Raw genomic sequence first — 60,442 nt, 5'->3', positions numbered from 1 at the left:
CGTTGGAAAACCCTTCAAGTCTAGTTTCCAACGCCACTGACGGAACCTAATTCTGACCTTCCTACAGTGAGATATGACCATTTTCCCAAGACTGCGCGGGCACAACTGTTTTACCCGCGAAGAACATTTTGAGCTTGAATGAGATTTTTATTTTGCCCAACTTTCTTGCACTTGTCAAACTTGTTTTCTCATGAACTTTTACTGCATTTTGGGCCTAATTTACATGATGAATTGAGTGACTTTGACCACTCACTTGGTCACTTAATGAGCCTACAATTGAGTGGGAAATGAATCTAATTTGTTAACGATTTCACTCGTTGCCCTAGGATTGGGAAACGAAGGTGGTCATAACTGAGATACTTGACGTTTGACTACTGCATTGCTTGACAGGTGAGTGTTCCACTACCTGCTACCCGTTATGTGAAATATCTGAATATCTGAAATACTTGATTTATGAGTGTTGGAGCCAAATACTGTTTTGATAAAATGGAGGCGAGCATATACTTTATCACACTCGACCTCCCTTGTTTTATAATGAGGCTCTGTATACTGTTATTATGAGATGAGATTTCTCTATATATATGACCGTGTTTGAGTTGTTTGGGTAATATTCCAACAACTACTGCTACTGTTTGGGTACCCAACCTCTTAGGTGAGTCGGTTGTATCGAGCCAACTAGGGCTTGGCCGGGAAGGCCGATAAACTTTGGGGACTGATGTTTAGAGGTCCCTGGTGAAGTGTAGCCGTTGTGCTTGCTTGTTGTGTTGCCCAGCACCACCAGTGGTAAAATCCTCGACTTGATCCTGTTTCTTTGGAATCTTGGATTCCTGGTATACTCGAGTATTACCAAACTACTGTTTGTGGCGTGCGGGCCCGGTAGGAGGTTGATTGGTGGATGGAGGTTGGTGAAAGCGGTGTTCTACGGACTTACATTCTGTGAATACAAACGTTGACGGAGAGTCAACGGATCCAGTTATGATCAAGCTCCAGTGGTTGTTGGTTTTTGAAAGCCACCCGTATCCTTGAATTGAACTGTCATTAAACTGTTATCTTCCTGTATGATATTATTTGATCATTTTGTTACCTTACTTGGGTATGTGTCTACTTGTTTTATTTGGAACCTCACTGGGCGTTAGCTCACCCCATTCCCTTTGTTTTCCTTAACAGATCGGGGATGGATTTGATCAAGAGCTTACCTAGCTTTGTTTTCCTATGAACTTGTATTTTGATATTGTAACCTTTTGCTTAAGAAGACCTTACTTTTAACTCCTGTAAGCTTGGTTCTATAAGTCCGACTTATGTTATGTAAGTTATGTGTAGAGTGGTAAGTTGACTTTTAGCTATATGTATACTAAGCTTTTGGATTGTTGGTGTAGTGATTATGTTTAATTAGGGTTACACACCTTTGCTTGGAAGATATCTCATCCGCTTCATTTGAGTTATTAGTACTTTGATCGACTGAGCCTCGGCGAGAGCTGGACAGGCAGTCCGCTGATACTCTAGGGTTCGCCCTAGGGAGAGGTGGGGCTGTCACAGGTGGTATCAGAGTTTAGGTTTGAATTAGCCTGGGCGAGTTAGAAATTTCCGACTTGAGGATTATATTTGATTATTTCCCTTAAGAGTACTTAAGTTTATCTACACTTTGTGTAGGATGGACGGATCTAGTGGCCCTAGCGATAGACCGGTGGGTGGGACGTCCCGCGAGGACTTACCGATGATTAGATACCAGATCAGGCCCGGAGGAGCTAGAGCCTATTGGAGCCCATCTGACCGCTATAGGCGTTGCGAGTGTCAGCATATTTACACTTATCCTAATGAAGTAGTTCTTGCCGTTGTGAAAGAGCGGAAGGTCCTAGCGAGGGACAATACTAGGCTTGGAGTTGAAGTGAATTACCTGAAGGAAACTATTAAAACACAAGCCGAGCGGATTAAGGAGCTTGAGTATGATATGGTCAAGGGCCGAGATAGGGTTGATGACCTATGCGCGTAGCATGGAGAAGCTCAAGAGCGCATGGTCAAGAGAGCCAGGAAAGTACGGAATAGAGCAGAGTCTATTCTAAATGTTTGTGATGATCTACTGGGAGAAGTGAGCGATGAGGTTTCTCACGTTGGAGATGACACAGGAGCTGAACCCGCCCAGAGCGAGGGGTCAACCAATCCTACCGCGGATTAGGCCTTCCCTATTAGGTTACTATTGTGGATGATTTTGACTACTGTACATACAAAGGATAGGGGATGTGGTGACTCGGTGGTTGTACAGCTTTCTTTTGGCTACTTACACTAGGGTTTTGCTTAATATGACTGTATGACTGTATCTGTACTTTTGAGGCTTGTACTTGATACTTTTGATCTTGTTATCTTGTAAATACTTTGAATGTATAATACTGTTATCTTCAAAGGCTAACTACTATGAGCCTTTGAATGTATAATACTGTGACTTTGACTTTGACTCTGTTTCGGCATTGGCGTTTAACTGCTTTGCATTTTCACTTGCTTATCGTGACTCCGATTGCATTTTTTTTTACTTTTAAATATGAATGAGTATCTGGTCTATACCCATACTTGCTTACCCCGTTAGTTATAATACTTGGGCTAAACCAGTGAATAATAACGGAGACTAGACGACAATGTGGTCGAGGCCATGGGCCTGGATCTACGCAGGCCCAGAACCAAGAGGAGGAACAAGGTTCTGTGGCAAACCATGACCAGGGACCCAGAGGTGAAGAAAGGGACTAGGTAGCTACAGTTATCAATCGTATGACTGATTTACTGGCCCGTTTGGTTGACCAGTAAGGTCAAGTACTTGGTAACCAGCAAAGGGACCTTGAAGTAGGTGAAGATAGGGCCCTGGAATGGTTCCAAAAGTTCGCTCCTCCTAAATTTCTTGGAGGACCAGATCCCGAAGCTGCCGAGAACTGGTTTGAAAGAATGGAAGTTGCTGCTTCGCGTGGTCCCTGTGCGGAGTAAGCTTGGGGTCAAGTGGTGTTATTGTCCCAATTATATGAGTAAGTGGAAGGGACTAGGTGCTTTTCTTGGGCGTAATAATGACTGTTATAAGCATAAACCCTTTATCATGGTATTTGGGAAAAATAGATATGTATGTCAGGTAGGAATCTCTAATATGGGTGATTTACTCTTGGGACCGGCCGGCTCGAGTTGTGAATTATCTTATTTTGGATTCTTGTATCTGTGTACCAAAGAGGAGAGCACTAGAATAAGGGTCTGCATCTTGCTTGCTCTTGAGGTAGGTTTTGATGGCAAAGGCCGAGGCGCAGAAGATTCTAACATTTGACCTAGTAATTGGACTGATCGAGGGAACGGATCCTGGAAGGTTATCATGGACTAATCTAGTAATAGTCTGACTAGGGTTTCTATAGACGGTGACCAGATTGTTGTGTACGTCGAGAAATTTGCACTGAAGACTTGTTTCCTTCTCCTATAACTGTGAGGACTTGATAAGTGTTTATTGGATTTTGAGGCGGTTTAACTGTAACTATATAGGTATTTCTACCTCACTTGTAATATCTAATACCTGTAGCTTGGTCCTCAATGAACTACCCTTGCCTATACTTCCTTGACACCTATCCACTAAAGCCAAAGTAAGGACTTGGCTTAATTATTACTGTGTTGAGATCGAGAGTTTTGGAATTATGTATGGGATTTGAGAAAAAGTGTTGGCTCCTATACCTGTATGCAAAAGCTTGAGATAGGGTGTGGAACTTTTGAGATACGAAGTACACTTTAGGATTTCATTATGTACATAAGTAATAAGAATACTGCTTGTGTTAAACACCCCGAATAAGAATAAGTGGCTTAATATTTTGAGATATTGCCCTACCTGTATTTTACTTCCTTGTCTATCTCATTTGAGAATAGCTAAGTTTAATTCCTCGTGGTTGGATTGGAAGTGAATGAACTCAAAAGTTATATGACTAGAGTTTCCAATTGTAATTAGTTACTTATTCTGCTCCTTTGATTTGCCTGGCAAGCTATCATCAAATTAAGTGAATCGATGAGATGACAAATGTGACTAATCTGCATAAGAAAATAGAGATTATTCGAACGGAAGTAGAGTTCCAAAAGAGATTAGCGGAGTACTGGGAAGGACGATGGGGACAAGAATACTTGGAGAAATTGAACTACTGCACCAGAACATAGAATTGAAAAAGAAATACGAAGGGATTCCAGAAGAGGTACGGAATAAGTTTGAATTAGTGCATTTGCCTAGTCGAATAGCATCTTAAGATATTCCTAGTCAAAGTTAGCCATTAGTGAGATTTTGCCTGAAATAGTTGTAATCATTGGACTATGCGTATGAAATTTTTACGTAGTAAGTTGTATTCCCGTTAGGAACAGTGGACTTGGTACCTGCTATTTTAATAAGTGCTATTTAAAATTGGTGGTTAGGCAGTATTGGGTCCTTATCCATGAGTCTATTACTATAAGTTAGTCTTTAAGTTATGTGAAAATTTTTGTTTGTAGTTCGAAAGGAAGAAATTATTCAATGTACAGTGTATGGGTTTTAGAGCTAGCAAGAATAGTAACCAAGTTTTAACTCTTCTTTTCATCAAGATTAAAGTTTGTGTCACTTCTCACCTTTTGATATCTTCACTAATTTTTATTAGCATGGTGTTTTAGCTGTTGCATTATTACGATTTTCCCCCTAGATAGATGGTGGTAGTGACATGAGTGGAGAGATTTTGGAGGAAAAGCACTAAGCTTCCATCTTTTGAAGGTATAAGGTAACTTTGGCAATATACTTTCCTCTACTTCAAATATATGCAAACTAGTGGTTTAGGGTTTCAATTTTGGTAGTTTCATGAAAAAATTTCATGGTTTGAAGTTGTGATGTGAAATTTTTAGTTTTTATGGTAATTTTCTGCCCACACATGATGGCTAAGTGTTGGCCATGGTTTGGTAGCTTTCCTATGCGAAATATCTAGCTTTTATATGCTAGTTTGACTTGCCTAAAAAAAATTTCAGCTTGTGATTAGGAATTTCAGCTTAGGGTTTCATTTTCTAACTTGAGTAGGTGACGGTTATATGCTTGATTTAGTGAGTTGTTGGCTTGGTATGTATATTCTTGAGTTGAAGCTGTTTTGTGGGAAGAATGAAGCCTTGAATTGGCAAGAAAAAAATTAGTAAACACAAAGGAAGTGCCGCTGAAATTTGTCCGCAGGGAACCTTGGGTAGTTTTAGAAAAACTGTTATGTCTTGATGTAGAAAACTCGGAATTGAGTTCCGTTTATTGCATTTGAAGCTAGATTTGGAGTACTATCAACCGTGAGAACTTCAGCATTGATCTTAAGTCCCGTGAATATCTGTGATTTTTCAAAATTGACTGAAATTACATACCTGTCCTGTCTTTTACTGGTGAAGCAGCAACTTTAGGTTGGAATTTGACTGACTCGAGGATAGGATCTTACAAGGGTATCTTCTAGGAAGTTGTAACCCTTTGAATCTATTTTCTAATGGTATAAAGTTTATAAATTTTGGACTTAAGAAACTTGAGATATGATTTTCCAAATGGTATCGCACAAAATTGGAAAATTTCTGTTTTCCTGGAACTGTTCTTAATTTCGTTCCAACTTTAAGATTGGAGTTGGTAAACTACTTTGAGGTTGATTTATGAGTGGAATTGAGGTTTAAATGAAAGGAAATGATTTTTTTCAAATCATTTTAGGTCGGACAATTTCCAACTTTGTATTTTGAACGTCTTTTCTAATTTCTCCAAACGTTTGACTATAAGTGATACTCTTGGGCTTTAAATGACTTTTGGAAACGTTGATTTGTAAGTACATGAGGATTACTCCTCGATTGGAACAAGCAAATATTGTATTTTAATAAGATATACGGATATAAAACTTTAAATTGATGCATGTCTAAGTAAAGTTTTGGAACCTCAATTTCTTTATAACATGGCTTTGTATTGCTAGTCTTTTACTACAGTATGTGACCACAGGACTCGAGAGAATTCAAGAGGACATTCACGTAAAATATGCTGAGCTATACAGTAATCAAGGTGAGAATTTCGAGGACGAAATTCTTTAAGGGGGAGAGAGTGCGAGAACCCTCACTTTAAACCATAATTTTCCTTAATTACATGCCTTATTATAAGGTCTAGACCACATATTATAGGCCCTTGCATTAGATTCCCTATGTGTTACAACATTTCCCATGCATTACATTTCATTTCCTTTTACTTGAAGTAAAACATTTTCTTGAGTTGGTTTTAAATAATTCACCACTTGTATTTTACCAAGTGTTCTGTTATTAGTGGTAGGGACTTTACATGAAGGATTAGAGGTGTTAAATAGGTATTGGTGCATTTGGAAGGGTTGAACTATCATTAGTCAAAGGATTAAGAGAAGTAATGGACAAGAAATGGGCTATGTGGCAAAACCCTAGCCAAGTATTTTGTTTGACCAAAGATTAGAAGATAATTTAAACTAGCCTTAGCCATTTTTTCTCCCTTATGGCCGAATTTCTTGAAGCTTAGAGAGGAAGAGAGAAACTCCATTTTTCCTTGCTTTCCAACCCTAGTAAATCAAGAGCAAAAACCAAAACAGAAAGATCTTGAGTTAGTTGAGAAACTTTCTTGTAATCCTAGAGTTTGTTCCAAGCTTGAAGCTTCCATCTTGGTGGATTGTTTGGTGACATAAGCAACCTGTAAGAGAGGTAAATGACCTTTAAATTTGGGGATTATGATGTTATATCATCTACTTTAAGTTTTCATGGTAAAATACAAGTTGTTTTGGTTGAGATTTGGGGTTAATCCCTTGAATTAAACAAGTAGTAGTTAAGCTTGTTAGTATGCCTACCATGTGTTTGATGAAATGCCTACCCTTGGTTCATATTTGTTTATGAGGCATTAACATGTTTTAAACCTCTTTTGAGTTAGATCTACCACTTGATATGTTGTTTTAAGGGAAGTCATGAGAGGGTGAAGGTTGAGTGAATATGAGAAAGAGTGGACTGTTTTCTTTGCCATGGCTGACCGATTCTTGAAGGAAGGGTTTATCCTTGATTCTGTGATTTTATTGTACCCTAATCAAGCCTAATAAACATGGCTAGACATAGGTCAAGCTCATGTGTGGGTTGGATTGAATTTGAGCAAGTAAAGTAGTGGTTTGGTCTATATAGTGGACTGGTTTGGTTTCCTTGATGGCTAGGTTGCTATGATCATTTTATTATGTTGATGTATTATATTTTGAACTCCAATGGTCCTAGGTGATGTGACCCCATGTATATGAACATTTGAGGACTGATTTGGGTGAATTTGAACCAAAACAAATGAAGATTGCACCAAGAACTAAAGTAGTTTTGCTTGAGAATAGGGCTGATCCAGGGTTGGAAAAACAGCCAAGTTGTACGAGCTACTGGTACTGTTAGGAGACGAACTAGAGTGTGTAATTTGAACCGATGGAAAGCCCTTCAAGTCTAGTTTCCAACGCTGCTGACGGTACCTTATTCTGACCTTCCTACAGTGAGATATGACCGTTTTCCGAAGACTGCGCGGGCATGACTGTTTTTCTAGCGAAGAACATTTTGAGCTTGAATGAGACTTTTATTTTGCCCAACTTTGTTGCACTTGTCAAACTTGTTTTCTCGTGAACTTTTACTGCATTTTGGGCCTAATTTATATGATAAATTGAGTGACTTTGACCAATCACTTGGTCACTTAATGAGCCTACAATTGAGTGGGAAATGAATCTAATTTGTTAACGATTTCACTCGTTGCCCTAGGATTGGGAAACGAAGGTGGTCGTAACTGAGATACTTGACCTTTGACTACTGCATTGCTTGACAGGTGAGTGTTCCACTACCTGCTACCCGTTATGTGAAATATCTGAATATCTGAAATACTTGATTTATGACTGTTGGAGCCAAATACTGTTTTGATAAAATGGAGGCGAGCGTGTACTTTATCGCACTAGATCTCTCTTGTTTTCCAATGAGGCTCTGTATACTGTTATTATGAGATGAGATTTCACTATATATATGACTGTGTTTGAGTTGTTTAGGTGATATCCCATGAACTACTGCTACTGTTTGGGTACCCAACCTCTTAGGTGAGTAGGTTGTATCAAGCCAGCAAGGGCTTGGTCGAGAAAGCCGATAAACTTTGGGGACTGATGTTTGGAGGTCCCTGGGGAAGTATAGCCGTTGTGCTTGTTTGTTGTGTTGCCCAGCACCACCAGTGGTAAAATCCTCGACTTGATCCTGTTTCTTTGGAATCTTGGATTCCTGGTATACTCGAGTATTACCAAAATATTGTTTGTGGCGTGCGGGCCCAGTAGGAGGTTGATTGGTGGACGGAGGTTGGTGAAAGCGGTGTTCTATGGACTTACATTCTGTGAATACAAACGTTGACGGAGAGTCAACGGATCCAGTTATGATCATGCTCCAGTGGTCGTTGGCTTTTGTAAGCCACCCGTATCCTTGAATTGAACTGTGATTGAACTGTTATCTTCCTGTATGATGTTATTTGATCATTTTGTGACCTTACTTGGCTATTTGTCTACTTGTTTTATTTGGAACCTCACTGGGCGTTAGCTCACCCCATTCCCTTTGTTTTCCTTAACAGATCGGGGATGGATTTGATCAAGAGCTTACCTAGCTTTGTTTTGCTATGAACTTGTATTTCGATATTGTAAACTTTTGTTTAAGAAGATCTTGCTTTTAACTCCTGTATGTTTGGATCTATAAATCCGACTTATGTTATATAAGTTATGTGTGGAGTGGTAAGTTGACTTTTAGCTATATGTATACTAAGCTTTTGGATTATTGGTGTAGTGTTTATGTTTAATTAGGGTTACACTCCCTTGCTTGGAAGATATCTCATCCGCTTCATTTGTGTTATTAGTACTTTGATCGACTCAGCCCCGGTGAGAGTTGGGCAGATAGTCCGCTGATACCCTAGGGTTCGCCCTAGGGAGAAGTGGGGCTGTCACAGGTGGTATCAGAGCCTAAGTTTGAATTAGCCTGGGCGAGTTAGAAATTTCTGACTTGAGGATTATATTTGATTATTTCCCTTAAGTGTACTTAAGTTTATCTACACTTTGTGGAGGATGGACGGATCTAGTGGCCCTAGCGATAGACCGGAGGGTAAGACGTCCCGCGAGGACTTACCGATCATTAGATACCAGATCAGGCCCGGGGGAGCTAGAGCCTATTGGAGCCCATCTGACCGCTATAGGCGTTGCGAGTGTCAGCATATTTACACTTATTCTAATGAAGTAGTTCTGGCCGTTGTGAAAGAGCGGAAGGTCCTAGCGAGGGACAATACTAGGCTTGGAGTTGAAGTGAATTACCTGAAGGAAACTTTTAAAACGCAAGCCGAGCGGATTAAAGAGCTTGAGTATGATGTGGTCAAGGGCCGAGATAGGATTGATGACCTGTGCGCGCAGCTTGGAGAAGCTCAAGAGCGCATGGTCAAGAGAACCAGGAAAGTAAAGAATAGAGTAGAGTCCATTCTAAATATTTGTGATGATCTACTGGGAGAAGTGAGCGATGAGGTTTCTCACATTAGAGATGACACAGGAGTTGAACTCGCCTAGAGCGAGGGGTCAGCAAATCCTACCGCGGATTAGGCCTTCACTATTAGGTTACTATTGTGGATGATTTTGACTACTGTACATAAAAAGGATAGGGGATGTGGTGACTCGGTGGTTGTACAGCTTTCTTTTGGCTACTTACACTAGGGTTTTGCTTAATATGACTGTATGACTGTATCTGTACTTTTTAGGCTAGTACTTGATACTTTTGATCTTGTTATCTTGTAAACAACTGCTATGAGTCTTTGAATATATAATACTATGACTTTGACTTTGACTGTGACTGTGACTTTGACTTTGACTCTATTTCGGCATTGGCTTTTAACTACTTTGCATTTTCATTGCTTATCGTGACTCTGATTGCATTTTTATTTGACTTTTAAATATGAATGAATATCTGGTCTATACCCATACTTGCTTACCCCGTTAGTTATAATACTTGGGCCTAAACCAGTGAGTAATAGTGGAGCCTAAACCAGTGGTCGAGGCCATGGGCCTGGATCTAGGCAGGCCATGGGCCTGGATCTAGGCAGGCCCAGAACCAAGAGTAGGAACAAGGTTCTGTGGCAAACCAAGACCAGGGTCCCAGAGGTGAAGAAGGGGACCAGGTAGCTACAGTTATCAATCGTATGACTGATTTCCTGGCCCGTTTGGTTGACCAGTAAGGTCAAGTACTTGGTAACCAGCAAAGGGACCCTGAAGTTGGTGAAGATAGGGCCCTGGAATGGTTCCAAAAGTTCGCTTCTCCTAAATTTCTTGGAGGACCAGATCCCGAAGCTGCCGAGAACTGGTTTGAAAGAATGGAAGATATTTTTACTGCTTCGTATGGTCCCTGTGCGGAGTAAGCTTGGGTCAAGTGGTGTTATTATCCCAATTATATGAGTAAGTGGAAGGGACTAGGTGCTCTTCTTGGGCGTAATAATGACTGTTATAAGCATAAACCCTTTATCATGGTATTTGGGAAAAATAGATATGTATGTCAGGTAGGAATCTCTAATATGGGTGATTTACTCTTGGGATCGACCTGCTCGAGTTGTGAATTATCTTATTTTGGATTCTTGTATCTGAGTACCAAAGTGGAGAGCACTAGAATAAGGGTCTGTATCTTGCTTGCTCTTGAGGTAGGTTTTGATGGCAAAGGCCAAGGCGCGGAAGATTCTAACATTTGACCTAGTAATTGGATTGATCGAGGGAACGGATCCCGGAAGGTTATCATGGACTAATCTAGTAATAGTCTGACTAGGGTTTCTATAGACGGTGATCAGATTGTTGTGTACGTCGAGAAATTTGCACTGAAGACTTGTTTCCTTCTCCTATAACTGTGAGGACTTGATAAGTGTTTATTGGATTTTGAGGCGGTTTAACTGTAACTATATAGGTATTTCTACCTCTCTTGTAATAACTGATACCTGTAGCTTGGTCCTCAATGAACTACCCTTGCCTATACTTCCTTGGCACCTATCCACTAATGCTAAAGTATGGATTTGGCTTAATTATTACCGTGTAGAGATCGAGAGTTTTGGAATTATGTATGGGATTTGAGAAAAAGAGTTGGCTCCTATACCTGTATGCAAATGCTTGAGATAGGGTGTGGAACTTTTGAGATACGAAGTACACTTTAGGATTTCATTATGTACATAATTAATAAGAATACTCCTTGTGTTAAACTCCCCAAATAAGAATAAGTGGCATAATATTTTGAGATATTGCCCTACCTGTATTTTACTTCCTTGTCTATCTCATTTGAGAATAGCTAAGTTTAATTCCTCGTGGTTGGATTGGAAGTGAATGAACTCAAAAGTTATATGACTAGAGTTTCCAATTGTAATTAGTTACTTATTCTGCTCCTTTGATTTGCCTGGTAAGCTATCATCAAGTTAAGTGAATCGGTGAGATGACAAATGTGACTGATCTGCATAAGAAAATAGAGATTATTCGAACGGAAGTAGAGTTCCAAAAGAGATTAGCTGAGTACTGGGAAGGACGATGGGAACAAAAATACTTGGAGAAAATTAAACTACTGCACCAGAACATAGAATTGAAAAAGAAATACGAAGGGATTCCAAAAAAGGTGCGGAATAAGTTTGAATTAGTGCATTTACCTAGTCGAATAGTATCTTAAGATATTCCTAGTCAAAGTTAGCCATTAGTGAGATTTTGCCTGAAATAGTTGTAATCATTGGACTATGCATATGAAATTTTTATGTAGTAAGTTGTCTTCCCGTTAGGAACAGTGGACTTGGTACCTGCTATTTTAATAAGTGCTATTAAAAATTGGTGGTTGGGCAGTATTGGATCCTTATCCATGAGTCTATTACTATAAGTTAGTCTTTAAGTTAAGTGAAAATTTTTGTTGGTAGTTCGAAAGGAAGAAATTATTCAATGTACAGTGTATGGGTTTAAGAGCTAGCAAGAATAGTAACCAAGTTTTAACATTTCTTTTCATCGAGATTAAAGTTTGTGTCACTTCTCACCTTTTGATATCTTCACTGATTTTTATTAGTATGGTATTTTAGCCATTGCATTATTACGATTTTCCCCCTAGATAGATGGTGGTAGTGGCATGAGTGGAGAGATTTTGGAGGAAAAGCACTAAGCTTCCATCTTTTGAAGGCATACGGTAACTTTGGCAATAAACTTTCCTCTACTTCAAATATATGCAAACTAGTGGTTTAGGGTTTCAATTTTGGTAGTTTCATGATAAAATTTCATGGTTTGAAGTTGTGATGTGAAATTTTCAGTTTTTATGGTAATTTTCTGCCCACACATTGATCTTAAGTCCCGTGAATATCTGTGATTTTTCAAAATTGACTGAAATTACATACCTGTCCTGTCTTTTACTGGTGAAGCAGCAAAGTTAGGTTGGAATTTGATTGACTCGCGGATAGGATCTTACAAGGGTATCTTCTAGGAAATTGCAACCCTTTCAATCTATTTTCTGATGATATAAAGTTTATAAATTTTGGACTTAAGAAACTTGAGATATGATCTTCCAAATGGTATCACACAAAACTGGAAAATTTCTGTTTTCCTAGAGCTGTTCTTACTTTCGTTCCAACTTTTGGATTGGAGTTGGTAAACTATTTTGAGGTTGGTTTATGAGTGGAATTGAGGTTTAAATGAAAGGAAATGATATTTTTCAAATCATTTTAGGTCGGACAATTTCCAACTTTGTATTTTGAACGTCTTTTCTAATTTCTCCAAACGTTTCACTATAAGTGATACTCTTGTGCTTTAAATGACTTTTGGAAACGTTGATTTGTAAGTACATGAGAATTACTTCTCGATTGGAACAAGCAAAATATTATATTTTAATAAGATATACGGGTATAAAACTTTAAATTGATGCATGTCTAAATAAAGTTTTGGAACCTCAATTTCTTCATAATATGGCTATGTATTGCTAGTCTTTTACTATAGTATGTGACCACAGGACTCGAGAGAATTCAAGAGGACATTCACGTAAAATATGCTAAGCTATACAGTAATCAATGTGAGAATTTCGAGGACGAAATTCTTTAAGGGGGAGAGAGTGCGAGAACCCTCACTTTAAACCATAATTTTCCTTAATTACATGCCTTATTATAAGGACTAGACCACATATTATAGGCCCTTGCATTAGATTCCCTATGTGATACAACATTTCCCATGCATTACATTTCATTTCCTTTTACTTGAAGTAAAACATTTTCTTGAGTTGGTTTCAAATAATTCACCACTTGTATTTTACCAAGTGTTCTTTTATTAGTGGTAGGGACTTTACATGAAGGATTAGAGGTGTTAAATAGGTATTGGTACATTTGGAAGGGTTGAACTATCATTAGTCAAAGGATTAAGAGAAGTTATGGACAAGAAATGGGGTATGTGGCAAAACCCTAGCCAAGTATTTTGTTTTACCAAAGATTAGAAGATAATTTAAACTACCCTTAGCCATTTTTTCTCCCTTATGGCCGAATTTCTTGAAGCTTAGAGAGGAAGAGAGAAACTCCATTTTTCCTTGCTTTCCAACCCTAGTAAATCAAGAGCAAAAACCAAAAGAGAAAGATCTTGAGTTAGTTGAGAAACTTTCTTGCAATCCTAGAGTTTGTTCCAAGCTTGAAGCTTCCATCTTGGTGGATTGTTTGGTCACTTAAGCAACTTGTAAGAGAGGTAAATGACCTTTAAATTTGGGGGTTATGATGTTATATCATCTACTTTAAGTTTTCATGGTAAAATACAAGTTGTTTTGGTTGAGATTTGGGGTTAATCCCTTGAATTAAACAAGTAGTAGTTAAACTTGTTAGTATGCCTACCATGTGTTTGATGAAATGCCTAACCTTTGTTCATGTTTGTTTATGAGGTATTAACATGTTTTAAACCTCTTTTGAGTTAGATCTACCACTTGATATGTTGTTTTAAGGGAAATCATGAGAGGGTGAAGGTTGAGTGAATATGAGAAAGAGTGGACTATTTTCTTTGCCATGACTGACCGGTTCTTGAAGGAAGGGTTTCTCCTTGATTTTGTGATTTTATTGTACCCTAATCAAGCCTAATAAACATGGCTAGACATAGGTTAAGCTCATGTGTGAGTTGGATTGAATTTGAGCAAGTAAAGTAGTGGTTTGGTCTATATAGTGGACTGGTTTGGTTTCCTTGATGGCTAGGCTGCTATGATCATTTTTATTATGTTGATGTATTATATTTTGAACTCCAATGGTCCTAGGTGATGTGACCCCCTGTATATGAATATTTGAGGACTGATTTGGGTGAATTTTTGATGAAGATAGCACCAAGAACTAATGTAGTTTTGCTTGAGGTTAGGGCTGATCCAGGGTTGGAAAAACAGCCAAGTTGTCCGAGCTACTGGTACTGCTAGAAGACGAACTAGAGTGTGTAATTGGTACCGTTGGAAAGCCCTTCAAGTCTAGTTTCCAACGCCACTGACGGTACCTAATTCCGACCTTCCTACAGTGAGATATGACCGTTTTCCCAAGACTGCACGGGCACGATTGTTTTACCCGCAATGAGACTTTTATTTTGCCCAACTTTCTTGCACTTGTCAAACTTGTTTTCTCATAAACTTTTACTGCATTTTGGGCCTAATTTACATGATGAATTGATTGACTTTGACCACTCACTTGGTCACTTAATGAGCCTACAATTGAGTGGGAAATGAACCTAATTTGTTAACGATTTCACTTGTTGCCCTAGGATTGGGAAACAAAGGTGGTCGTAACTGAGATACTTGACGTTTGACTACTGCATTGCTTGACAGGTGAGTGTTCCACTACCTACTACCCATTATGTGAAATATCTGAATATCTGAAATACTTGATTTATGACTGTTGGAGCCAAATACTGTTTTGATAAAATGGAGGCGAGCGTGTACTTTATCGCACTCAACCTCTCTTGTTTTCCAATGAGGCTCTGTATACTATTATTATGAGATGAGATTTCACTATATATATGACTGTGTTTGAGTTGTTTGGGTGATATCCCATCAACTACTGCTACTGTTTGGGTACCCAACCTCTTAGGTGAGTCGGTTGTATCAAGCTAGCAAGGGCTTGGTCAAGAAGGCCGATAAACTTTGGGGACTGATGTTTAGAGGTCCCAGGTGAAGTATAGCCGTTGTGCTTGCTTGTTGTGTTGCCCAGCACCACCAGTGGTAAAATCCTCGACTTGATCCTGTTTCTTTGGAATCTTGGATTCCTGGTATACTCGAATATTACCAAACTACTATTTGTGGCGTGCGGGCCCAATAGGAAGTTGATTGGTGGACGGAGGTTGGTGAAAGCAATGTTCTACGGACTTACATTCTGTGAATACAAATGTTGACAGAGAGTCAACGGATCCAGTTATGATCAAGCTCCAGTGGTTGTTGGCTTTTGAAAGCCACCCGTATCTTTGAATTGAACTGTGATTTAACTGTTATCTTCCTGTATGATGTTATTTGATCATTTTGTGACCTTACTTGGCTCTGTGTCTATTTGTTTTATTTGGAACCTCACTGGGCGTTAGCTCACCCCATTCCCTTTGTTTTCCTTAACTAATCGGGGATGGATTTGATCAAGAGCTTACCTAGCTTTGTTTTGCGATGAACTTGTATTTTGATAGTGTAACCTTTTGTTTAAGAAGACCTTACTTTTAACTCCTGTAAGCTTGGTTCTATAAGTCCGACTTATGTTATGTAAGTTATGTGTGGAGTGGTAAGTTGACTTTTACCTATATGTATACTAAGCTTTTGGATTGTTGGTGTAGTGATTATGTTTAATTAGGGTTACACTCCCTTGCTTGGATGATATCTCATCCGCTTCATTTGAGTCATTGGTACTTTGATCGACTGAGCCCCGGCGAGAGTTGGGCAGGCAGTCCGCTGATACCCTAGGGTTCGCCCTAGGGAGAGGTGGGGCTGTCACATAATGCTATAATTACATGGTCCAACAGAGGAATAGTAGTTGCTGCTTAATGAGCGAATATTGCTCAACCCACTTTTCACCACTTTTGCAAATTTTGGAGATTATGAGTTAATCTATGTCAAAGATCCTGAAGATGATCTCTACTAGATCCTTAGTAGATAGGGGATAGCAGTATGGTAGTACTTGGTTGTTTTGTATTAGTGAATGCTTGTATATGTTATGTGGAGTATATGGACTCCTTAGTTAATTATGTGATGTTTCTAGTTTCAAATTTGTATATCACAATACTAGGTTTCATTTATGCTATTTTATTTTAGTTAGTTTTTCCTAGTTTTATGTTGTCTTGTATTTCAAGTGCGAGACTTGAGAAATACAACATATGTCTCATGGCTAGCACGTACAAGTTAGGGACGTGACAATACCATTGCAAACCAACATTTGATACCATAATCTAACTAATACTAATAATAGAATAGTGTATTAGATACACGAATATGAATTTAAACACTGAACTATCCATGTGGAACATTGATAAGCATAAAGCATAAGGCAGAATCGAAGAACAAGCAATACAACAAACATCTAATCCATGTAGGAAACTCTAGAGCAAGCTAGGAGAAATGCAGAAGTGAAATGAGGGAGAAACCCGCAAATCATACACGTAATGAAGAGAGCAATACTCAATTTGTAGGACGAAACAATCGTCCAGTTGCATCATACCACAAACGGAAAGAACCTCACTTAATAGGATTCATGGAGCTCCGATACATCAGAAATAACATTACCCCGAAAGCAAACAAAGGGAAATAGTCGTAGCCCACAAAACGCACAATCCACCACAAAACAGAGCTGGTTTGTGGGAGTGAACGATAACAAAGAGTAATGAATTGCAATGGCTGTTCTGCTGCTCAAATAACTTGAAAAGCAAGTTAGTATTGCGATCTCCACGAAGATTGCCAATTATTCTAACTAAAGCAAAGTGTGATTACGGGAAAAAAAAAAAAGCTACAGTACCAATCCAAACCAAAATTAGTTTTAGCCGCGCCTACAAAAACGAACACAAGCCAACTCCCACAGTGAATTTGTTACCCACTCAAACCAAGAGACTGTTGTGGGAAATGAAACAAGAAGAAACCAGAGACACTTGTTTTCCACTTTTCCTTCGGAGTTAATTAGTGCTTATGGTTATCAAAAAAAAAAAAAATAGAGAACACCTGGAAACATAAGCAGCATGAAATGAACAAAAAAAAAAAAAGAAAACAAACAGCCCAGATTGTAATGAAATCGATCGAACAGCTGGCAACCCATCCACCAAAGCACCACTAACCGCTTTCAAAACTCCACTGACTGCTTGAAAGCAACTAACGTTTCATTCATTTTTCAACACATTCAAAACACACCAAATTTCAAAATTACCCCCCAAACAATCAAGATTCACAACACTTCACAAATACTTCAAAGTCACGCACAATGTGCATACAATTTAGAAATTATTATTATTTTCCATGAATATATAAATTTTTTAACACAAATAAATTTTATATAAATTATTTATAAACAAACTTCAAGTTATGATAATAGATCATTTTGGTGATTGCAAAACTTACGGTAGTTATGAGTGCTATGTTGCCATATGTGATTAGGGTAAAAATTAGTATTTTTAAGAATAAAATTTAAAGTTCAAAAACCGACAAAAAATATTTATCCCAATTGTCACTACTCTCCCTATACAGTGTACAGATGGTATGATATATATTGAGCAGTTTAAATCATAATCAATCTGTTAAAAGTAAATATTGTGTGCTAAACTTCATAACCTCATAGTAGTTAAATCTAAATTTAAAGTGGACGAAGTTGGGTCAGTGGTAAGGTGCTGGTCCAAAGTCTCTTGGCCCTCTTCGGTGGAGATTTAAATACGTACAGTCACGTTTGAACTTTTGGGAACTTAAATATGGTAAGTACTTAGTAGTTTTTCTTTTTTTTTTTTTGAAAAAGAGTAATTAGTAGTTACTAAGGGCAACTGGATATAATAGCACCTACCGGTTAGAGTAATTTGAATTACTCGAAGTCTCGATCTTTCTCAGTGTTGTCAAAATCGCGATCCAACCAAAATCGATCCGGATCGTATTCAGAGTCGTAAATTGTAGTAATCTACGTAGGATCGTAGTAGGATCGGTAGGATCGTCGATCCTACAATTTTTGCAAATTTGTGAAATACGAGGCTCCATTTTGCAAGTAAATGAAAACATTTGTGAAAGGTTTGTAATTTATCAAAGAATTGTAGTCTTTAATTGCAATTTTTTAACAATTTTTGCCTCTAAAAGTAAAAAAAGCACCTATTCTTCTATTGTTTTACTCAGTCCTTTGTCGTTGACTCGTTTCTTCATTCTTCACTTCAGCCTTCACTTTTCAATTTTCACTTCTTCTCCACCGCTGCAGCTCCAACCAACAAGATGATATCGCTGCGGCTTCTACCAAATACCAAGTACCAACATTTGAACAACAGGAAGAATTTGATTCAGATTCTACATAGGTTTGCACTTACTATTCTGGCTTTGAATGTCCTAATTTGACACCGTTTTCTTTCTTTGTTTTTTTGTTTTTGTTTTTGGATCTTTTCAATTGTCCGATTGGATCTTTTCAGTTTCAACAACATGATTTTGATTTGTCTACCTCTTTATAACGTTGATTTGTCTAAATGTCATCAAGTGAATTTTGCAGTTACCAAACACAGAGTGCTTCAGCTCACATAGATTATTGCTTTGTTTCCTACTTGTTAAAAATTCTGTTGTTTCAATTTATAAGTAGACATTTTTTATTATGTTGTTCTTATTTTTGATATTGTAGCCTTTGTGGATCGCCAGCCAGGCTTCTTATCCCATTGCATAGAATAGTTTAAATGTTGGCAGATGACATTTTAGTAGTTAATTTTGATTTTGAAAATCTTGGATTTGGATGTTTGGCTTTTTAGTATTTGTGGAGGTTGATGATTATTTTATATTTGAAATTATGATTGTGTAAACTTTAAAGCATTTGGTTTTAAGACTTGAAAGTATGACAAATAACTGTTTATGTTCTCTTCTTTATTACTTGTCAAACAGTAAGTAAAAAATGTTTTATATTTATAAGTAACTTATTTATTTGATATCTTTTAGGATGTACAAAATGGTATATGAATCTCAAATTCATTAATTTAGTAAATTTAGGAACTTTTGGTGGGATCTTACGATCCTACGATCCGATTCTGTGAAACTAAAATCGATCCTACGTAGATCCTGATTTTACAAACCTTGATCTTTGTGCCAGTAACGTACGGCAGATCCTATACCTCTTCAACTATACTCGTGTCCCTGTCTTTGCCTCAGCCGGGAGTTTGTCACCAATTTATCCTACCGCACGTATGCGTACAAGGCTACAAGCCAGTGTGACGCACAATTTGGAAATTCGAATCACAGAACCCTTTAGATTGTGCTATTAAGCCTCTTATAGGGACAAGGTGTGGGAAAGCACACAAAAAAAAATGAAATTACAATATATTACTACGAAGTATCATCTAAAATTTAATCTATACTTAATATTCACGTAATTACTCTATCTTTTAATATGATTTTGCCATCCTCAATTGTTTTCCATAAAACTCATTTTACTTTTGGAGATTATCCAGTAGTCAAGAAGGATTCTTAAAATTCTTGTCATCATCAAATTTAGAGTTCGAATTTTGCGTCTAACAGTTGACCATGGAAAGAGTGTGAAAAATGATGGGAGGTAAAAAAGCAAAAACTTTTGAAGATTATCCTTGATTAATTTTGTTCCGAAATTTCTACTTCTGTATTGTCCTACCATTCTTGCCCAAAGCTAATAAAATCAACCAACACCATGGAATACTGAATAAGTACGTTCACCAAAATCGGCACCGGTAGCAAAATTAATGACACCATAGGAGCGTTACATTTTACTCGCTACGTATGTTTTCGTTTTGACAATGACTGCTAAGTATTTTATTGAGTAGTCATAGAAAATCAGGCAACAAATTACCGGGTTTAACTGTTGCAAATTGTAGAAAAATCTTGTTCGCGCAACTCTCCATATCTGGTCTTAGCTCCAAAGCAACATATTCTCCATATATACATGACTCGCCATCCTAGTAGTGGTCTTTGACTAAATGAAAAAGCACGAAAAAAAAGAGAACAGTGTGCACTTATAGTGGTAACGTCTGTGCAAAAAAAAATAATCCTTCTGTCTAATTGTTATTGTCATATTTTAACGTTATTGATGTCCCAAAATAAAAATCACCAATTCAAATTTAATACATACTTTCCAATTTTACAATTTGAAAAACCAACTTTTTAAAATTCCAATACACATCTATCAAAGAATATTTTGAATTCAAATGATACACATGTAAATTTACCATTGTCATCTCATCTAAACATAATGATTATCATGTCTTTATAAAAAGTTGGATTCCCAAAAAATGACTCTAATATTGGAACGGAGGAAGTATTAGCAGAAGAACGAAAATCTAAAACTTTAATACATTATCAACAACTAATATATGAGAAATGAAGTAGGAATTTTATTTTGATCCAGACCAATTAATTAGCAATGTCTATGGTTCAAGACCAAAGAGAAAACTCCATTTGGACAAACAAGGTAAAATGTGATTTGGCAAGTGAGATTTTCATTTGTCCAAATAAAGCTTTCTCCATTAGTTTTGGGCCAACTATTTAAGTGATTAATCTAAAGTATCAAGTAATTGGTTTAGACAAAGATTGGACCTTACTAGTGTGTACGTGTGTATGTCGGTTTTTTTTTGGTTAAATTTACAAGTTGGAAGGAGATTTCTTCCATTTGTTGTATGTGATAAATGTAATCGTGGCCACTGTTGCATTTTTTTTTTCAAGATTAATAAAATGATGCTTTAAATATATAAACCGTAATTTTTATTTAAACTTGGTATTCACATAATGACTCTCTCCAACAGACTAACATCACTACCCTTGTCTCTCTCTCTCTGTGACAGCCCCACCTCCCCCTAAGGCGAACCAAAGGGTTCGGCGGACCGTCTGCCCAGCTCTCACCAGGACTAACGGTTCGGAATAGAGCGAGCTAATACATTCCGGAACTTACCAACGCGGTAAACAAATCAAAATGTCAAAATAAAAAAATTTAAACCGAAGTCGGCTATGAATAGTAACCGACCCGTCAGAACCCAACCAAATATCAAGCAAACATTCACATCTTGAACTTAGCATTTACAAGCCAAAGTGGCATACAAAAGTATTCAACAGTGGATACATGTTTGGTTTGCCAAGTAAAAAGAGAAACGGTCCCAAAAGTACATTTAGGGTTTCAATACATGAGCGATACAAAAGATATGCTCAACTAGCTCAATTTGGCAGCCAATTGTCAAATCCAATCCAAAAGTATTTATTTTCCTGTAAGGAAAACAAAAAGGAACAGAAAGGGGTGAGCTTGCGCTCAATGAGGTACCAAACATATAGCAGTAAAATCATGGCATTTCACATTTAACAAATTAGGTACACATGCCAGATGTAAAGTAAAGGAACCAATGATTCAAATCAGAAGGATACAGGTGGCTCTCAGGAGCCAGCTTTCCAGCGCAGTACTTGATCCAAGCCGGTTGACTCTCCGTCAACGTATATAGAACCAACACGTCCGTAGACCCCACTTTACACCAAATTCCGTCCACCAAACACCCCTTTACCGGGCCCGCTCACCTCAACAGAAACAGAAATGGTAATACTCGAGTATACCGGAATCAAGAGTCTCAATACCCAAAGATCCCAAAACAGACTACCGTGGTTCGTTATCTAATCGTCCAGGCCCTTGCCGGCCCGACTCGAATAACTTAGCCACAGGATTTGAGCTCATAAGTCACAGAAAGGTCGTTGGTTACAAGTTTCCAAATGACGTCCGAACAGATACAGATACAGATATCAGATACAGATACAGATTCAGATTGACACCAAAATTGGCATATGAACAGACAAGAGAACGAGTGTGATAAAGTACACCCTCGTCTCAAACAAATTAAACAGATTGCAGAGCAGAAATCAAGTTAAACAGCAATGGAGGGGAGTGGTACACTCACCGGTTCAAGTACAGATACCTCAAAAGTTTTCACTTCGGATTGGCTTTAATCGCCAAGAAACCCTAAAATAATCAAAGTAAACCAATTGAAGGTTTCACATCCAGAATCGAGTAAACAAAATGCACATGTGAGGCTCGACTACTAGTCGTATGCCTCGCCAAATAATTACTAATGCAAGGGTACAAAACATGATTTTTTGGAACAAAAAGGTAACATGAAGACCTAGGTTCAACAACCCAAAAGCCCTTCATTTCTATCACAAGCCAATTCAAACTTAAAGGAACCAATCGGCCTAGAAAAATTGGACAGCACTTCCCCTACATTTCTTACTTTTCCAGCCATCACGGCTTCATTATTTTCCTCAATCAACTCCCAAAGTCATACTCAATATACATTCATCACCACAGCCGTTCAATAGGCTCAAGGTTATCCAACTACAAAAGTTAGCTAGGAAAATGACCGGAAATAAAAGTCAAGCCCTAGAATATTCCAATAAGCACAAGAAGACTCGATTACAAGTCATAAACAGATGCCAACACGATCACAATAGGGTTCCATAAGCATATATAAGCATTAGAGGAAACCAGAAAAATCCGGAAATGGAATTAGCTTTAGCCCTGAAAAAACAGTTTTTGACCTCATTTTGCGGTAATGGCACCAATTTCACTACGATTATTGGATGAGGGTACAAGACCCACCATTTCGAATATAAAATATAGGGCTACAACATCACAGAAGGTCACTCAACCCAGTTTTGAGTGCAAACAGGTCAAAAATGCAAGATAGTACATCAAAACGTAAAACAGATTCACCAAAACGCATTCTAGCGGAAACATCATAACTCAGGCTCTCCAAGTCCAAATCCAGAAATTCCAAAACCATATGAAAGCTAAGAAATAGGGATAAATTTCATCAGAAGGCCTCAACAACCAATTCGGAAGCAATTCCAGCCAAAACAACCAATTACAGGCGCAGTTCTCAATTTCGGGTAAAACCAGAACAGCAATAGTAATTTCGACTTATCTGATTCTACACTTCTCCGATTTATCTAAACTTTTGTAGGCACCTCTAAAATATCATTCCCTACAACTTTCATGTTTTGAGCTAAGGCCAATTCGGCCTCTATCTAGGACCTAAAAATTCGGACAGAATACTCCCTTAAGAACCCTAGGTTTTTCAATTTTCTTCCAAAACAGAAATTGGTTGCAATTAATCACTTTTTCCACCTCCTAGAGTCAATATAGACCATTTCTAATCATCATAGATAGCCACACAATCATGCTTATATTAAAACAGAAAAATCCCCAAAAATAATAAAACTTCATCATTTCAACCACAAATCAAGAAATAACCTATAAATTTGCATCTCATACAACCACTAAGCATGATTTAAGCATCAATTAAAGGAGGAGGGTGGTTCTTCACAACTTACCTTAGAAACAAGAGAGAGAGAGCTATTGGTCACCTTAGCTTTCCAAACAACTTCACCAATCACTTTAAAATCACTAAGTAGAGGAGTTTTGTGGAGCAAAACCAAAATTAAACGATAGGAGTGGAAGATTGAGCAAGTTTGGATCCAATTTTGGAAGAGCTTTTCTTTTCTTTTCTCTCTAATGAGGGCCGGCTATGAGCTTGATATTTGTGGGGATTTTTGGGTCAAATTTTTGAGTTATTTTGGTAAAATGGTAAAAGCATGAATAGTAAGTCAAAAGTAGAATTTAATCTCTAAGTGACACATGTCACTTGCATTAATGGTTTGCCTAACTTTTGTCTCTCTCACACCTATCCACTTGGAAACCTCTAAATATCTCATAACGCCCGGTAATTTAATTCCAGTATCCAAAACTTAACCTAGTTGGCCGAATTTTTCCGAACTTTTTGCAATTGTGGGTCCCACGTCCGGTATACGCTCTTATTTTCTCAACATCTATTCGATATTAGAAAAATCATCTAAAAACTATATTTACTCATAAAAATTATCTAGAAAATTTTCCGGATACAGAAAGTGCAGAAAACAAACCATTGAAGATAAGAAAACCTAGAAATATAATAAAACCTAGAAAATGGAAAAATTACGGGTTCTCACACTCTCTCCCCCTTAAGGAAATTTCACCCTCAAAATTTAAAGTAATCAATGGCCTGTACCTTCTCCGTCGTCAGAGTCAGAAGAAACGAGGTTCTTCATTCCAGTCCCTTCTCCACTTGACGGTCCAGGGTCGGTCTTGGTTGGCTGCTGGGTTCCCTTCTTTTCGGGCACTAAACTCGGGCAATTAGCAATCAGATGCTCGCCGCTCCCACAACACAGACATCTCCTCCCCTTTATCCAACAATCTACTTCAATATGATTGGATTTTCTACAATAACTACAATTTGTCACACCACCCGATCCACGGCCCCTCTTAGCAAATAGCCTTCCAGCTTTGCCCTTTTTCTTTGCATGGAAGATCTTCAGTTGTGGCCTTGCACTTTCTATCTTTTGAGCTTCCTCTGGAATCCCCATAAAAGTATTGCTTTGTGCCATTGCTACTGTCTCCTTGGAAATATCTTCGTATTTCCTCTTTAGCTCCATGTTTTGGTGTAAGAGCTCAAGTTTCTCCGAATAATCTTGCTTCCATCGCCCTTCCCAGTACTCGGTTAGCCTTCTTTGAACCTCTATTTCGTCTCGGAGAACCGTGATTTCTTGATACGTATCAACCCAATGTGTCATCGTACGGAGTTGCTGGAACTCAGATGCTAGCCTGTCGGGCAATACAATGGGTCAATTACATTCCTAAGTACAAGTGGCATTCTCGGTCCTTGTCCAGCTATTGTTTCCCTTTTCTTCTCTTGGTTCTTGGCCTCGCTTAGTTCCACGGCCACGACCACGCCCGTGACTCCGTTTTCTTTCCATATGCTAGATATTATATATATATACATATTTTTTTTTTCCTCTCTTTTCTTTTCTTCCCCCCCCCAAAGATACTTTAGTAAATAAACATAGCAATAGGAAATTGACTAAAACATCTAAAATTGAGGCCACCAATTACACAAATTAACATATATGCACATAACACTCTACATATCAAGGAAACAAATGATCAAACATACTAATACGTATCAAATCAGGCAATTATTCATATACACAATTATACAACCGACGGCATGTAGTAACAATATACGAGCGAATCAAAAGAAAAAGGATATATCGTCCCAAACCTTGCTAAAATAACCCCGTCCGGTCTCTTACATCACCTATTATACAAATGAAATATCCATTAACCTCTTGTACTCATTCCAGTCGAACAAAGCCTATTCAAGTTCCCAAAATGCAACTCTCACCTACGTAACACCGCCTCAACTCTGGAGTACTCAGGCACAAGAATCCGAAATAAGACAATTCACCTCTCGGGCTGGCCAGTCCCAGGAGTAAACCATCTACAATCAAAATTCCCACCAGACGTACCGATCTATGATCCTCAGATACCACAAGAAAAGTTAAGGCCTATAACATTCACAATTCAGAGCTTAGGCTCGAACGAGCACTTAATCCTTCATACCGATTCACCACTTAGTCCAGGCTCACTCCGCGCAGAGACCACGCGAAGCAGGCTCTGATACCAACTGTGACAGTTCTCAGGGTCACATCACGGGGTACCTATCAGCTTGCCACCCGCACGCGGGCATCCCCTACGGAGAGTTTCGCTTCGTGACTCTTCACGAACGAGAGGCTCGGGGCTTTTCCAGACGAAGGACTTAAAGTCCCAACTGTCGGCATATGGCTCTGATACCAACTGTGACAGCCCCACCTCCCCCTAAGGCGAACCAAAGGGTTCGGGGGACCGCCTGCCCAGCTCTCGCCAGGACTAACGGTTCGGAATAGAGCGAGCTAATACATTCCGGAACTTACCAACGCGGTAAACAAATCAAAATGTCAAAATAAAAAAATTTAAACCGAAGTCGGCTATGAATAGTAACCGACCCGTCAGAACCCAACCAAATATCAAGCAAACATTCACATCTTGAACTTAGCATTTACAAGCCAAAGTGGCATACAAAAGTATTCAACAGTGGATACATGTCTGGTTTGCCAAGTAAAAAGGGAAACGGTCCTAAAAGTACATTTAGGGTTTCAATACATGAGCGATACAAAAGATATGCTCAACTAGCTCAATTTGGCAGCCAATTGTCAAATCCAGTCCAAAAGTATTTATTTTCCTGTAAGGAAAACAAAAAGGAACAGAAAGGGGTGAACTTGCGCTCAATGAGGTACCAAACATATAGCAGTAAAATCATGGCATTTCACATTTAACAAATTAGGTACACATGCCAGATGTAAAGTAAAGGAACCAATGATTCAAATCAGAAGGATACAGGTGGCTCTCAGGAGCCAGCTTTCCAGCGCAGTACTTGATCCAAGCCGGTTGACTCTCCGTCAACGTATATAGAACCAACACGTCCGTAGACCCCACTTTACACCAAATTCCGTCCACCAAACACCCCTTTACCGGGCCCGCTCACCTCAACAGAAACAGAAATGGTAATACTCGAGTATACCAGAATCAAGGGTCTCAATACCCAAAGATCCCAAAACAGACTACCGTGGTTCGTTATCTAATCGTCCAGGCCCTTGCCGGCCCGACTCGAATAACTTAGCCACAGGATTTGAGCTCATAGGTCACAGAAAGGTCGTTGGTTACAAGTTTCCAAACGACGTCCGAACAGATACAGATACAGATACAGATATCAGATACAGATACAGATTCAGATTGACACCAAAATTGGCATATGAATAGACAAGAGAACGAGTGTGATAAAGTACACCCTCGTCTCAAACAAATTAAACAAATTGCAGAGCAGAAATCAAGTTAAACAGCAATGGAGGGGAGTGGTACACTCACCGGTTCAAGTACAGATACCTCAAAAGTTTTCACTTCGGATTGGCTTTAATCGCCAAGAAACCCTAAAATAATCAAAGTAAACCAATTGAAGGTTTCACATCCAGAATCGAGTAAACAAAATGCACATGTGAGGCTCGACTACTAGTCGTATGCCTCGCCAAATAATTACTAATGCAAGGGTACAAAACATGATTTTTTGGAACAAAAAGGTAACATGAAGACCTAGGTTCAACAACCCAAAAGCCCTTCATTTCTATCACAAGCCAATTCAAACTTAAAGGAACCAATCGGCCTAGAAAAATTGGACAGCACTTCCCCTACATTTCTTACTTTTCCAGCCATCACGGCTTCATTATTTTCCTCAATCAACTCCCAAAGTCATACTCAATATACATTCATCACCACAGCCGTTCAATAGGCTCAAGGTTATCCAACTACAAAAGTTAGCTAGGAAAATGACCGGAAATAAAAGTCAAGCCCTAGAATATTCCAATAAGCACAAGAAGACTCGATTACAAGTCATAAACAGATGCCAACACGATCACAATAGGGTTCCATAAGCATATATAAGCATTAGAGGAAACCAGAAAAATCCGGAAATGGAATTAGCTTTAGCCCTGAAAAAACAGTTTTTGACCTCATTTTGCGGTAATGGCACCAATTTCACTACGATTATTGGATGAGGGTACAAGACCCACCATTTCGAATCTAAAAGACAGGGATACAACATCACAGAAGGTCACTCAACCCAGTTTTGAGTGCAAACAGGTCAAAAATGCAAGATAGTACATCAAAACGTAAAACAGATTCACCAAAACGCATTCTAGCGGAAACATCATAACTCAGGCTCTCCAAGTCCAAATCCAGAAATTCCAAAACCAGATGAAAGCTAAGAAACAGGGATAAATTTCATCAGAAGGCCTCAATAACCAATTCGGAAGCAATTCCAGCCAAAACAACCAATTACAGGCGCAGTTCTCAATTTCGGGTAAAACCAGAACAGCAATAGTAATTTCGACTTATCTGATTCTACACTTCTCCGATTTATCTAAACTTTTGTAGGCACCTCTAAAATATCATTCCCTACAACTTTCATGTTTTGAGCTAAGGCCAATTCGGCCTCTATCTAGGACCTAAAAATTCGGACAGAATACTCCCTTAAGAACCCTAGGTTTTTCAATTTTCTTCCAAAACAGAAATTGGTTGCAATTAATCACTTTTTCCACCTCCTAGAGTCAATATAGACCATTTCTAATCATCATAGATAGCCACACAATCATGCTTATATTAAAACAGAAAAATCCCCAAAAATAATAAAACTTCATCATTTCAACCACAAATCAAGAAATAACCTATAAATTTGCATCTCATACAACCACTAAGCATGATTTAAGCATCAATTAAAGGAGGAGGGTGGTTCTTCACAACTTACCTTAGAAACAAGAGAGAGAGAGCTATTGGTCACCTTAGCTTTCCAAACAACTTCACCAATCACTTTAAAATCACTAAGTAGAGGAGTTTTGTGGAGCAAAACCAAAATTAAACGATAGGAGTGGAAGATTGAGCAAGTTTGGATCCAATTTTGGAAGAGCTTTTCTTTTCTTTTCTCTCTAATGAGGGCCGGCTATGAGCTTGATATTTGTGGGGATTTTTGGGTCAAATTTTTGAGTTATTTTGGTAAAATGGTAAAAGCATGAATAGTAAGTCAAAAGTAGAATTTAATCTCTAAGTGACACATGTCACTTGCATTAATGGTTTGCCTAACTTTTGTCTCTCTCACACCTATCCACTTGGAAACCTCTAAATATCTCATAACGCCCGGTAATTTAATTCCAGTATCCAAAACTTAACCTAGTTGGCCGAATTTTTCCGAACTTTTTGCAATTGTGGGTCCCACGTCCGGTATACGCTCTTATTTTCTCAACATCTATTCGATATTAGAAAAATCATCTAAAAACTATATTTACTCATAAAAATTATCTAGAAAATTTTCCGGATACAGAAAGTGCAGAAAACAAATCATTGAAGATAAGAAAACCTAGAAATATAATAAAACCTAGAAAATGGAAAAATTACGGGTTCTCACACTCTCTCTCTCTCGGTAGAATTTGTTATTGATCCAAATGTATTGTTTCTCATTTCTTATATGGAAAACTTAATTTTAGTCCAACCAAGCTTGCAAAAAAACTAATAAATTCAGTTAATATTTGAAGTAAGTTCACCAAAATTAGACACCCATAAGCAAATTAATGTGAGAATAGGAGTGTTACATTTCACTCTGTATATATTAAACTTTTCTTTTCTTTTTCCAAAATATTCCTATTTACAATTCAAATTTGTCGCAAAATCCACTTTGCGCCTCTCTCTCCTGTACCTCCCAAACAAAACATAATCTTCCCATAGGCCATATTGACTCCTCTCTTCCCACTAGTGCCATGACCCGTGTCTTTTTTTCAATTGGCCCACAAACACATGCACATTCACTGGTCCCTCTCTCACTGAAAAGGATCACTCTCTGATCCCTTTCAAGTCTCATAAAAAAGATAGGATCCATAGCAGAACCAGCTGACCAACAAGGAAAAAATGCACAAAACGAGTCGCTCTTTCTTGTTTCTACTGCTTGTTCTCTTCCTCCTCCATAGCCTATCTAAAATCCAGGGACTGCCCCAGCAGAATAGCATCAGTCCCATCGATCTATCCGCACTGCAGCAAATCGAGAACAGCCTAACCGACGTTCCCTCCTCCCGAGCTCCTCCGTCAGCAAGATTCTTCACCAGCTGGGACTTTTACTCTCACGATCCTTGCTCGACCTTCGCCGGCATCACCTGCTCATCACCATTCTTGAATCCCAGACGGGTGACTTCACTCATTCTCGGCACCGGCCTATCGGGTTCCCTCGGACTCGCCGGCTCCCTTTCTCCGTCCATTTCCAATCTCACCGAGCTCAACCAGCTAGTCCTGAACCCCGGCATTGTCACCGGTCCAATACCAGCCCAGCTCGGAAGCCTCAGAAACCTCAGAGTCATCTCCCTCACTAACAATCGCTTAACGGGCTCTATACCACTTTCCATTTATGCCTTACCCAATCTACACACTCTTGATCTCAGCAACAACCAGCTCTGGGGATCAATCCCGCCGGGCATATCCCATTTGGATCAGCTCAAAGTTTTGGTCCTCGCCTCCAACAGGCTCTCCGGCGAGATCCCAAATGAACTACCGACACAATTGCTCCATCTGGACTTGAAAAATAATTTCTTCTCGGGGACTTTGCCCGCTAGAATGCCGTTGTCCATCCGTTACCTGTCGGCATCTGGGAATAGCATGTGGGGCCCACTCAACAGGCTAGAATCACTCTCAGAGTTAGTGTACCTCGACATAAGCATGAACCGGTTCAGTGGGACCATCCCTCCCTCACTCTTTCGCTCCTCCCTCTTATCAATGCTCCTCCAACGGAACAATTTGTCAGGTGGGGTCCCACAACAGAAAAATACTACCACCCCATTATCATCGTCATCTTCATCATCTTCTTCGTTAAAGCTGGATTTTTATGGGGAGGGGTCCATTGTGGATCTCAGTCACAACATGCTCACGGGTGAACTTCCGGCAGGGGCTTTTTCAGGGGTGGAGACTCTATTCCTGAATAACAATAGATTCACCGGAAAAGTCCCCAAAGAGTACGTGGAAAGCCTGTATAGTGGTGGTACCAAAACGCTTTATTTGCAGCATAATTACTTGACAGACTTTCCCATCATATCGGACTTGAAATTGCCGGATTCAGTCTCCGTGTGCTTGTCCTATAATTGCATGGTACCACCCGTGGGGCTGACGGCGTGCCCGGCTAGTGCTGGTGAGCAGCTTTCAAGGCCTGCTTATCAATGCTCCAAGTTCAACAATGGTGGCTCCACGGGATAGGCATGCCGATCACCAAGTGGGACTATAATAGCTGCATGGTCCGATGGCTGTTGCATATACAGTTATACATTTTTTGTTCTTTTCTTTTCTTTTTTTTTTTGCGTTTTTGTTTCTTTATTTATTTTTTAAAAATTTTAGGCAGTTGGTTTTTTTTTTTTTGGGTAACTTTTTAGATATACTGCTATATTATAGTGAGGGTTTACATGCATATGACTGTTATAGTGGAAGGCATATGACTGTTATGCATTGTTTACTAATGGCTATGCTTATTTTGCTAAGATTCGTTGTATTTTTATTTTAGTGGCAGATTTTGCATGGCCAGTCTGTTTTATACTTTTATTTATGTCAAAGACCAAGAAAAGAAAAAAAAAATCAAAAGGTGCTCTGACAATCTTTTTTCTAATTAAATTATGCTGACGTCTTAGAAGATAATCCTTAAATCCGCTTTATTAAAACGGACCGTATTAATGGTTCCACATGCTTTACCGGGAAAAATTTAAAAACAATGATAGAAGTAGTTGCAGTATTTGTGGGAGAAAAATACGTAGTATTAATACAACTATACACCTCCAAAGTATCGCAAAATCGTTGGTTGGCAAGCTAAAATTCTAATTCAACACCATTCGACGCCTAAAACGCTTATCATGGTTGGATGCTATTGGGCATAAGTTTGCACATTCGAACATCATGTACTTATAGGCAAGGGTATCGTATACAATGATCTTGGACTAATTTTCCATCAGGGAAATAAGAATTTTTTTTTTTACTGACACCATACCATTGAAAGTTACATATATTTTTAACAACTACAATTCTTAAAAAACAATACCAACTACGATTCTTACGTCCATTTTTTTTGGACATAAATTCTTACCTCCGTCGTTTTTAACAATTAAAACTTTTACGTCCATTATTATTTGGTTGACAACAAAGAGTCTCAAGTCTATAGTTATCTGGAAACTTTGTTCCTATATTTTAAGTATGTCTAGACACTTTTGTAAGTATTTAACATCCCAAGCGAAATGATCAATGATTGAGACAGTTTTATACATATTTGTAACTTTTAAAGTTGTAGTGTCTGCAATACTATTAGAATCCTTTCCGTTAACAGAAGACAATGGGTTTCTGATTTGAAATTTTAATCTAATTGCTGATGTCCAAATCCAATAGCTAATCAGGGAAAGGTGACAAAAGCCAAAAACTGTATACATTTAATTGGTGGAAATAAAAGTTTAGGGCGTAAACTGTTATACCCCAGTGGCCTAAACATAATTGTCATAAATTCTTTGAGGGGCTGAAATAATTTAGTATTGCCATACAAAACAAGCGTTTGCAATTATCGTATAGATAATGCGGCAGTGAAATTCTCCACTTTGAACTCAAACAGTCGCGAATTCAAAGCTCGGGCACTGCACCCGTCCCCACAAAATTGCATTAGTATGCCTTCAAGTTTAAGCAAACTTTCAGTTTTGCCCCCTATAAAATTTTCAGGAGTGAATGCATTATAGAACTAATTTATGATTTGATGGAATTAGAATCCTAAACAATCCAAAATCAAAAGTTTTTGCCTCTACTTATTTAGTTTCGTAGCAAGTTATTTATATTTTACTCCTGATTTGTCAAATGAGTTGTCGAGACTTTTTCCAATAAAACAAACAAAAAACATTGCGTTAAATGGTGTATCAAGAATTAGGTTGTTGTGCTGCTCAATTAAAATAAAATGAATGTGATATTTTTCAATAAAACACGAGTGACTTCGTTTAGTATAACATAAAATTCGTATCCTTTTAACTAGCAATACAGCAGGTCAATCAATAATTGAAATACTTTTGGTATGCATTTTATTTAAAATGGTTGTTTTATTAGTAAATTTGAGTGTGTTATGTTGGGTTATATTAATCATTGCTTTTACCTGATATGTAAATACTACTGTTATGTCTTTAAAAAAAGAAACATAAATTTTAATATTTTAATTTTGCCCCAATTGAAAACTGATTCTAACTGTGCCACTGAAATCAACCAAGTAGATAGCAAGTAGTAAATACTATTCTCTTTTTCGTTTTTTTGTTCGAAGGCTACAAGTTATCCAAATAAAATAAAAGTTATCCACATGTATTCAGTAAAACATTCAAATGATCTATTGTTGCAGTTAGCAGTTCATAGAATTGTTTCAATTTTCTTTTGGGTTACATAAAAGTTTTTTAATTTTCTTTTGGTTTTTTAGGCTCAAATGTGATAAGTAAAAGCACGTTTTAGGGTTTCATCTAGTAGGTGTCAGCTATGGCTGTCCTTTAGTTTGTGACTGAGGGGCAACCACCTTTATCATTGTCTGAGAGAAAATCTTTTGCTTAGCTTTTTACAACAACACCTTCATCGCGTATTACTATTAAGAAGCCATAAACTCATAGAGGCAAGGATGCAGTTTATTTCTCTTTTGATGATGTTCACCAACTAGCCTTTCCTTCTCATTTTGCCCTTGTTGGGAAATTTTCACAGGGTCGCCCAAAACTAGAGGAAGTTCGTAAGATTATTCATTCACTAGATTTGAAAGATTCATGTACGATTGGCCACATGGATGCTTGACGTGTTCTTATCAGATATGTGTCGGAGGTAGATTTCCATCGTCTTTGGACTCAAGGGCTTTGGCATGTTGAGAAATTCCCAATGTGGGTTTTAAATGGACCCCTAATTTCCATGTGTCAAAAGAATCTTCTCTTGTTCCTATTTGATTTTTCTTCCCTAGATTGCCAATCCATTTTTGGACTCACAGGCAAATTTTGATACGAACCCTATCAGAGATGAAACTTGTAAATCACAAGCCCCGGATCTAGACGAACAATACCTAAGGTTTGGCAGTGGAAAACGTATGACCCCTCTAAACCACAAAGTTATTAACTTTAAATTTAATCGTGGCGCACAACTTAACAGATTAGCGAACCAAGGTTGTCGTTAGACCGGCACCACAATGAAATGCATTTCTTGATTCATAAGCCAAAACAAACATTTAGAATTCTTCTAAGATATTCAAGGGAACGCTGCTAAGAAGCCAAGAGAAAACTGTCACACACACACGTGTTTACTGGAAAAATCATCTATCTTTTATTATGAGTGAATGAACCCTTTTTATAGGGATTGCAAGACATAAACCCTAACACAACTAGGAAACTAATTCGGCTCTTAACAATCCCTAGCTGGTCAACTGTTTAAGTAATCCTACTAACTCTAGGAAACCAACTTAACAACTGACAGGTGTCGGGCCTGTGCAATAATAAAAACCTGCTCAAACTAAAGGTAATTTCTATAGATAGTGATAAGCAGGGTCGAATCCACAGGGATTGGGGATATTTGTCTCTTTTGAAATTCACAGTAACAAGGGGGTGTTTTTGTATCACAGATGACAGTTAAAACAATTCACTAAAATCAATTAGCTAACTAAAAATTAAACGAAAATTCACTAAAATCAAATTAATGGTAACTAAAGGTCTAGCCAAGAAATAACTTCAGCAATGGTTCACTGTTGATCTTGATTCCTATCTTTTGATGTTTACAAAACAAATGGATGTTACTAATGTCTCTTAAAAGATCTATTCAGTTATGAAGCAAATTAGTTCCAAAGATCAAGTACAATTGAAAGATGACAAAGTATGCTGAAGCTGTCGGACGCTAAAAAAGACTGCATCGGACGTCCGACAACCATTGAGTATCTTCGGACGCAGAAAACCAGCCTATCGGACGTCCTAAGGAATTGAAGAAAATTTCTCAAACTCACTGCCTGCTGTCGGACGCATAAAACAGTGCTATCGGACGTCCGACACTACCAACGGCTAGTTGACTGTTCAGCTACTTTCTATTCGTTGGAAGCATTAATGAGGCACTTTCTTGGTTCTATATAAATAGTGGTTGGTCAGACACTTCAAACAACTTTGGCACACTGAAGATACAAAAGATCTAGAGAGATTTTAGTGAGAAAATACTCTTCAAAGAAGATTTGTAGTCTTAGTGGTGTGAGGTTCATTGTAAGCTTTTCATTTGTGAGTGAATACTTCATGAGTGTAGCTCTGTGAGGGTTGTCCTGAGGGATAGTAAAACGTCCTGGCTTGACCGAGGGAGTTCGGGGCAAGGAGGAGGTGAACCTTCCTTTGTACACAAGAGTGATTGTAATTCATCAATCTGAAGTAGCTTGTTTGAAGCTCAAGAGGAGCTGAGTAGTTAATTGGTTTGCAATTCTTTCCTTTTACTTATTGTTACATTTATGATCTTTAAATTGTTTATCTCTTCTACTCACAAGCACTTATGCTTTCTTATCAACTGCTCCATTGTGTGGTTGCCTAGAAAAGGGTTGTTTTCGGGCCTTACAGTTCACCTAATTGATCATCGATACAAAGGCAATTCCAATTATTTACCAATAAATAGGTTATAACCGTCAAACAAGCGATGACAGTCAACCCTTCCTTACTGTGTCGGTGATTAAGGTACGCCTGTTAATCACTGCTCTAATTGAGAAATAATCCTAGGTACGCCCGTAAGATTTAATTCCCCAACTGCTTTACATATTAGAAGAGCCCTATTCTAACCAAATAACGCACTACCAGAGTTATTTTAGATTAGCCTGCGTATTCCCCTTACACAAACCCAATCTTGCCAGCTGTCACTATTTCAGGGCAATTAAACAATTACGGATTTAACGCCCCAATTGACAATAAATTACCCAATCAACTAATTATCTGGATCCAAGACAATCAATTGATTGAACAATCATAAGCACTGTAATCAGAGAATATGCGAATACTAATAAATAAAATGAAAAGATAAAATTAGATCGATCTCACAATTTTTAGGCGAATCAAAGCCTCCGTTGTTTCTTGACTAGAAAAGGAGATTTAGTTCATCTCGGATAAGAAAGACCCACACAGAGTTGCAGCAACAATTGTGACCATCATCTCCAAGAATTGGGAAAGTTCAATTGATCGAAGGAATAAAGAAAAACAAAGTTACAGAGGATGATTTAGTCTTCCTATGGCTCCTGACACACGGAGGAGAACCATAAAAGACAAAAAGAAAAGCTAAGCTAAAAGGTAATGCTAGTTGTCTGCGCCTATTCCTATTTAATTCCTACTAAGTTGCCTCCTCCTGTGCGGCTGCCCAGCGGAAGAAAAGAAAAGCGAGAGTCCAGCCTTTTTCCGTCTCTTCCTTCTTCCGCAAGTACCAAAAAAGGGAAAAGTCTTGATATTCCAAAAATGTCCCTGGATGCCTGCTACTTGAACTCTTTTCTGATGACTGCCAAATTGGCACTTGTTATAGTATTTTCGCTCTACTCCCTGAAATAAATGGAAATTGGTAAAAGTGAGCAGAATCTAACAATTAATCCACATCAGGTCAGGTAATAGGGGAAATTAATAATAAAATAAATGATAAAATTGTAACATATCAACAACTAAATTATCTACTAAATGAAGTGACCAAACTATGCTCAACATGAGCTGGCAATTTATTCAAAAGACTAAGTAAATGACTAAGCAAACTTTGTGACAAACGACTAAATAAAGGAAAACCCCAACTAAGCTTGCATTCGGCCAATAGTCGAAGCATGACCAGCCTTGATGACTAAGTAAACAAAATCTTCTTGGACTTGAATGTGAATTTGGATCTTCTTGTTCTCATCATTCCCCTTCTATTAAAAAAGATTTGTCATCAAATCTAGAAGGAAAGGATGGAACACAGCATGAACACCATACATTCCACTGGAATCAAAGACTTTTGGAACTCTACTAGCTTCACAAAGCCATTATCAACCCAATTGCTAGGTTAAAAGAAAACAAGGACAAATGTTCTTAGGAAAGATGGCCATAATGCATGTCGCGCTCGTAATTGTAACAGACTCACGAACACAATGGAGCAACGAACCAAACTTGTTGCATATTCTTAGAAGCATGAATCAACAAGTTAGGAACACCTTCTGGATCTTGCTTGACATAAATATTCACGTCATCCAACATATGTGGCAGAAAAGAGTTGAAATCCACTCCATATGAATCATACGGTCTAGCAAAATTTGAAGTAGACAAAAGGAACAATTGGAAACCAGATTTTGGAGGCTGGAATAAGCTTGAAAGATCACAATTCTCTGTTGGTTAAAAAAACTCTCAAAACCAAAGCAACAAGCACTAGAACATGCATTAGAGGCGAGTGCACTTCTTGAGGTGAAATTAGAAATAGCCGATAGCTTTAAAACCTACAAATAAGAGAGAAATTTCATCATGTAAAATAATAAGGGGATCTCATGAAGTAATGGGGAATTTCATGATTGGAGTACATCTACTCCCTTCGCCACTTCATTATAATGCACAATAAGTGGACCAATCTTGAAGTGCATCATGAGTCAATAACAATGAGTGACAGCACTCAAAGTACACACTCCATGGAAACTCTTGAATTTTCCAATGGATTTAGGCATTGAACAATTAAAGATGAAGATGATGGCTCCTTGCTCAACCTGTACAAAAGAAGAGACACTAAACAAAATGTAGTTAAGGTCGTTAGGAAAGTAATAAGTCCCCTCACTCTCATTTTTGTTGGCACTCAAAATCAGCTCACTTTCCCTCTTTTCTTCCTCTTTCTCACTCAACTCATTTGATTGTTCACTCTCTTTTTATTTTGCACTTCCCTCAATTTTTACCTCTTGCTTAATCTCAACTAGTACATCACTCAGCTCACTATCACATGGTTTCTCACACAATTCCTCAGCTAGGTCTTGACTTTGGACCAATGTAGGTTGAACTTCATGAGCATCAGCCTCAACAATATCCTTTTTAAGAGATCTTTGAGAATTGCAATCAACTTGTTCCTTCATTTGCTTTTCTCAAAGAAGGCATTGGTAAGTCTCCCACCATGACACTCCTCTTTAGATGGCTCAACTTCAACCTTAGATTTGGAAGAAACTAATGGAGTACCCTTTCTCCATGAATTGGTTGACCTTGACTCACGTTGAGATGTCTCATGTTTCACAGCTAGGTCGAGGTCATGACAATTCCGAAGTGAAGCACTTTTGGTCGAGGGTGAACAATGTTTAGATGCGTGATGTGACCATCTATGACTCTCCTCAAACTTCTCACATGTGTTTTTATATCTCTGGTATACTTTTTTTGCATGAGCTGTGACGCCCCCACTTCTCCCTAAGGCGAACCAAAGAGTATCTGCGGGACGCCTGCCCAACTCTCGCCAGGACTCGGTACAATCCACAATTCAAAACTCGGAATACTTCAAATAACTTCAATACATAATTAAAGTACTCCAAAATATTTCACACTTACAATTATTTAGCTTTCAAGCTTAAGTATAACCCAACGGAATATGTACTATAACCATCTGCTATAATACAACTTAAAATTTTCAAAAGAAAGCTATCTAGTACTATTCAAGAGGACTCTTGGTCTCGAACCCTGTTAAAGAGAACAAAAACGTGGGATGAGCTACACAGCCCAGTGAGGTTCCAAGACACTCTAGCAGTTCTAATAAATCAAGTAATTGAGCATACCACATGTATGGTTCGGGGTTGCACGTTGGCTCATGAACATGAGACAATTATCATTATACGAGTACTTTGACCATATCACAGGTATGACACATTAACATGAGACAATTATCATGGTACGAGTAATTTGAGCATATCACAGGTATGAGTCAAGATTTGCAAGTTGGCATATTTGCACGAAATAGTTATCTCTATGCAAAATAAACACACATTGAAGGATACGGTGTTCCAGTGGAGCCATGTCGGTCGTCTGCACCTTATAACTTCCGAATTCCCTCGGTTTGTCTGGCCATCACCTTATCCTTCCAGTGGTAGTACTCGAGTATACCGAAACGGTGACCCAGGGTTCCAACCTACCCGACCGAGCCCAGTCCTGGCTCGAGTAGGTCAGTAACCAAGGGCAGGGCCCAAGTTCAGCTTAGAGCTTACAACATGCACAAGTAATCAAGTAAATTGGTGTACGGTAAAAATTTATCTTTTTAGTAGGTCGAGTGAGATAAAGTACACACTCACCTTAAAACATTGGCAATTTCACAAGAGCAATTATAGGTAACACTTAACGTCTAAACATGTAAGGAATATGCCGTAATTTCATATGAACACGGAATTCATGGTAATCAAGTAATCAAGTAGTCAAGTAGATCAAGTAAGCAGGTAATCAAGTAAATTGGTAAACGGTAAGTAATTACAGTTAACGGTAAGTAGTCACGGTTAATTGATAGACATATTAAATAAATATGCCCTTCAAGGATTTCATGTCGAGTAATTCAAGTAGTCACGTAAATATGCTCTTCAAGCATTTCATATCTAGTAATTCAAGTATAACTTACTTAGATATGCATGAGTGTGGTAAATACTTAACATGTAGCACTTAACACTTAATGACTATGGGATAATGTAACAGCCCCACTTTCCCCTAAGGCGAACCAAAGGGGTGAGCGGACTGCCTGCCCAGCTCTCGCCAGGACTCACGATGCAGACTAGAACTATCTATAGCGATCCGGAACTTACGAACGAGCGTAAACGAGTCAAAATGGTAAAATAACCCAAAATTTAACAAAAAGAAATCCGAAGTCGGCCATGAATAGTGACCGACCCGTCAGAACCCAACCGAAATAGCCAACAAACATTCACATCTGAACTTTAGCGTTTACAAATCAAAATGACATACAAAAGTTTTCAAAAGTTAATATATACACACGGTTTGCCAAATCAAAAGAGAAAACGCCCCAAAAGTACACTTAGGGTTTTAATACATGAGCTATACAAAAGATATGTTCAACTAGCTCAATTTGGCAGCCATTTGTCAAATCCAGACCAAAAGGGTTTATTTTCCTGTAAGGAAAACAAAAGGAACGGAAAGGGGTGAGCTTGCGCTCAATGAGGTACCAAACAGATAGCATTAAAATCATGGCATTTCACATTTAACAAATCAGATACACATGTCAGATGTAAAGCAAAGGAACCAATGATTCAAATCAGAAGGATACGGGTGGCTCTCAGGAGCCAAATTTCCAGCGCAATACTTGATCCAAACCGGTTGACTCTCCGTCAACGTATATAGAACCAATGCGTCCGTAGACCCCTCTTATCACCGAATTCCGTCCACCAAACACCCCTTTACCGGGCCCGCTCACCTCAAACGAACAAAATGGTAATACTCGAGTATACCCGGAATCAAGGGTCTCAATACCCAAAATCCCCGAACAGACTACCGTGGTTCGTTATCTAATCGTCCAGGCCCTTGCCGGCCCGACTCGAATAACTTAGCCACAGGATTGAGCTCATAGGTCATAGAAATCCGAACAGATGCAGACACAGATAACAGATTCAAATTTTGCATAGTAAATTGGCATATGAACAGACTAGAGAACGAGTGTGATAAAGTACACCCTCGTCTCGAACAAATAAACAGATTGCAGAGCAGAAATCAAGTTAAATAGCAATGGAGGGGAGTGGTACACTCACCGGCTCAACTTCAAAAGTTTTTACTTCAGATTGGCCTTAATCGCCAAGAAACCCTAAAATAATCAAAATAAACCAATTGACGGTTTCATATCCAAAATCGAGTAAACGGAATGCACAAGTGAGGCTCGACTACACGTCGTACGCCTTGCCCAAAAATACTAATGCAAGGGTGCAAAAACATGATTTTCTTGGAAACAAAAGATAACATGAAGACCTAGGGTCAACAACCCAAAAGCCCTTCATTTCCATCAAAAGGCAAATCAAATCCAACTTAAAGAACCAAACGGCCTAGAAAATCGGACAACATTTCCCCTAAATTTCTTACTTTTCCAGCCATTTAGGCTTCATGATTTCCTCAAATCAGTCCCAAAACCTCACACAAAAGTCATCTCATTTCCCAAAAGCCGCTCACTAGGCTCAAAGTAGTACAAGTACAAAAGTTAGCTAGGAAAAGACCGGAATGAGAGCGAGCCCTAAACATGCAAACAAAAACATGGAGACTCGATAACGAGTCATAAAGCCATACCAATCTCAACCCTAATAGGGTTTCATATGCATAAATAAGCATCATAGGCAACCAGAAATTAAGAAAGGGCTTTAATGTAGGCCTTGATAAGAAAACCGGTTTTGACGTCATAATGCGGTAATGGCACAACTCTCACTACAATTATCGGTTGGGGGTGTAAGACTCACCATTTCGAAGCTATGAAACAGGGCTACAATAATGTAGAAGGCCTCTCAGTCCAAATCCTAGCACAACTAGGTCAAAAATGCAGAAAACCCAGCCAGAACCGCAATTGCAGGTTCCCAAATCACACAAAACTGTAATACGTCTATCTCAGCCTACACAGGTCCAATTGCATTGATTCCAAAGGCACATGAAAGCTAAGATATCCAGATACATTTTATCAGAAGACACCAACAACAGAATCCAAACCAATTCCAGTCAAAACAGACAATTCCTATCGCAGTTCGGACATTCTGTTCACCAAAAAGAGCAACAGTAAAAACGGCATAACTCACTCTATACTACTTCAAATGCCCTGAAATTTTGCAGGAACTTCATACTCATCAATACCTACAACTTTCATGTTTTGAGCAAAGTCCAATTCGGCCTCTATCTATGACCTAAAATTTCGGACAGATTAGGGGTTCATGAACCCTAACTTTTCACATTTCATTCCAAACCCAAAATTGATTGCATTTAACCACAATTCACACCTACTAGAGCCAAAGCCCCTTATTACCAACCATCATACTAGTCCACAACATCAAAATCATATGAAACCAGAAAATTCATCATAAAATGGAAAACTTCACCAAAACTCTTCAAATCAAGAAATAAATCACATATTCCATCACTCAAGCTACTTCTAAGCATAACATAAACATCATTAGGTGTAGTAGAGTGTTCTAGCATCACTTACCAAGTAACAAGAGAGAGAGAGATGTTGGCCACCTTAGAGCTTCAAACAAACTTCACTAATACACTTACTATCACTAGAAGAAAGGTTTTTATGGAGTAGAATCTAATCTAGGCTTTTGTTTGTAGAAGATTGAAGCATATGGAAGCTTGAAAGTTGAAGAATTTTCTTCCTTCTTGCAAGTGAGAGGTTCGGCCACAATGAGAAGAAAAATGGTGAATTTTGTGATTTTTTTGAGATATATAATCCTTTGGTCAAAAAAGTCAAAAATGTGAATAGTATTTCTTAAGTCAACTCCAATGATCTTGTGACACTTGTCACTATCATAAATGCATTCCTATCCTTTCTTTTCTCTCTCTCATCAATCAAATCTCACTCTCTACTTATCTCTTAACACCCGATAAATTTCTCACAGTATCCGAAACTTAACCTTATTGGCCGAATTTTTCCGAACTTTTCGCACTAGTGGGTCCCACATCCAATAGATATTCTTAATTTTCTAAAAACTCTCCAATTCTAGAAAAATTATCTAAAAACTATAATTGCTCATAAAATTTCCCCAAGAAAATATTTCCTAAGCCAGAAAATGCAGAAAACATGCCATTAAAGGGGATAAACCCTAGGAAAATTATTAAGAGGAATTTACGGGTTCTCACAGATAAGCATGTCATAGACTTATTCAAATTACGTACTCTTATATGGAACACTCACCTATTCAGAACAAGTGAGTAAGTACACAAACAAGTGTTTAGGCGTCCACTTCGAGTTCCTCTTGAAGGTCTCCTTGGACGCCTGAGCAAATAACCATCAATTATTATACACTATCACTTAGAACCCCTACTTATCAAAGAAGGTTGTACTAGTGTACAATCTAAGGAGAATTCATGAATTAAACCTTAATTATTTATAATCGAGACTTGGAAGTGGGTTTCAAAAACACAAGAGAAATCTGATTTTCACCTTTGAAATCAAGTGTAAAATGGTCTAGCAATATCGGAGGAAAATGGAGAGTTCGAAATCCCCAATTTTCTTTAAGTTCGGAAATTTCAGATTCGGCAAGCAAATTTTGAAAAATCAGATCTCACTCTCTATGAGTCCAAAATTGGAAAACTTGGTACCGTTGGAAACTACTTCCAAAGTACTAAAAGTTTCTAGAAGACACTTTTCCATGATTTGAAACGGAAGGCATTCAAAATTTGTCTCAAAGCTGCTGTTTTGGCTTGCGAGACAGTTTCGGGGTTGGTTTTCAGCAAAGTTTGGAAATTCGGAAAAATTCACACAATGTGAACCAGCCTCCGAAATTTGGAACTCCATTAGAGTCATAAATAAAGTTTAAAACGCAATGAGTGGAATAAGAATTGGAGTTTTGAGCACCAAGATATAGTAGCTCAAAGTTGCTGAAAAATCAAAACTTTTAGGCAATTTCCAGGTTCAAATCACAAACTTTGGGACTTTGGTTAAGCATTGAAACGGACTCGGAATGGCACCAAATTTGGTAGTATTACACTACTATATAAGGGCTATTCCTCTGTAGAATTTCATGGAAAAATACGTATGGGAAGTCGGTTAACAAAGTCACGAAAGTTTCTAACTTTTCAAGGCAAAGCTGCCTTGTGCTACCATTTCCCTTTTCTAAATCATTTGGCTAGTGAAATATTTTCAAACATGGTTCATTTGTGTAGACAATGTCAGAGTAAGATTCAAGATACATTTTCTTAGGTGATTAATACCAAGAATTTTGAAATAACAAGTCCCAAGTCAAGATTGGCCATTCGGCTAAGAGAAAAGGAAAAGTTTTCCAGATTCGAAGAGCAATTTTGGGACATCATTTGGATGTCAAAATGGTCTTATAATATCACCAAATTTTTCACAATTAAACCTCCATATGAGGAATACTCCTCTATCAAATTTCATTTGAAAATTCACACGGGAAGGTAGTTAACTAAACCATCAAAGTTCAAGAAATTTCCCAAGGCAAAACTGTCTTCTAGCTCTTCTTTCCTTTTTAAACATTTTGTCCAATGCAACCAACCCAAATCTGGTTTATTTGTAAAACAAAGTCCAAGGAACATCTAATATAAAGTTTGGTAGATGTTGGACATCAAAGTTTCCAAAACAACAAGTCCCAAATCAAGCTAGGCCATTTAACTAGCCAAAAGAGGATTTTCAAGCAAAAATCCAGGTCTGTAATTTGGCCATATCTCACTCAATTCAACTTGGAATTGAGCATAGTTGGTGGCGTTGAAAAACTTCATTCATAAGGTTACAATTTCTCAGAAAGAAATAGTTTTTAAAATCTGTCCACAACTAGCTTATCTTTGAGCATCAAGTTGCAGCTCAAGACGTGGACTCCAGTGAACCAGCGAAACAGGACAATCATGTTCAAATGATTAGTATGGACTACTCAGGTGGAATCAAAATGTGTATTTTATACCGTTGGAAAGATGGGAATGTCTAGTTTCCAGTGCCACAAATGGCACTTGATTTCGATGTTGGAGCAAAAAGTTATAGCCAAAACAAAAACACTGCCAGAGCAGTTACGGGAAAAATTTTCAGTTTTACTGATTTCCGAAAACACATCATTTGGCCAACCAAATCATGAAATTTTTTGATGAAACTTTCTACACCACCCAGACAACATGTATACATCATAAACAAGTCAATAGAACCATAAAAAATTGCCCTAAGGACTACAACATGGACAGGGGCAGAAACGAAAAGTTTTTCATCTTCACTCCTTTAAACTTTCCTTAAACAATACAACCTATTTCCACTAGATTAACCACTAATCCAACATTAATAACATCAAAACACAACAAATCAGTCCATCAAGCCATTGTGGGAGTTCATAGAGCCCACTCACCAAAATCCAACATAAATAAAGCTACCCACATGAATATATGAGGTTATAAGTGCAATAGAACTTCCATAAATCAAGATTTGAAGGTTTGATCGTCACTTACTTTTGTTGGTGACTCAAGCAGAAATTTTGGTCCAAAGATGCTCAAGAAAAGCCGTGGAAATGAAGCTCTTTTGGTAGCTTAAGATGATCACCAAGTGGTTTGCAAGTTGTAGTAAAATTTTGGAGTGATTTGGGTGAGAAATGAGTGAGTTGTTGAAGAAGAATTTTGGTGGTCTTCTTTCTTGGGGTGATGCACGGCTGCTTAGAGGAGAAAAGAAGGGTTGTTGCAGTTGCAAAAGCTTCTTGAGGAAGCTTAAGAATGTGTGGCTAAGAATACACTAAAAGTCAACCAAGACTAGTGCGCGTACGCACGCGTTTCGTGCTTGTTTCCTCTCGGGTTTATTTCACTTATGCACTAAACCTCTAATGCACTTTCATTCATACTATTATTATTCACTCTTAATAGTCTAAAAATAATGGTCTTAAGTCTCTCAATTAATCACGCGCATAAAAACGCGTACTTCCGATTTAAGCGCGATAAAGTGAAATCTCCAAGAAATTCTTATAACGATAGTATAACTAACTATCACTTGAGCACTTAAACATAAAAATACCTATTTCAAGGCTAATGTATAAGTCTCCAATTTTTCAAGCTCATTGTACTCTCAAATCGGCTATAGTCTCCAAACACGTATTCACTATTCTCACTTAACGAGCTTTAAAAAAAAATAACTTTTGGAATCAAGTCATTTTAAAAATACATGTGCCATAATTCCATGTATTTGAACAATAAAAGGTTGAAATAAAATATTCGGAAAAAACGTGTGAGTAAATAATTAATTAAGCCAGTAAAATAAAATAAAATAAGAAAATTTCGGGTCCTCACATGAGCACGATCCATCTCTTCCTTGAGTGTATAAAACTCATGCTTTGGCGATTGATACACTCGTTTGAGTGATGAAGCTTGCGAGTTGGCTATTCAGTCTAGCCTTTTACCGATTAACTTCAATTTATTGTCCCAATTTTGCCAACATTCATTCAACATAAACACCATCATAAGAATATGGTCAACTTGTTGAGAACCACGTGACATTTTAAGCTGCAAAGATGGTTAGCAGAACCAAAAAGAAAGAATTCCTCACCACACACAAGCTCATGTGTATGCACTCAACACGTGTATCACACAAGTGTTTAGAGCACTCTAATAGCCTCACCATAGCTTTCTCAAGGCCCTTGTCACCTCCCTTGAAGAAATTAGAAGTTCCTTCAAGTGTTGACCAACTTAGCAATTTTGAATTGGGTAAGATTGTAGCAATTTATGGGAGCAAATAACTCAACTGACCTAGATGAATTTTGACTCAAAAGATGACCTTTAAGACCCTAAAAATGACTAAAAATATTCTGGAATTAAAGTAAGAGTATCGATTTAAAGAAACAAGGGCAAACGATGCAAGAAAGAATAAGGAAACCCTACCCAACATAGATTTTGACTCGCGGCTATAAAATTAGGAAACAAGCTGGAATACTTGATAAAATTTGGAAACTAATCCCTTTTCCCAATAAAAAAAGGGTTGGATGAACAAAATATGGTGGTTCCAAAAGAATTTGGCTCAACAAAAATCGGATTTGATAGCTTCTCAATCCAATTGTGTTTTGGAAAAGGAAGTTGGCAGCTGTTTGCTCCTTTTGTTTCAGCCAACTTAAATCCCTCTAAAAACACAATTGGTACTTCATTTAGGTTGTTTAAAGGCCCAGATTCATGGCTGAGCAGATTTCCCAAAACAGCCCAAGAAAGTGTTCAACTTTTCCAAATTTCCAGCTATAGTTTCAGGAAGTTCAAGAACCAAGTTTTTGGTCTTCAAGAATTTCAAGACTGATATTTGTACAATCAAGAACTCCAAGAAAAACCAGAATTTGATCCAAAAAATTCAAGAACAAGGTACATATAGCCACACAAGTCACGATTAACAAAAGTTGCGAGAGAAACCCTAACTTGTTTCACGAATTTCTTCACAACATGACACGATTTTTTTTTTGTGACTGAACTATGGACTTGACTAACAAACGTGGACACACTTTAATTCCAAAAAACACAAAAAACAACAAAAATTAGAAACAAGAAAGCTTGAACAGGTTTTAGGATGAAACCCTAAGACACGACAATAACAAAACCCTAGCGACTCATTATGTTGACCCACAGATTGACACTAATGGAGAACAAACAAACTTGAATAAAAATAGAGAATTATAATCTGGATTTTTCTAATTTAGATGAACAGTAATCGCTACACTAATGATGAACAATAATCGCTATAGTAATGATGAACAGTATGATTTTTTTGAACCCTAGAACCAGAATTGAAAACACAGAAAATTGACATGAAAAACACAAATAGAAAAAGGGATATAACCTGGTATTTGTCAACTACCTATGATGCTAGATGATACGAACCCCGTTAGAGACGAAACTCGTAAATTACAAGCCGTGGATCTAGACGAACAATACCTAAGGTTTGGCAGTGAAAAACCTGAGTTATGAACTTTGAATTCAATCGCGACCCACAACTTAACAAATTAGTGAACCAAGGTTGTTGGTACAATGGCGCCACAATCAAGTACATTTCTTGATTGATAAGCCAAAATGAACATTTAGAATTCTTCTAAGATATTCAAGGGAATGCTTCTAAGAAGCCAAGAGAAAACTCTCTCACACACACATGTGTTTGCTAGAAAAATCATCTATCTTTTATTGTGAACAAATGATCACTTTTTATAGGGATTATAAGACATAAATCCTAACATAACTAGGAAACTAATTTGGCTCTCAACAATCCCTAAGCTGGCCGATTGTGTGACAGCCCCACTTTCACCAAAGGCGTACCAAAGGGGTCAGCGGACTGCCTGGCCAGCTCTCGCCAGGACTAATGAGACAGTTAAATACGTTCCAAAATGTTCTAGAAGGTAATAGCGTGCTCAAACGTAACAAAACCATGAAATGAAAATGGAATATCGGAGCCGCACATGAACAGTGCCAATCACCTTTATACATGTAAGGTTCCCCACTTACAACTCAAAAGATAGTATTAAAACAAAATACATTTAGGTTCCCAACCATCAAGGAGTTATACAAAAGTATATTCAACTAGCTCAACTTGGCTTCAAATTCACAGTTTCCAAAAGGTATTCACATCCTTGTAAGGAAAACAAAGGCAATGGAGTGAGCTTTCGCCCAATGAGGTACACTCATGCAAACCAGTAAAGTTCACATAAGCACAAAGTTGCTTAGTCCAAACGTTCAACAAGTAATCCGAACTAACATTACATTTAAATTCAATAAAAGCATACAGGCGGCTCTCAAGAGCCCTTTTCCCTCGCTTGCCATACTTGATCTCGCTTCGTTGACCCTCCGTCAACGCTTAAGGAGTAACCAATACCGTAGACTCCACTTTTCACCGATTCCTTCCACCTTACATACCCCTACCGGGCCCAAACTCCATTTAGTGTACAATGGTAATACTCGAGTATACTGGAATCAAGGGTCTCATACCCAATGATTCCATAGAAACAGTCCCCATGGCTTATCAATCTCCTCAACCATGCCTTTGCTGGCTCGAGTCAATCGACCGCCAATGGGGTTGAGCTCAAAATAAACTGTAAGAGTCATTGGATACACGTCCAAATGACACCAGTTCAAGTACATTCAAAGACATTAAATTGATACTGCAACAGTCACATAAACCAGTCACATAAGCCATTGAGTGTAAGAGTGATAAAGTACATCCTTAACTCAACCAAGCTCATCAGTACACACAAGTATTCAAGCCATAGATTTCAAGTATAGTGAAGCCATGAAGTAACAAGTATGTGAGTAATACACTCACCAATCAAGCAAGGAAAAGATTTCACAGATTGCGGTCCAACGAGCGCCTAGTGTCACCAGCACGCCCTAAAACATACAAGTAAACACAATGAGACTCGAATACGAGTCACAAACCGAATCTACATACTACTATAGTAAGACCATATAGAACGTATAAGTGCAAAAATCAAACTAGGGCATGTGCGGAAATGAAGTTTAGGTTGGAAAACAAAAGGCAGATTTGATGTTGCTTAGCGGAATGAACACAACTGAAGCTACACTTATCGGATTAAGGTGAAATTTACACCATTTCGAAGATAAGGAAAAGGGTTACAACTTTACTGAAGACCATGCAGTCCGGTTCATAGTGTAGCTAGGTCAAAATTTCAATGTACCAAACCAGAACCGCATAAACAGGTTAGCGAACAGCATTCTGGTTAAGTGACCATAACTCAGGCTACCGAAATCCAATTGGGGCGTTTCCAAGGGCGTTGGAAAGCTAAGACACAGAAATACAACTTTTGTGTTTTGACCAAAGGTTAAATCAGTACACATCAAGCTAAACAGACATGGCCAGATCGGGTGAAATGTCAACCCTGTTCACCGAACTCTACCTGCAGCAGTCCGGGTATTTCTGTCTTTTCTCAGGATACCGAGCTCAGATTGGGCTGAAATTTTACAGGAAATTATAAAACATTATTTCCTACAACTTTTATGTTTTAACCCAAGGCTAATTCGGCCTGCTTCCTATCCAAACAGTACCAGGCAGAATGGGGTTAATTGAAACCCTAATCTGGAATTTTCCGCACAAAGTGGAAATTTTCTGCAATTAGCTACAATTTACGCACTATGGCTTCATTCTAGACTATCCCAAGCCATCATCCATGACCACACAATACTAAACATATAAAAACAGAATAAATCATGAATAAATATAAAATTCACCAATCTCAACCAAAAGTGATGAAATAACACCTAAAACCATCTCTTTTACTCACACAAGCCACTAATTTAACATTACTAAGAACAAAAGAGAGGTTCCTTAATTACTCACCTTGCAACTCAAGAAAGGAACCAACTTAACACCTCTTGCTTCCAAACCACTTCACAATCAACCCCACTACTACTCAACTACAGGTTTTTATGGAGAAATTGGAAGTTTAAACGGTTGATTTGCTAGATTGAGCAAGATTGAGGCAAGAAAGTTGAGAGCTTTTCCCTTTCTTTTTCTTCTTGAGAGGCTGGCCAAAGGAGTGAAGAAAATGAAGCTTTCTTGGTCAATTTTTGTTTAATTGGTAAAGTGGTGAATAGTGGTCAAAATCAAGATCAACTCACCAAGTGACACTTGTCACTCTCATTAAATGCAAAGCTATCCTTTTGTCTCTCCCACACTAATCCATTTGGGAACCTCTAATTATCTCTTAACACCCGGTAAAATAATCCCGGTATACAGAACTTAACCTAACTGGCCGAATTTTTTCGAACTTTCCGCACTAGCGGGTCCCACGTCCGGTATGATAAGCCCCGACCTTTTAGATTTATTAATGCATGGAATTCCATTTGGGCTTCTTGGATATGGTTAAACCTTCTTGGCTAAAGGCATGTGATGGTCCTCCATTGCATGTTATGTGTTCTAAGTTGCAAAGGTTAAAGGTAGATACTTAGGCATGGAACAAATAGTGCTTTGGAAATATATTTGAAAATGTTAGGAGGGCTGAGGAAGAGGTTACTATTGCAAAAAGGCAGATAGAGGAGGAGGGGTTCTGAGATGCTCAGGAGCAGCTTCATCATTCGTAAGCTCTCTTACGACGTAGTTAGCGGTGGAAGAAGATTTTTTGAAGCAAAAGTCAAGAAAGCAAAAATCAAGGGTTAAATGGTTGCAACTGGGTAACAAAAATACTCGATTTTTTCCATTCAGTTGTTAAACAACATCGACTTCAATCTATTATTTAATGGATTCAGGATGTTTGTGGTAATTGGTTGATTTTCCCAGTGGAGATTGTGGAAGAGGCTATTTGTTATTTTTAGGCTTTATTTACTGTGGAAGAGACCTCTTCTTCGACAGATGTTTCACACATCATTCCCCATGGGTGATCTCTTAGTATAATGATATGCTGGAGGATATTCAATCTTATGATCAGGTCTGTCGCATAGTTTTTGACATGGATAGAGACAGTGCAGCTAGCCCAGATGGCTACACGGGGAAATTTTTCACATATACATAGGATATTATTGGGCAAGATGTTCACCAAAGGGTTGTCAATTTCTTTTGTGCGGCCGATCTTCCAAGAAGTGTCACTGCTCCAACGATTTTGTTGATTCCTAAGGTCCTTAATCCTAGGAATTTTTTTGCAGTTCCGAGCTATCGGCCTTTGCATTTTTTTAATAAAATTATTTCACGCATTCTTGCTCATAGGATGGTCACTATTCTGCCTAATATTATTTCACCTAATCAAAGTGGCTTGTAAGGGGTCGATTGATTTTTGATAATTTCTTGTTAGTCCAAGAGGTAATGTTGGGTATTGGGAAACATCAGAGAGGTGAGAATGTAGCCCTTAAGCTGGACATGACAAAGGCATATGACAGAGTCTCTTGTGTTTATTTAATTAAAGTGCTTCAAACATTTGGATTTGGAGAAAGGTGGATGGACATGATTTGGCACCTTATCTCTAATCTATGATTTTCTGCAATTGTTAATGGCTCTCTTTGCAGGTTTTCTAAAGCTTTAAGAGTTATTCGCTAGGATGATCCACTATCTTCATCATTGTTCATTATTCCTGCTGAAGTATTTTCTTTGTCTCTTAATGGTTTGCTTCTACAATCAAGATTGTTCCATTCAAAGTACCCAGAGGGTGTCCCATGGTAAGTCATATTGCCTATGTAGATGACATTCTAATTTTTCTCAAGTGTAGCCTCTTCTTCTTTGAAAATGATCATGGAAACCATTAATTTTTATGAGAGTGAAAATATCTTCAGCCTCTTCTTCTAATTAATCTATGATTTTCTACAACTCTTGCTTAATGGTCCACCTGAAGTTGGTGGTATCAAGGAAAAGTCGTACATCATGTAACAAGTTTCTCACATAAGGGAGTTCTAGTTAGATATCTTGGTTGCCCCTTATTTGTTGGTAGGAGGAAGTGGGATTTTTTGTAGATATTTGTAACACAGTAATTTCAAGAGTGAATTATTGAAAGAATCACCTATTGTCATTTGGAATAAGATAGTTTTAATCACGTGTTGTCTTAAATTCCAATCCATCTCTTGTTTTCTGTTTTACCTCCTAAAGTGGTGCTTCAGCTCATTGAGCGCTAGTTTTCAAACTTTCATTGGGGGTCTATAGATGGGGATGCAAAATATCACTGGTTTAAGTAGAAGAATCTCTGTGTTGCTAAGGAGAAAGGTAGAGTTGGAATTTAGCCCTTAGAGGAAGTTTTCTAGGCCTTCTCCAATAAGCTCTGGTGGAGGTTCCGTTAAAACTCTTCGTTTAGGGATAATTCATGAAAGCAAAATATTGCCCTCGAGCTCATCATTGCATGGTTGATCAACCGAGTTCTTGCTCATATATTTGGTGGAGAATGTTGCAGGTTAGCAAGCTGACAATGCAAAATATATGTTGGATTGTAAGAGCAGGAAATTGTAATTTCTGGTTTGACTATTGGTTGGGGACCGGTGCTCTTGCTTCTCATTTGGACAATGTGTCGGATCTTAGAGTCAGAGATTTTGGTTTTGCATGGAGTGTGGAATGTTAACTTGTTGCAGCATTGATATTCTTGTTGATATTTTGGGAACTCCTTTTCCTGATTCTAATATTGAGGATGTCATGGTCTAGTCTCCAAATCAAACTAGCATCTTTTCTTTTAAGTCTGCATTCCAACTGGTCCATGAATAATTGCCTCGTTCTTTTATGTTTAGTAAGATTTGGCATCCAATGGTTCCTTTGATGATTTCCTTCTTTTTGCTTCATTTATTGCACAACAGGTAGCCTTTGGATTCAACATTAATGAAGATTTGTTTCCATGGTCCTTCCAAGTGTTTCTGCTGCTTGGAATCAAATTTGGAATTTCTAGATCATATTTTCGGCTCAAGTGAGTTAGCAGTTCGTGTTTGGAAGTTTTCTTGGACAGTATGTTGTGAGTCTCAAACTGGCTCATCAGTAAGAGCTACTGTTGCGGCCTGGTGGTATAGTGATTGTCAGAACAAGTATCTTGATTTTATCCATCAGGTTACTCCATGTCTAACTTGCTGGCTCCTCTAGAAGATGCGTAATTTATATGTTTTAAGGGGATCTAGTTGGAATTCTCAGCTGTTGTTCTAGAATATTTTAGGGTATTAAGGATCTATTTAGTTTGCAATTCCCCAAGCATTTTTTAAATATTTCTTAGCAGCACTTCTATGTCGAAGTCTCTTCCTTTAAATAACAATTTACTTACAAAGTTTTTAGGCAGTTGCGTCCATCTTTTGGTACAATTAAATTGAATACAGACGTCTGTTCAAAGGGGATCCAGGTCTCAGTGGAGGAGGGGAGGTGCTTAGGAATGACAATGGTGATTTGTTGCTTGCGTTTTCTTCTCATTTTGGAAATGCCACGAGCGTTCAATCAAAGACTCGACCATTGCTGGTAGGAATTCAGCAGTGTGTTGTTCATGGGTTCACAAACTTTCAGATTGAGCTGCATTTGATGGTTTCAGTTCATATCCTCAATGGGGGAGCTTGTCCATGGAGTATATATTATGAAATACACTAGATTTGCACAGTAAGTTCCATTTCATGTAAGTTATTCATCGTTTCCGAGAAGCCAATCAAGTTCCTGATATTCTCTCTGATGTTGATGCTTTGGACACTAGTATTAAGGATATCAATCTACTGCAGATCTTCCATTGCTGACTTAGGGAGCTTATAGATTAGAGGATAGGTTTGCCTTCAATTAGGTAGTGTTGATCAAAACGCTTTACAAGGGAGTAGTACTCCTTGTTTCGGGTTTAATTTTGCTTTGTATTTTGGAGGTATGATTTATGTCTCCCTTCTTTTTTTAATATTTTAATAATAAATCAGAGGTGGCATCCTCTCCTCCATATATGGAGTTTGCCAAAAAGAAAAGTGACATGCAAAAATGCTAAAAACTTTGTAATTAATTAGCGTAGTCGAATTAGGTAGCAATAGCTACGAACTTTTAAGTGTCAAATATGATTTTCCATTGAGAATGTGTCCATATAATTTAGGAAGAATTATAGTTTTAGTCCTAATGTTTGTCCTATGCGCTAAATTGGTCCTTAAAGTTTCGTTGAGAGCAAATATGGTCCCTAAAGTTTTTCATTTTAGGCACATTTACAATAACTAACAAAAATTCAAGAATAACTAACGGCCAATGTCAAATTGCTATAAGACAAAAACTTCGACTTGCAGTTTTGGCCCCCAACGTTTTGATATGATTACATTCCTCTACATTTAAATAATGAATTAAGGTTTTACCATGAATTGAGATACAAATTAGAACAAAATTATATTAAATGGGTAGTATTCTAATTAAACTTCTTTTCTTATTTTTTGTGTTTTATTTCAATAAGTCATGTCACTAATATCTCATATACTTATTCTCTTTTGAATAGTTACTCTCAAATTTGGTATAATATATGTATATAATTGTTTTACATTGTCAATAATTAATTGATAATGAGTTTTATCTTTTGTTATAATTGAACAACTAATTAAATTCTCTTTAAAATATATAGAATGTAAACTATTTATAAATTAAGTTGATTTTTTTTTTTTACATTTCAATAGGTTATGAATTGAGTTTGAAATGAAGTTGGTATTTTGTAAAATTATTTGATTCATTGAATGATTATCAAGGTATACTTAATACTAAAATAAATATTTTAAAGCTATAGTATTAGAACACTGGATTTTAATGGGTGAGATAGATAACAAAACATATAACTTTCACAAAATCCTAAAAGCAGTTCACAATGGTGTTCACCTTTACTCGTTTTTATTATCACAATCGCTAACTACAAGAATTTGAAACCTACATGCAAAAAATGCAAGAATTGGTGTAGTAGTAACTATAATAAGCTTATATTTCAAAACTAGAACTCTTCTTTTTTCCACTAATTTTTTTTTATGTATTATCAGTATATTGTTATCTGATTCTAACTTATTTAATAAAGAGATGCTACTTATGCTATGTTGATGTTGTGCCAATAAAAAGTGTTTTTATGAAATTTTATAAAAATTTAGAGATATAATTGTGATGTATTTAATTCAACTCACTTATTGTGACACCCCCACTTCTCCCAAGGGCGAACCCGAGGGTGTCAGCGGGACGCCTGCCTAGCTCGCGCCAGGACTCAAAACACAAAGCTAATAAAACTATATAAACCAAAAGAGTACTATTCACAATATTTTCAATCCCAAAAGAGTATTTACATCCTCAAAAGGAGTTATCTAGATTACTACATCACCTTATGATAATAACCAAAATCAGAAAATAGACCCGAAGAAGGGTCCTTACACAAATCACTAAAATAAGAATAACCATCTTAACTATCCAACTATTACAAGCAAACCTAACTATACCAGTGAATGTGCCAAGGAGTTCCCCACGTCGGCCCCTGCAAAGAAAAACAAAGGGAAAGGGGTAAGCTATATGCTTAGTAAGTAAACAGGGGTAAAACGTAAATTTGACATTTAAAACGAACAAGTACATCACAAAGATGTCAAATCACAAGTATAAAAGTAACAACACAGTGGAGGATACAGGTTGGCTCCAAAGCCAAGTCATTTGCCATGTGTGACCTCCTGCCGACACTCCGTCGACTACATATAAGGGTCCGTAGAACTCCACTTGTACTCCCACCGTATACCTTATCACCCTCACTGGCCAGTCACCTCACAAACTTGCTCGAGCGAACGAAACGAAATTTAACTTGCTTCGCAAGCTCGGTTCACAAACTTGGTTCACAGAACCACAAACTTAGTGATCTTAAGACTAGGTTGGACTGGCTTCGACCAAGCCCTGGCCGGCTCGAATAGTCCGTCTAGGTCTTGAGATCGGGCCCACAACTTCTTCATATTTTACAAATTTCACAAAAGTCACCCCGAGCTACAAGCTCAAAGGGTTCAACATCAAAATGATTCATATATATGCATCTCATAGATAAACACAGGTACAAATTAGGGTTTAGGTCGAGTGTTATAAAGTACACCCTCGCCTAAGTACCCTAACATTCATATCAAAACACATAAGCAACTTATACAAACAAACGGCCTGAGTACTTACACAAAGATCAAGTATAGCAAAAATGGGAAGGTCAAGTCGCGTATCCCAGCTAGTAGGCCCCACTGGCACCGTCTAGCTCACCACCGTCTGAAATAAAAGATTGCATCACATTATATCACAAACGGCTACTAACACGCCTAAAACAAGCAAAACGGCAAAATTGGCACATGCATGTGCGGAATCGGCAAACGGAAACGGAAACGGCCGGCAAACGGAAACGGCAGATTTGGCACCTAGAACTGTTTTGATCAGATTTCAAGCTACGATTATCGGATCGAAGTACATGAGATACCCTTGCGAAGCTAAGAAGAAGGGCGACAACTTTCATGAAGACACCTCAAGCCAAATCTCAGTGGGGCTAAGACAAAAATGCACAAAACTGTTCCAGCCATTTCATTTCGGGTTACCAAACAGGCCCTGTTTGAAAGACCATAACTCATGACTCAGAGATCAGAATCAAGAAATTCCAGAGGTGTTGGAAAGCTCATTTATAAGGCTATAACTTTTTTGTTTTGACCAAAAGCTGAATCAGGACAGAGCATAGGGAAAAATGGGTCCAAAGTTCCTGTCAGAACTGTCCAAATTCGAAGGCAATTCTGACAACCGTTTTTGTTTGGGTCATAACTGAAACTACGGAACTCAGATTTGGATGAACTTTATACCATTTCGAATCTAAGACCAAGATCTACATTTATTATGAAGGGATCAACACCCAGTTGGCACGTTATCAGGGCGAACTGAGCATGGTCAGAAGCCAAATTTGAAAACGTAACACAATCCAGTGTTCCAAACAGGAGAGATTGTTTTAGCCATAAATCAGGCTACACTGATCTGTTTGACCTGAAATTTTGCAGGTACATTAAGGACTTAAGAAGCTACAACTTTCATGTTTTGAGAAACTTCTGAATCAGCACGCAGCATAAATAAAAACAGAACTCAAGTTTGGATTTGTGGACTGCCCTGTTTCCAGTTTTGCCGGTTTCGTGCGCCGCAACCGCACAGTCCGTTTCTATGGTTCTCATACAAAATTTCTAGCCAAAATCATACCAAATAAACACACATAAACCCCCTCCTATATGCCCTACAAGAAAATCGAAATTCCTTTCCCAATATAATCCCAAACTTAACAAACACTAACCTTAGTCTAGGCACTAATCTTGCTAACTCCAACTAACTTCAACATCTTAACCAACTAAACCCTAGTCATCCAAACCCTAACTCAACCAAAATACCTTCCTATTAAACTAGGGTTTCTTGGTCAAATCTGATTTTTGCTAAAATCTAACCATACAAGAACAATTAATACATCACAAAGTCCATTTACAAGCCAACAACCAACCAAATCAACTTAATGAACCAAGGAGCAAAAACCCTAACCTTTCATAGCCTTAACCGAAATTTGGCAGCAAGAAACCACTACAATAAACCATTAAACTACACAATAATCACCACATAAACCATACAAATTCATAATTACAACAAAACCATCACTTCACATGGTTTCAAGACTTAATCACAAGAGTTAACTTTCAAATCAAATGATTTACCTTCAATCCAACCTTGTTGATGATTAAACCACAACAATCAAGTAGCAAAGATGTTGTCTTAAACTCCAAGACCAAGATGGAAGCTAGAAGAAGTTGAACTTGGAAGAACTTTTCCTTTCTCTCTTGCTCTTGCTCTCGGCCAACTCCCTCTCTCTCTCCCTTTGATTTTGTTTTGTTTATTTCTTAGCTTTATCTCACAAGTCCTACAATATAAGCTTAGTCAAACGAGCACTTAATCCCTCATACCTATCCACTACTTAGTCCAGGCTCACTCCGCGCAGAGACCACGCGAAGCAGGCTCTGATACCACCTGTGACAGTTCTCAGGGTCACATCACAAGGTACCTATCAGCTTGCCACCCGCACGCGGGCATCCCCTACGGAGAGTTTCGCTTCGTGACTCTTCACGAACGAGAGGCTCGGGGCTTTTCCAGTAAAAGGACGTAGAGTTCCAACCGTCGGCATATGGCTCTGATACCAACTGTGACAAGAGAGAATCAAGAGAGAATCAGTTTGAGCAAGAGAGAATCACGAAGTTGAAGAGGTTTTCTTTCTTCCTTTCCTAGAGAGAAATTCGGCCAAGCTTGAAGGAAAATGGAAGATATTTGGTCAATTTTTGGTTTTATTTAGTAATTGGTAAAAGGTTGAATAGTAAGTCAAAACAAGATTTAATCATATGGTGACACATGTCCCTCTCATTAATTCATGCCTAACTTATTTTTGTCTTTCTCACACCTATGCACTTGGTACCTCTAAATATCTCATAACACCCGGTAAATTAAACCCGGTATCCAAAACTTAACCTAACTGGCCGAATTTTTCCGAACTTTTCGCATTAGCGGGTCCCACGTCCGTTATACGTTCTAAATTTTTCAAAAACTATCCGATACTAGAAAAATCACCTAAAAACTCTATTTACTCATAAAAATTATTTTCACAATTTTTCAAATCAATAAAATATGGAAAAACGTGCAATTAAAAGAAAAATAAAACTTAGTACTTTTAAAACAAAAATTACGGGCTCTCACAAACAATAATCCAATAAGTAATAATCATTCCAAAGTATAAGGATAAGGATGGCTCTCAGGAGCCAAATCCCCATTTGTATCACCAGAGCTTGATCAAGTAATAGTTGACACTCCATCAACTTTCAAATAAGTAACCAATCCAGTAGAGCACCACTTACACTACTCTCCGTCCACCATTCACACCCCCTACTGGGCCCAAAATCCTCAATAAACACTGGTGGTAATACTCGAGTATACCGATTAGTCGAGGAGATAACACTCCACTCGACAATACTAGATACCCATGGTTCATTATCTAATCGACCAAGCCCTTGCCGGCTCGACTCGATTAACTAGTCAATGGGGTTTGGGGTCCCCAAAAAGTCGATGAGGTAACACTCCAATCGACTGAATTAAAATAAAAGTATGGAGACGAGAATGAGAGGCACCTCCCACTCGGATTGAGTGTGGTACATACTGCCGCTCTACACTTACAAATCAAGTACAAGTATATCAAATCAATTGCAACAATAAACAAGTATATATCATATTAGGGCAAGTGCGATAAAGTACACTCTTACCCGATCAACAAATTACATATCATTAAATCACATTGGTCAAGAATTGAAAACAAGTGTCCAGTTCAATCAGGTATTTGGAAGTACTCACCAAAAGTCTAGTGCCTCAAAAAATCACGTTCCGGTCCAACTCCTTGGTTGGAGTCCAAATCTGCGATAAAATATCATTTACGAATGTAAACCTTTCTAGAGTTCGAAACATAGGAGTTTCGCTTCAAGAAAATTAAGTAAATGCAACTCGTTAGATAGTATTCAAGATACTTATCAAATCCCGAAAAATTCATGCTCGCTCGTTTAGTTTTGGTAAGAAAGCGGTTAAAACTTTAAAGCTCTCATTGGAGTCGAAAAAACGAGGAAAACATATTTCAATTAGTCATTATGTCCATTTTCTAAAGGGTACAAGGTTCGGCCGAATTCTAACTTATAGACCTCGATAAACAAGACGCAAATATCCTAGATGGTTCATGTGGTATTCGCTCTCAAACCTTACTCAAGTCGTAAGTATCTCTTTCTAGTCCTCGGGCGTAAATTTGGGCAGCACACCCTTTGTATTTACCTATTTTTCAGCCATTTATGGCTTCATTGTTTTCCTCAATCAGTCCCAACATTACACACAACATAAATAGCCGTTCAATAGGCTCAATGTCATATGATTACCAAGCCAAGCTAGAAAAATTGACCGGAAATGAAGTTGAAGGCCTAAAATCAAAGGCAGATTTGACGTCACTTAGCGTATCGGACACAACCAAAGCTACGCTTATCGGAGTAGGGTGAAATTTATACCGTTTCGAAGCTAAGACAGAGTGCTACAACTTTGATGAAGACTACTCAGTCCAGTTCATAGTGTATCTAGGTCAAAAGTCCGGATTACAGAACCAAAATCTCACATTCGGGCTAGTTAACCACATTATGCGTAAACGATAATAACTCAGGCTACCGAAGTCCGATTGAGGTGTTTTCAATTGCGTTGGAAAGCTAAAAATAGGGCTAAAAGGTTCATGTTTTGGGCAAAGACTGGTTTGGTACAGATCAAGGTGAAAAACACAGCCAACCTGAGGAAATGTCAAAACTGTCTGCTGGACTCTACCTAGGGCAGTTTCAGGGGTATTTTTGTCTTTTCAAGAGATACAGTGTTTGGATTGGGCTGAAATTTTGTAAGAAATTATAAAACATCATTCTCTACAACTTTTATGTTTTAACCTGTCTAATTCGGCTCTAACATGGATCAAACAGTACCGGTCAGAAAAGGGAGGTGAAAACCGAATTGGAATTGATTGCTACAAGTGTAATTTTCATAATTTTACGCTTAAAACACTAACCTCACCGTCCTTATCCACTTATTTCCCATCATTATCCATTCTAACAGAGAAATTGGCTGATCATACAAACCCTAACTCACCGAATTCTCCCAAAATCACCCAACTACTTTCCATAGTACAATTTTAACCAATCATGAATGATTAACAACTTAAACAAAAGTAAAAGAACC

The 60,442-nt window shown here is 38.0% G+C and overlaps 1 protein-coding gene across 1 annotated transcript; it reads left to right on the top strand.

Annotated features, from left to right (window-relative positions):
• Positions 1 to 29,530: 29,530 nt before the first annotated feature.
• Positions 29,531 to 31,167, top strand: LOC113755452 (leucine-rich repeat receptor-like serine/threonine-protein kinase BAM1). Its single transcript, XM_027299455.1, has one exon. It carries the CDS (start codon positions 29,531 to 29,533, stop codon positions 30,857 to 30,859), a length of 1,329 nt encoding a protein of 442 aa, XP_027155256.1. The 3' UTR covers positions 30,860 to 31,167.
• The last annotated feature ends 29,275 nt before the right edge of the window (positions 31,168 to 60,442 follow it).

The sequence above is a fragment of the Coffea eugenioides genome, unplaced genomic scaffold, assembly GCF_003713205.1.
Source record: "Coffea eugenioides isolate CCC68of unplaced genomic scaffold, Ceug_1.0 ScVebR1_1497;HRSCAF=2358, whole genome shotgun sequence".
NCBI classification, from domain to species: Eukaryota; Viridiplantae; Streptophyta; class Magnoliopsida; order Gentianales; family Rubiaceae; genus Coffea; species Coffea eugenioides.
The sequence above is the reverse complement of the archived record's forward strand: the minus strand, read 5'-3'. Positions and strand labels throughout refer to the sequence as shown.

Coding starts and splice junctions, on each gene's coding strand:
- LOC113755452 (XM_027299455.1), top strand. CDS start 29,531: ATGCACAAAACGAGTCGCTCTTTCTTGTTTCTACTGCTTGTTCTCTTC.